The sequence below is a fragment of the Loxodonta africana genome, chromosome 12 (assembly GCF_030014295.1).
Source record: "Loxodonta africana isolate mLoxAfr1 chromosome 12, mLoxAfr1.hap2, whole genome shotgun sequence".
In the NCBI taxonomy this organism is placed as follows: Eukaryota; Metazoa; Chordata; class Mammalia; order Proboscidea; family Elephantidae; genus Loxodonta; species Loxodonta africana.
The window spans coordinates 19,685,618-19,757,706 of NC_087353.1; the positions used below are offsets into that span (position 1 = coordinate 19,685,618).

The 72,089-nt window shown below is 43.9% G+C and overlaps 2 protein-coding genes across 2 annotated transcripts in view; one reads left to right on the top strand and one right to left on the bottom strand.

The window, feature by feature from the left end:
- KLF11 (KLF transcription factor 11) overlaps positions 1 to 3,600 on the top strand; it is a 15,242-nt gene extending 11,642 nt beyond the window's left edge. Inside the window, exon 4 of the mRNA XM_064295025.1 lies at positions 886 to 3,600. Coding sequence (XP_064151095.1) covers positions 886 to 1,166 — 281 coding nt within the window. The 3' untranslated portion in view covers positions 1,167 to 3,600. The remainder of the gene's footprint in view (positions 1 to 885) is intronic.
- Positions 3,601 to 13,585: 9,985 nt separating this feature from the next.
- Positions 13,586 to 43,219, bottom strand: CYS1 (cystin 1). The gene is made up of 3 exons (XM_064295026.1): positions 42,878 to 43,219; positions 17,917 to 17,969; positions 13,586 to 17,024 (listed from the first exon to the last, which is right to left on the bottom strand). Exons 1-3 carry the CDS (start codon positions 43,217 to 43,219, stop codon positions 16,919 to 16,921), a joined length of 501 nt encoding a protein of 166 aa, XP_064151096.1. The 3' UTR covers positions 13,586 to 16,918.
- Between the last annotated feature and the right edge of the window lie 28,870 nt (positions 43,220 to 72,089).

The window sequence follows — 72,089 nt, forward strand, 5'->3', positions numbered from 1 at the left end:
CTTGAACATCCATTCATTCAAAAGCATTTATGAGCCACTTGCTTAAGTAAGCAAAGTGCTGTGCTGGAGGCTGAACTGTACAAGGGCGGATAAACTAGACAAAACCCATGGAAAGGTAGGTTACGTAACAGTGCATCACAGTGTTGAAACAAATCCATTCACAAGATCTCACAAGCTGTGTGTGGTTGTTAAAAGCCTGGTAAAGAGAAGGGCTCCGGGATGCAGAAAAGGGGAGTCCCTGCTTCTGGGAAGGCCCGGGAGGGCTCCGTCAGGAGGAGGGCTTCCCCATGCCCCGCGAGAACACAGATCCTTCTCATCTCTGGCTCCAGGAAGCACAGAACCTGGTACCTGCTGGGTGCTCTGGAACAAAGATGAGACTCCTGGTCTGTTCTTTCAGCCCTGAAGCTTGTGACAAGAAGGTGACCGTTAGAGTTTTAGCCCTTCTGTTTTGTTGCCAACCTCTCTGTCAGCATATAAGAAAGATGAAGATGGAATTAATGATTCCGAGGAGTCTTATAGGTCCTGGGAGGGATTTTTTTTTTTTAATATGCAACTATCTTGAGAAGGAAGGAATTCTTTGAAGAATCTTACCCCTGCCCCAGGCTATAACGTCTATTTTTATTTAAGAATTTCCTCTGAAAGATTAGATGATTATTTTGTCATCTTTGGGCCTTGACATACTACATCTTAAGTGTGGTAGGAAAAAATGCCTTCTGGAGAATTTCTTGACTTTTGAATAACCCCAGTACCAGAATGATAGATAGGTTAATGCTTTCTTCCCCTGAGTTTTTCGGGGAACAAAGTTTTAAAACTACATGAATTAACCCATCCAATAAAGCGTTGGGCATCTGCTTTTTCTTTAACCCGTGTTTTCTCACCTCTTAGGGGAGAAGCCTTTCAATTGCAGCTGGGATGGCTGTGATAAAAAATTCGCTCGTTCAGATGAACTTTCCCGCCACCGTAGAACGCACACAGGGGAGAAGAAATTTGTGTGTCCAGTGTGTGATCGGCGTTTCATGCGTAGCGACCACTTGACGAAGCATGCCCGGCGTCACATGACTACCAAGAAAATCCCTGGCTGGCAGGCAGAGGTTGGCAAACTGAACAAAATTGCCTCGGCAGAAAAACCTGGGAGCCCCCTCGGGACCCTGCCAGTCTCTGCCTAAAGAGTCAGCCAGGGAGTTACCAATGGGATTTTTTAAAAGCCTTTATTCAGGAATGGAAGTAACACAAAAGAGAATTGGTAATTTCCTCTCCACCCCAAAAAGGAAAAAAATTTTTGTTTGAGGGGGGTTAGGGGACAGTGGGGAGCTGGTTCTGATGAAAGCGTGTCAACTTTTCTTTTATGGTTGGGACCCTGTTCAATATCTTTTGTAGTTTTCAGAATTTTTTGTTAAGGAAATGGAAGAAACTTTGATAAGCTAAATCACCAGCATTCACATATTTCGGCAATAAAGTTTACAAAATCTGTATTTCTGCAGCCTCTATTCATGTGTTGTAGAAACAAGACAGGGTACTAATTTTTATACTGTTTTCTATAGAAAATATTTACAGTGTTGGTGCTCAAACCGCCATTTCTAGATAGATGAATTTGCAACCTGCTTTTCAATGTTTAATAACAAAGTTTTATAATGACCCCACTTTTAATAAGCTTGGCGCATTATCCGGCCAAAAAGTAATCACAAGTTTGTAATCAGGCCTTTTGGATCTAAGAGTTTTTTAGACTCAGAACTGGTTGAAGAGGGCCTCCGAAAGAAAAGGGAAAACAGACTTTGCTGTCAGCTTCTTTGTAACATTTTCAAGGGAAATTCCAAGCATCCATTTCTTCTAGGCTTGCAGCCCAGGGAGCTAAAATTTTATTTAACTAGAGAGTCACTTGTGTCCATGGTGTGACTTAGGAAGGATGTACCCCAGAGGATAATTTAAAATACCTGACATACCCAGTGAGCAGTGAGCTGCTATAGGATTTGAGTGTCTGTTTAATGTGTGTTTTTGGGCCATTGCTTTGCTGAAGACAGACCATTCACAGTTTCCTATTTGTATCTAAAACACCAAAAAGATGACGTAAGCAATCACACCAGCTGCTTTGTAAATTGCAGATTGACTTACTTTGATGTGACCTTTTGAGGTGCCCTTACCGTGGGTAGAATAACTTCTTAGAGTAAAAGGAAATGTCCTCATTGGTTGGTTGAAGTTTTCACCAAAGTACAGCTTGTCTGTGTGTGTGCTGCTGCCCAGCTCCAGTGTTCTCATTCCTTTATTATTAAAAACGTTTTGAAATGCAAGTTATGCTAAAGGGCAGTCATACTCCCAAGCTGTCCTTTGATCCATTTTGTTCAGAGGAAAATTTTTTGATCAAACTAAACAGGAGTGGAGAAGTGAGAAGGTTTTTGCAGTCTACCTGGAGAGTAGACCATGCATGGGCACCACTCTAAATTATTTGAGTACATGTCCCAGATAGAGAAGAGACGCTGTCCTCCTGTGTCAAGTAAGCCACGGAAGCTTTTTTTGTTAAACGTTATTAGAAATTCTGGCAACAGAATAAATGCAAGGAATGTATGGAATGTTGAACTACTTGATTAGCCTGGGAATATTTTTCCTGTGCAATACGTATTTAGATTTTGTCTTTGCTTCTCAGTTATTGGCATTTACCTTTATTAAAATGATGGTAAGGTCAAATATTCAATAATTAAATGTAATTAAGTTTCGTGTTCAGGTCTTTTTAGTCTTTGATACAGACCTCACCTGGTCATCCATTGTATGTGACTTGACACCCATTATATTGCCCTTTATTATCAGCTGCTATTGGACATTTATGTAAGTGCTGCCTGTATTCTTTGGAGGTTTTCATGTTTTTGGACACTTGGATAATTAAGTATTCCTGCTTGTCATGAGACATCATACAGTTGTAAGAGAACCATAATTAAATGTATATATCTCATTTTTTTTCCCCACCAACCCAATCCTTTCTCTCCCCACTCATGTCTTAAACCCACCATAAACATTTTTGACTATGTATATGCCATAGATGGCATCAAATTTGCATATTTAAAAAATTATGACATGCAAAATAGTGCTAGTTGTTCTGGTGGGTAATACAAGATCTTCGAACATTTGGTCGAGTCTCACATAGAACTTGATTCTCTGAGGAGTGTTGTTTCTAAAGAAGAGATGTATTGAAAATAGATGTTATAATGAACGCTTCCATTTCCTGATTTGATGTAGAAATACCTTTTATAAATGACCTCTGCTTTTCAGTTTGTCCATCGAAAGATTGTAAGTTGGGAAACAGTTCCCATCTGAAAACTAGTTATCAAGAACCAGAACCCGTGTTGTGTGTTGTTTCAGTGTGGCTTCCTCATCCCACAGCTCTGGGTGATGAGGGCAGAGCGGATGAGGCAGGTCCCCCAGTGCACTTTATTGCCTGAGCAATTTCACTTGATCTTTTTGGACTTTGAGCCTTTTTTAAGTAGTTCAGTAATAAAATTTTAAATGTTTCCTAATTATGTTGTATGTAACAGACTTTGACTTATTATTTAAATGAGGATATGTAACGTAACTTTTTTCTTTGAATCGTATAAAACTTTTTTGATTTGCTAACTGGACTTGTGTCGTGTGTCATTCAGCTGCACTGTAATACACCCAGTGACTTTTTTGGAAGAAAATCTACAAAAGTCACTGTATATTGGCCCAACCTTAACCCTACTCTCTGTTTTCTTGGATTTCATTCTGCTTCGGGGCCACCCTTTAGCTTCCTTGAGGGGCCTTCCTGAAGGAAATGTGTGAGGAGGCTGCTGCTTTCTTTGTTGGCACTCTGACGGTGAGCCTGGTCCTTGGGCAGAATAGGGCCGTGAGTGTGCTGGGTGACCCCGGGCTCCTTGGGTGTTTTCTTTCCCTCTGCCAGTAGATGACTGCTGAAGAGCTAGAACTGGAAGAGGCTCTCTGGCCACTCTGGTAGTGGTGCTTGGCAGCCTTTTTCCTTCCTCCCTCTACCCTCAGCCCAGTGTTAGAAAGTACATAATGCAGCCACAGTCTTAATTCCTGCTTTTGGGGTACTTTCTCTCTTGAACCCACTCTGGCTGGGGCTTTGCATCCACACATCACTGAAAGTGGCCCTGTGGATGTTGCCAGGGACTTTGCCGGGGCTCAGTGCTCAGTCCCCAGTATATTTGCCCATCAGCAGCATTTCAGAGTTGAGAACTCACCCAGAGGCCACACTCCTGGCTTCCTCCTACCCCACTGCTCCTTTGCTGGTCACCAGTCATTTCCTTGACCTCTTGATGTGGGTCGTGCCCCCAAGGCTCAGTTCTTGGACTGTTCTCCATCAACCTCCACTTGGCGATCTTTTCCAGTCTGTGACTTACATAAAAATAGCATCTCTATCAGAAGGACCCCTGGATTTATATCTCCCTCTTGGACCTCTCATCTGAACTCCATGTTTCCATATCCAACTCTATGTGGCATCTGTCCAGTCAGCATCTCAAATTTAAAATGACCGAACGCCTTATCTTCTCCAGACTCTCTTCTCACAGTGGATCCCATTGTCTTTAAAAAGAACAGCAATTCCATCCTTCAGGTGCAAAATCTTGGAGTCATTCTTGGTTCCTGTCTTTGTCACCTCACGTCCAATCTGACTCCTTTTCCAAAATACCCAAAATCTGACCATTTCTTACTACCTTCACTGTTGTCACCCCAGCCACCATTAATCTGTCTCCTGGATTATTCATAACCCCTTCCTGCTTCTGCGCTTGCCCCCTCCCAGTCTTTTCTCAACACAGCAGCCAGAGGAGGCTGTTAAAAGATGCGAGATCATATCAATCCTCTGCCTAAAACTCTCCACTGGCTTTCCATCTTGGTCCAAATAAAAGCCAGAGTCATTACAAAGTCTCCTGACTTCATCTCCTGCTGTGGTTGCACTGGCCTCTCACTTTCCTGGATGGAGCAGTTTTCCCACTGCAGAGACTGACTACACGTTAGCTCCTTCCACTGTACTCAATAGCTCGTCTCTCGTGTGGTGACCTGATGGCAGTGACTCTTAGGCCAGTGTCCTAGGCCGGGTTCTCTAGAGAAGCAAAACCATTAAAGCATATAAATAAGTATATAAAAAGAGATTCATATCAAGGAAATGGCTCATGCGATTGTAGAGGCTGGAACATGCCAATTCCTTGAGTCAGGCTGGACACTTCTGATTTACGTAGCCGCAGGGGTTGGCGAACCCAAGATCAGCAGCTCAGACAGCAGGGCTTTGGCTCACAGGCTGCGAAGACTGACGAATCCCAAGATAGGCAAGATGGCAGGTAAGCTGTCAGCTCAAGTCCCAAGAACCAGAGGTCAGATGAACAAGAGCCAGCTGCAGGATCCAGAGTGAGCAAAAGCCCCCAAATCTTGCCAGAAAGTCCACCTATATTGGATGCAGGCCACACCCCCAAGGAAAATCCCTTTCAACTGATTAGCTATTCACAGCAGATCCCATCATGGAGCTGATCACATCACTGTACAACTGCCAAACTACTTCCTAACTACCAAACTGCTGAGAACCATGGCCCCACCAAATGGACACACAACCTTAACAGTTACAGCTGGGTTCCCTGGAAAGGGACTTGAGACAGAGATGTGTGTGAAGGACATTTGTTGGAGGGCAGTTCCAGGAGCAGCACCTGGAAGGCAGTGAGGGAGGAAGGATTTGGGCCCAGGAAGATGATGAACCACAAAGCAAAGGCAGCAGAGATCTCTGTGGACCCCCATGGGGGCTCTGGCACTGGGAGGGCCCTGCAAAGTGATCCCTGACTGAGACAAGAAATGGAGCCTTTGTCATTGGATCAGAGCTGCCCTGGAGAGGAGGTGTTACTTTGGGTGGGAAGATTGCATGCTTCCCATGGGGTTTCTAAAAAGCTCTTGTGCTTGTATACCTCTAACATAAAGGGCCCACTGCCTTCCAAAGCCGTCCATTCTGTGATGTGGTGGTAGAGAAGGTAAGTAGATACGGCTCCTCAGGCCAGAATGGTCCTCACTGTGCGTGTGCATGTGTACATGCAGCATGTTGGGGCGGGCGGGGGGGGGGGGGCGTGCTAAACATCATAATGGCTTTTGCAATCAGCATTCCATCTAGAAAAGTCAAACCCTTTATTTCTGGTTGGCGGCCTGTTATCCTCAGCTTTATGGCTTTGTCTCTGCAGTTCTCCCTCTGTTGTCACCAAGACTCTTAATTAACTGCTTTCTGGCTGTGACATCCCCTGTCCTTTGCTTTCAGCCTTGCCTCTTTGTTTAGGGCATTCTTAATGAGGAACTTGAGGCATTTTCCTAATAGCCGGATCACATCCTGGGAGGAAACCAGGCATCTTTCCCTGGTCACCCAGGTACTTCCCACCCCAGAGGTGTGAGACACACTCTGTCCCCTCTAAGTTATGGAGGTTTGTTCTTAAAGTCCTCTTCATCATTCCTCTTAAGAAGCCTCATGGGTTCCAGGATTGCTCTGAGCTGGTTGTGCAAACTGGGCTTCCCTTCCCCATCACAGTCCTTGTTTAGCTCAGAGGACAAATTGACCAATATGCAAAGATGATAAAGAAGAAACAAGATGTTACAAGCTAAGTGCCATGGGAGGCTAAGGAGGAAGGAAGATACACATACAGGATGAAATAACAATACAAAGTAGCAGAAGTTAAGTGCTGAGGCTTCCTCCTCAGCTTTCACTACCGCACTGTAATGGCTGCCTTTAGGAAGCATTCCCAGGGCCCTCCCTTCTCTGGACTCCTAAAGGACTTGGCTCTGACCTCCAGTAAGAACATGACGTATTTTATTGAGCTTAGTTTATTGCAAGCTAATTTACCTGCTAAAAAGTAAGCTTCTCCATGATAGGGATCATATCCCATCCCATCCATCCCTCCATCCATCCCATCCACCCACCCACCCATCCATCCATCTAATCTATCCATCCATCCGTTTAATGAACTCCTGCTATGTTGGGGGCAGAAACTCAGATATGAACCATCCCAGTCTCTGCCCCCCAAAAGAGCTCGTAGTCTTGTGGATAAGACCAACATGAAAACACAGGAGGAAAATTCAGAACAATAAGCAGGATAAAAGAGAAGGGATAGGGGTTCAGAGAGCACCATGCAGTGAGTGGCTGATTCTGTCTGTGCGAGATGTTTCCTGAGGGAATATCTGAACTGCATCTTGAAGGTTGAGAAGAGTTTTCCAGGCCTAGAACCAGAACAGCAGCACGAGCAGAAGAATGGAGATGTCAAAGTACACAACCAGGTAGCGGGGAGTTCAGTAAAGGTGGGAGTGCAAGGACGTGGTGAGGAGTGGAGGAGCTAATGCTGAAAAGGTATTTTTGAGTCTCTTTCTGGAGGGCCAGGTGAGTGCAGCATGGTCCTGGAAATGGAGGGCTGATGGGGTTAAGGGCATTTAAAGAAGGTTTGGCTTTCAGAGCGGTAAGAGCCTGCACCCTCTGAGACAGGAGTAGGGGTGGAGGGCTGTGAACAAAGAGTTGTATAGGTGTCTGTATTAGTTTCCTTGGGCTGCTGTAACAAATTACCACCAAGCAGGTGGCTTAACACAACAGACATTTATTCTCTCACAGTTCTGGAGGCTAGAAGTCCGAATTCAAGTCCATCCCACTGAAGGCTTTAAGGAGAAGATTCTCCCTTGCCTCTTCCTGCTTCTGGCAGCCCCCGGTGTTCCTAGGTTGTGGTAACAGAACTCCACTCTCTGCCTCTCATCACATGGTGTTCTTCCCTGTGTGTTCATATTGGAGTAGGGCCCACACTGCTCCAGTATGACCTCATGTTAACTAATTACATCTGCAAAGACTATTTCCAAGTAATGTCATGTTCACAGGTATTGGGGGCTAGGACATAAACTTTTCTTTTTTGGGCGGGAGGGGTTGCTAAATCAATCCATAACAGTGTAGAGGCAGAGACTCAGTGGCTAGGCACAGAAACGCACTTAGCCTAGCTCAAACATTTTCCAGTTCTGGAAAACTTCACAGAACCCTTTTGCAAGAGGCACAGATAGAACTCATGAGGACAATGACAATTCATGAGGCAGAGATTCTCTTTCTCTCACAAGGGTCTACTAAGACCCGTAGTATCTGCTCCATGTCTCTGCTTCTGCTGCTCACCAGCTCCTTAGCTCCCTTGGAATAGGCACATGGCTGGAAAACGCTACCAACTCTAAGCCCTCATGGCTTACAGCTCCAGGGCTCAAGACCATCTAAGTGACTCAGCCTCCATGCCTCAACTCCAAATTCTGAGGGATGCCAGAATGCCCCTGTTCTAGTCAGCTGTGGTGAGGAGAGCAGTGTCATGGGATAAAAGCAGCTGCCCCTCGAGTTGATGGGTGAAGCATTTTTTTTTCTTCCCCTTACCCCCTTCCCCAGAAGTAGCCAGCTCTAGAATAGTAGGTATATATATGTGGGGAGGGGTTGAGGAAATTCACATTTGATGGCTTCAATTTTCTTGATGAAGGTGAAGGCCATGCCATTTTCTAAGAGCGAGGAAGCAGGGGCTGGGTGGGATCTTTAAGAGTGTGGTAAAGGGCTGAGACCATCACTGAGGGGAACAAGAGAAGGAGCTAAGAACGTTGTGGTAGACAGCTGATGGGTGGCCTGCCCTGCAGTAATTCCCCATTCTTCTGGCAAAAGCACTTTTTTTTTTGGAGAACAGGTGACCTTTTTGTTTTTATTTTCTTTTCTCAAACTGTCATTCTGGTAGCAGGTGCACCTAAAGTGTACATCTCAAGTTTGTATCGGCATCTGGGACTGTCCTGCTGAATTTCAAATGAGAAGAAAATCTGTTTTTCTTTTACAAATAATGTGCACCGGAATCAGGTGTGTGGGTCTTGGACCTCTTTGAAAGTGTACAGGCAGAGATGGATGTGTGTGGCTTCAGCAGACCCAGACTCACCCAGGCGCAGCTTGGCAAGGCTGGCGGGGCGGGGGGTGAGGAGCTGTGGTCAGGGCAGGGCTCACCACAGGCACAGGGGAGAGAAGAAAGAACAGATGAGAGACACTGGGCAGGGGAGTGCTGGTAACGCCAAGTGGGCAGTCCTTTGAGAAGGGGCTCATAAGTAAAGTTTCAGGAGGCAAAGATGGAGGGAAAAAAAAGGTAAGTTGGTAAGAAGGAAGGTCTGAAGGTAAAGGCAAGAAGGAGACTGGCTACAAGCTATAGATTAAGCAGTAAAGCATCTTTTTGCCCCTTCCCCAGATGGTACCCAGGATGAGAGACATCAGCACTCTTTGCTGGTAAGTTATTCCTTCCCTGATGAGCACACTGATTTTCTTTGAGAAATCATGCTCACCAAACGTCAGTTGAGGACCCGATTGAGCCAGGACACAAATGTCTGAGGCTGTCCGTCGTTCAGTCTCAGCACACCCACGCACACCACTCGCTAGCGCCCAACCAGAACTTGTTCCCCATCGCACAGAAGTCCCCACTTCGGCCCTGAGAAGAATCTGGCTGGCTGTATCCTGAATTCAGTGAATGCTCTGTATTCAGGTGAGAGCAGGAGGGAGGGCAGGGGGAGCAAATTCCTTAGTGTGACAGTAGGCCAGTAGGCAGGGCTTGTCTTCTCCAGGGTCCTTCTGGAGCACAGCCTCTCTCCTGGAGTTCATGGAACCCTAGGGAACACGCAAGGCTTGAGGGAGATGGGAACACCTTGCAACTGAAGGCAAAATTGTATGCACATGTGAATGTGTACATTTTTCTGGGGCTGAGGATTCACTATTTTCATTAACTTCTCAAAGGTTGACCCTAAATGATTAAGATCCATGCTCTTGTGAAAATAAGGATTTTGGGAGAAAGTACAAAGGCAGAAACATGAGTGCAACAAGGCATTTTGGCTGGGCCTAGGACTCAGTGTGCGTGGATCCTGGAACTCATGCCTACCCTGGCTCTGTGTCCACATGAGGGGAGAATGGTTGTGTCTGTGTGAACTAAAAGAGGTGCCCAGGTAGCTTTGTTATGGGAAACCTCTACCAAAGTACCACACCCACATGGCTTACAGCTCTGGAGCTCAAGATGAAGAAGGTACCACAGAGGGAGGTGGTATGTTGCTCTGTCATGCCCTCCCTACACCTCCAGCCAAGACCCTGGGATCTTGGGCAGCTGCAGAGACTACTGAAGCAATTGAGTTGCTCACCAGGGCCAGGGACCCCAGCAGATGGCCTCAACCTGAAATCAAGCCAAACCCATTGCCGTCGAATCGATTCCAACTCATAGCGACCCTGTAGGACAGAGTGGAACTACCCCATAGGGTTTCCAAGAAGCGACTGGTGGATTCAAACTGCTGACACTTTGGTTAGCAGCTGAGCTCGTAACCACTGTACCACCAGGGCTGCACAGTTGGCCTCATGGGGGCAAAACTAACTTTCAGCTCCCTGGGCCAGTGAACATGAATCTATGTAAACACCTCTGGAGAATCCTCAGAAATATTTATGGAGGGAAAAATAAAGGAATTCCGGCTAGTAGACGTAGTGGGGTTCGGTGCCCCTAGTCTTCTTTTATAATCTCGGTGGGGTTGAAATCTGCACGTATGGGGTCCCTGAGGGACAGCTGTGTCTCTTGGTAGAACAAACTCCAACTGAACTTGGCGGTTCGCTGTACCACACCCAGCTGGCATCCTGTAGGACAGCCATTCCCACAGGAAGAGACAGGCTCACCCGCCTACAACAAGGGGCCAAGCAGGTTCCCCCCAGTTATGATCTCCCTGGTGCTCTGGGTTGTGTGACCAGACCCCACCTCTTATTTATACGGCCTTTTCAGTGTACAAAGCACCCAGGAGATGTCATTTGGGCCTCATAGTAGTCTTGGGAGGTACGAAGGGCAGGTACTGTCTTTCCCATTTAACAGATGAGGAAGCTAAGATTCTCAGAGGTTAAGGATTTTGCCCCAGTTCACAGGGCCGGTAAGTGCTATGAAGTCCAGACGGGAGTCCAGGTTGCCTCCCTCCACACTCTGGGCTCTTGCTGTAGCGCTATGCCCACCCACTCGGTGCTCTTGCCGCACGAAGAGCTGAACGGCCATCTCAGAGAACTTTCACCCTCTGTGTCTTTCCAAGGACTAAGGAGGACTCCTTGGATCTGAGTGGATCACCGTAAATCCAGGTAACAGTGGCGTCCTGGAGGAACCTGGGCAGAACTGTTTCCTCTCTTGTCTATCCTTTCACAGCACTTTGCTCATTCCTTTTCTCCTTTATTTTTCATATCTCCAGGGCCCACCTAGCACAGAGCCTGGTATGGAGTGAGACCTCTTTAAATATTTATTGTATAAATTAAAAACAAACAAACAAAACGAACCGATGACAGCCCTGACAGGGAACACAACAGAGAATGCCTGAGGGAGCAGGAGAACAGTGGGATGCAGACCCCAAGTTCTCATAAAAAGACCAGACTTAATGGTCTGAGACTAGAAGGACCCCGGTGGTCATGGCCCCCAGACCTTCTGTTAGCCCAGGACTAGAACCATTCCCAAAGCCAACTCTTCAGACACGGATTAGCCTGGACAATGGGATAGAAAAAGATGCTGGTGAAGAATGAGCTTCTTGGATCAAGTAGGCACTCGAGACTATGTTGGCATCTCCTATCTGGAGGAGAGATGAGAGGGCAGAGGGGGTTAAAAAGCTGGCAGAATGGACACGAAAAGAGAGAGTGGGGGGAAGGAGCAGGCTGTCTCACTAGGAGGAGAGCAATTAGGAGTATATAGCAAGGTATATATAAATTTTTGTGTGAGAGACTGACTTGATTTGTAAACTTTCACTTAAAGCACAATAAAAATTTTAAAAAACAAAAAAGATGTTTCTGTAACCTGTGCGTCACTAACTTAAGGTGCTAATATGTTCATGTCATTTTTTCTGCAGCTTCCTGCCTTCCCCGTGAACTGTCCTCAACCTCTGGGGCTTAGTTAGTCCAAGTTGAGGTCTTTCCAACTCCCCAGAGATAAAGCTGTGAAGTCCCAGCAGACAGGACTGCTGTGTTTGTTGTCACATGGTATCACTGTTGCTAACTGGCCACAGGCCTATAGGCTTGTTGGTGGCTCGGATCATGGAGGGACAGTCCTGTTCCCTCAAAACCCTTGAGTTCCCAGAGTTGCAGCTTTTAGGGCTCAGGTCTCAGTCTCATGTAGCCATACCCCAAGGTACCAGGTCCTTGGGAGAGCTGATCAGCTGTGATCCACCTCTTGTAGACTCAAAGCAAGTGCAACCTTTCTTTCCCAGGGATCCACACCCTTTCCAACTCTTGAAACTAAAGGGTTTCATCACATCAGAAAAAGAGAGGCCTCTGCCCACCTCTTAAGGTCTGATTAACCCCCAGGGGGTCCAGATTTTTACCACACAAAAGGTCTGATTATGTATCCTCCTTTCTGGAGGGGGCAACTAACCTTCAGTACCTAAAACATGATTTTTCTTCTCTTGTTTTACTTATCGTGATTTATCTTCTGGCATCTACAACTTTTCTCCTGCCTAATTATTGCTAGAGGGCAGTGGTTCAGTGGCAAATTCTTACCTTCCATGCCAGAGCCCCAGGTTCAATTTAACACCCCACATCCCGACATGCGTAAGTTAGATCTTCAGTGGGATGTTTTCCTCCACTTCTTCTATAGTCTTCACGATTCTCTAGGAGCCTGGGTGACTCGGACCACCCAGGTTCCTAGAGAATCATAAAGACTCTATGGGGCAGTACTACTCTGACGGCACTGGGTTGGGTTAGGAGCCTGGGTGGCGAAAGTGGTTTGAGACAGGCTGCTAACAAAAAGGTTGGCACTTCAAACCCATCCAGTGGCTCCTTGGGAGAAAGGTCTGATGTTCAGCTTTCATGAAGGCTGCAGCCAAGAAAAGCGTATGGAGCTCAGGTCTACCCTGTAACACACGGGTTGCCGTCAATCAGGGCCAACTCAACAGCAGCTAACAACGACAACCATTCTTTAGCGTAAATACATGTTTACAAGTATGTCTCCCCCACTATAAACAGTGTGGTCCTCCCAGGAGAAGTCAGATCTTACTTATCCACGAATCCCTGGCATCTAGCAGAGGCTCAAGTTCACAGCAGCAGGTGCTCAGCAAATGTGTGTGAATGAAAGCAGCATTGACTAGAAACTCTCAGAGGCATCCACTGGGGCTCACGGCGGTGTAGCCCAGGACAGGCGGCAGTGGTGTCACTGGGGCTGGTGTCGCCCAGTGTGGCAACTCATGGTGTCAATCCCCCCAGCCCCACGGACCTCCTCCTGCACCAGGCCAAACGGAATCCTTGTTCTTTGTACTCTTACTCATAAACTGCAATTCCCGTGTATCACTCCTTCTTTCCTTTAATTACTACTTCGTTCTCAACAGTTACTGATATTGTTTCACAAATACTAATTACCATAATATTGTAGTTAAAACACCAGAAAATTTGATAAAATCAGCCACTATAAAAATACCAGCAGCAGCAAAAACCACCACCTGCTCGTAGAGTACAGATGAAACCATGTGATTCAAAGTGTCATTGTGATTCGGTAATAATGACAGCTCTGACCTGAGCACATCAGAAGGTTCAAAAAGTAAATCAGCATAGACTTTCAGCCTTGTAGGTATGTTGATACCTATAAGCTGGGCTTACAAAAAATGTTTTTATTGTATAAATATGGGGATATTTTCATAGACATTTTGGTGTCACCCCCTCTGACAGTGTCACCCAACGCGTCCACACTCCCCACGCCCCCCTAGTGACGGCACTGATGGGTGGTCCAGTGATACATGGCTCTACCTGAGACAAACATCAAAGCAGACTGTCTGACCAAAGCACATCTCCCAGGCAGGAGCCCTGATCCTGGGCCAAGGGCAAGTAAAGGAAGCAGTCTTTGCCTGACTGAGGCCAGGAGCCCTTGCAGTGGGGCGAGAGAGGGGAGACTTGGGGATGGATGTGACGACAGAAGGAGGTCCGGTGAAGTGACTGCTCCTTTCCCAAGAAAACAGACGTGACATTGCTTAGAGCTGGGAATGGAACATGCTTTTCTAAATTCCCAGTGTTGTGTGTCATTCTCAAAGGGGCACTCCTACTACAGAAGCAACTCAATGGCCATGGATTTTATACTTTTTCCAGACTTTAAAAATGTGTCAATTTCCACTGAGATGTATCTCTTTCTACCTCTATATACAGCCCCCTTCCTAACCTGTCCCTGAGCTCCAGAACAGAATGCTTAGATTGACCGGGCAACCAAGAAAATGCCTGAAGCAGTACTTGGTGCACAGTAGTACTCCCCAGATCAAACCCACTGCTGTCAAGTTGATTCTGACGCACAGCAACTCTGTAGGGTTCCCAAGAGTGTAAATCTCTATGGAAACAGACTGCCACATTTTTCTCCCATGGAGTGGCTGGTGGTTTCGAACCGCTGAACTTTCAGTTAACAGTCAATCGCTTTAACCACTGCACCACCAGGGCTTCTTAGTAGGTACCTGGCACATGTTTAACGCAAGAACTCTCCACGGGGCCATGGGCATGCAGCCGATGCCCCCAGCCCTGCTGCTTCCAGAACCAGCCACTCCCCGAAGCATTCCACAGCCCACCCTCCATCTCACAGGTTAGAAGAGAACAGAGCCGACGGCCAGTCCTTTATTAATCGTTAGCCTCCCTGCTGAAGACTTTTCCTGAATTCAGGGAATTAAAAAGACCTGAGAACTGCTGTGATTTCTTAGCTTTGATTAAGTGCGTTTGCCTTGATGTTGACACAGACTGTAACTGTTTCAGGATTATTTTTTTCTTAGCATGTTTATTTCATTACGGTTTTTCACCAGAAAGTGCGTAGGTTCCACCTTGCTCTTGGAAACCGACTGAATGTGTTCCATTTTAACAGAAAACTGATGTAAAATTGTAAACGTTTTACATCATTAAATTCAAAGCCTGATTCATCTGGTGGTAGGGAAAATTTTTTAACTTCTCTTTAAAGAAGTATGTGAATAATTAAAACAGTAGTGGGTTTGATCTTTATATCAAAAAAAAGGGTTTTGTTTAGACGAGAAACAGCTCTTAGCTCTGCGGAGGTTCGGAGCCAACCCATCAGGAGGGTTTGATGAAAGTCTTACTGCTCCACTCCAACTCCACAGCTAAAAGCGCCCAGCGGCTGGCCCTCTGGATCAAAGGCACTCCTGTCGATTAATAAAATTCAGGGAAACGCTCATTTGCCGATGATGGCAACATGCCTGTGGGTCTGGGTACACTGCCAAGTGGCCATTTGCAGGTTTCCGAGATGCTCTTGCTCTGGGCTGTTTTGGGGATATTTGGGCTGGCAGCTCTTCTTGTGAAAGCATGGACGCCAGGGAGAGGCCACTGCTTTGGTGGGTACATGTGAGACAAGCGTTGGCATATTCCGGCTTCACCAGACGCTGCTGCTCTTTCCCTGACTCCCCTTTGGACTACAGCCCACGCCAGCTGTTCAGGAGGGGCCTGCCTCCTTGCCTTCCAAGACAGTGGTTCTGCTCTCCAAGGTTAGCTTTCTAAGAGCAAATCAAACCTGGACCCGAGGTTCAGAGTCCCACCCCACCCACATCAGAGGTCTGGCCTTCCAGTTGGCAGGCTGAGATTCTCTTCCCGGCCCTGTCACTTATCCACAGGGTATACTTGGCAAGTCAGTTTTCTCATTTGTCAACTAGCAAAGTTGTAAGGCTCTTCTGGCCTCTTCCCTGACTTTCTACCTTCCACTCCAGTGGGAAGAGAATAAAAAGGTCCCATGAGGCATCAGTCAGGCTGCCAGTGCCACGGAGAAGCAGGTAGCAGGTGGTCGTGAAGACCCTCCCAAGGTGGGGCCCAGGCACTAGGTCTCAGCAGGAAAGACTGTCTGTGCCCCCAGGGGTACAGGAAACAACAGTGGAAATCAAGCCTGGAATTGTGTAATTCCAGATTGTCAAAGGGAGATGAAGGCCCAGAAAGGGGCCATTCAAGTTAATGAAAGAACTAGGATAGAACACAGGTCTCCTGGTTCCCAGTCCAGGGCTCTCTTTCCACCACACCCCACTGCAGGAGGGACAGGCCTCTCTTCTGGGCTGTCCAGGGACCAGGGGAGGCAGGTGGGGCTGTGGCTCTAAGTAACCTCCAGCCACTGGGGAAGGAAAAGTCAGATAAAAGTAAAAAATGTAGACTCTAAATCCTTGCTACTCAGAGTGTGGTGACAGGTCAAGCAGCTTGGGCATCTGCTGGGAACTTGTTAGAATCTCAGGCCCCATCCCAGACCTACAGAACTGAATCTGCATGTCAACTACATCCCCAAGTGATTCACTTGCATGTGGAAATTGAGAAGCTCTGAGCTGAACTTGGCTCCTCTGTACTCCAAGGATGCACTCCCCTGGGCTCAGGGAATACCCGGTGCACTTTTCCTGAAGCTGAAGCTGTAAGACGTGCTAGAGGCCCCAAGGCATCCAATCCCAGGAGGCGCTCCCTGGTGTTAACTCACAGGCTCCAAACCTCTGGGACCCTCGCCCTGGAGCCTCATTCCTCTAATGAGCCTTCCCCAGAGGGAGGAGTGGGGATGAAAGGGGGGAGGCATTCAGACCCCAGGAGGATCTTACAGACAGGCTCTCTTCCCTGAGAGGAGTGGCAGGTTATCTGAGCTACTGTCACTCCCTTTATCTGCTCACGCACCTGTGCCTGCCTCCTGGACTAAATCCGCATGGCTGACCACCCTCCTCCAGCAAGCGATACGGCCAGCCACCAGCCAGGGACAGACTGTATATGAACTTGATAGATCAGTCTTGAAAACTCAGGGAGTAACGATGCTTTGGAGGTGATTCAGCTCCAGCGAAAGCCCTGAGCAGGGAAGTGCAGTGTCCACCCCACAGCCAAGCTTCCTACAAGGCTTGGTCCAGTGGAGTTGGGTCTGCAGAGGAGCCCAGGAATTGTGGCTGCATGCTGGCTTGTTGGGTGACTTCAAGGCTGCTATCCTCCCAGGCCTCAACGACAGTACTCCCGTTCAATGCTCGCCATCAGCTCCTCTTCTGAGTAGTCATACAAGATGGCCGACTGCCTCTCAGGCCTCTTGTGACTGCTGTTTGGGGTTCTGTGGGTGAGAAGCAAGGACAGGGAGGTTAGGAGGCAAGATGTCTCCTTCATACTCATCATCTCTACTGGACACCCACAATGGCCCCTTTATAGGTCTCTGATCCACCTTAAAACCTCTGCCAGTTTACCATGCCCTGGGAACACCTAAGTCTCTCAGCCTTACGTGGAAAACATAGTCAGGCCCCTGCCTATTTCTCTGGTTTCATTTTCCACTACATTATCTGCCAAGACCTTACACCTGAGTCGGAAGCCAGGCCACGCAGTGTTTACCAGTGTGGGCTCTGGAGGTGGAGAGACAGGAGTCTGAATCCCAGCTCTGTCACTGACTAGCTCAGCGAACTTAGACAAGGCATTGACTTTGTGGGCATCACTTTTTTCTCTTTCTGTAAAATGGAGATAATGACAATGCTTTATTCACAGGTTCATTCTGAGAAGTAGATAATACATGGAGAGCATGTGACACAGAACCTGGCACGTTGTATAAGCCCTTAATAAATGTGAACTAGTATTAGGATCTTCATTTGCCCGATTAATCCCTGGGTCTGTATCTCTTGGGGGAGTCTCACCTAGAGCTGCTGTGGTAGGGCAGGGTTGGGCATTCTCCTCGGGCTCCTGGCCACTCCTTCAAACACCTGAGATGTGACCTAGAGCTGAGCTCTTACTCCCTGCAGCCTGAGCTCCAGATAATACTAATACTGCACCTGGACCCTGCCTACCTATCCTCCTTTGCCAGACCTTCTGCAATTTTCCATGGCTGGGGACCTTTTCTTGAGGGACAGAGCTTTGCATTTAAAGAGGGAGCTATGTCTGGAAAATGAGCTGGGACTTGGAGAAAAATGAGAGTTGTGAAGGCTTTCGGGACATAGCTGGAGTCAACAGAAAGAACTTACTCTGAGACACTGCTGCTCTCTGTGTAGTCTTCGGTGCTCTGTTTTGGGGTCACCTTGAGAAGGATAAGCAGAAGAGGCATCAGAAGGTTGACAACAGTGTAGCCTAACATTCCGGCTCCATGCTGACTGAAAGATGACAGCCACTATGTTCAACCCAGGACTGAATGAACCTCAGAGCTGGAAAGCTTCTTTCAGACTGTCTAGTTCCATCTGCTCATTCTATAGGTGAGAAAACTGAGGGGAGTGGTTTTCCCAAGCTCAGAGAGAGAGCAAGTAGCAGAGCCAGGACAAGATTCCCTGCCTCCTGGACTGCTCCTTGACATGATACCACCCTGTCTCTCACCTGTAGAAATTATGTGCACAATCTAGGCTTTTCCCTGGGGAATCCTGGGCCCATTACTTACACTTTATGAGTCTCAGTTCCCCCACCTATAATATGGGGAAAATATATAATACAAAGCAGTGACGTTTTAGAGTTCAGATAGTAAGTGTTCAAATAAGGCAACTTTAAGCTCCCATTAGGGCAAGAGCTGTGTGTGGCTTGACACTGTGTCCTTGGTACACAGCAGGTGCTCAGTAGGTGCTGAAAGGAGTTGAGGATGACTCTGCCTGGAGAGGATCAGGAAAGACTTTCACATGGTGGTGTGATTAAACTGTGTGTGTGCGCATACACACATGCACACACGCCCACATGCACACTTTATTTCCTAAATTTGGAAAATGGTGTTTTGACTGGTAACTAAGGCTAAAGACAAAAGGAACTGTACATAAGCACTCTACTTTAGAGGGCAAAGTTGTTTCACACGGGGTATGGATTAACAGTTCTGAAATGGGCGTACTGGTGTTGAACAAGTAAGTACATGGATGGAAGATGGTGGGAGTCAGAGTTTTCACTGTTGGGGAAAAAGTCTGTAATAGGTAAGTAAGGGGGAAGGCTAGAATGAACCATATGATACTAGGTTACAGTTGGAAACGTTAGTATGAACCATGTTTAGTTTAATATAGATACAGATGAGTAGAACCAGAAATAGAAATAAGCATATGTCTGGATTAGTATACGTACATATTCCCTAACTCTGTCCACTGGGAGGGTCTAGAAGTAGTGACAGCCCAGCAGCAACAAGCATAACCAGGGTCCAGATTTTGGTTTCTAATACTTTTCTACAATAAGAGGAACGAGAGCTTCTTGGAGAAATGGCCTATTCCATGGCTGTGGAGTTAAGATACAAGATGAGCCTGGTGCATCTTCTAGTGCCAGAAAGGAAGGAAGTGCTCAAAAACAAAAGGATGAGGGCACTTCAAAGAGATACAGGAGCCACCCTGAAAGAGTTCCCAATGGCCAAAGCTGGAATAATCTGAGCAACAAAATAAATAACATAGTATTGGATTATAACCCAATGTATAAGATAAATATTTATGAGGCTGACCCCTTCAGTCAGGCTGTGCTTAGTGGCTTGCCTCCAAAGAGTACAATATAAGGAGGAAGAAAACCTGACAAACACTACCTCAGCCAGGTGATCAAGGCTAACATCAACAGTGATAAGTCATGTTGACAGCGCATACCCTTGACATGATGTGCTGAAAATGGTGCTTCATCTCTTCCTCCCCAAACCCATAACCTCAGTCTAATTTATGAGAAAAACATCAGATTAACCTAAATTTAGGGACATTCTACAAAACATTTGACCAGTATTCGTCAATACTGTCAAGGTCATCAAAGACAAGGAAAGTCTTAGAAACTGTTAGAGACTAGAGGAGACTAAGGAGACGGATGACCACATGTGAACTAGTATCCTGGATGGGATTCTGGAACAGAAAAAAAAGGGCCCTGGGGAACAATGAGTGAACTATGAAAGATGTGTGGAGTCTAGTTAACAGTTATGTACCCGCGTTGGTTTCTTAGTTGAAACAAAAGTGCCACAGTAATTCAAGAAGTTAACCACAGGGAACAGTGGGTTAGAGGACAGAGGGAAAACTCTGTCCATCTTGGAAACTCTTCTGTAAATCTAAAACTCCTCTAAAATAAAAAGTTGATTTTTAAAAAGGCATTCCAGAAAATAAAGACTACTATATTTTTCAATTAAAAAAAATGGGGTGGGGCAAGGTTGAGACCGGAGAGTGTTGACGTGATGTGGAGTTGCTAACCAATGTCACAGAACAATGTGTGTATTGACTAATGAGAAACTAGTTTGCTCTGTAAACCTTCATCTCAAATACAATGAAAAAAAAAAAAGAACATGGAAAAAAAAGGGGGTGGGGGCTGTTGAGGCATGACAGTGGCACTAATCTGCATGTCAGGAGGCCATGTCCTGGCTGTGTAATTTTGAACGACATTTATAACCCAACCTTACCTATGCATAGCCCTTCGCAGTTCACTAAAGGTTTTCTGATGCACTATTTATATGCTTAATAATAATAAAAACCTAACCCTGTTGCTGTTGAGTCAATTCCAACTCAAACCGACCCTATAGGACAGAGTAGAATTACCCTGAAGGGTTTCCAAGGAGCAACTGGTGGATTCAAACTGCCAACCTTTTGGTTAGCAGTCAAACACTTAACCACGGAGGCAACAGGACCCCATATCCTTAACACAATCTATAAAATAGGCAGAGCGGGGTTCACTACAGCCCTACTTTACTTACAGAGAAACTAAAATTCACAGAGGAGAAGAGAACTGCCGAAGTCCAACAGCTAATACATGGCCCTGTTGTGGACTTGAATTCCAGTCTTCCAATTCTAAATCTGAGGCCCTTTCCACACTGTTTAACTGCAAGCCATGTCTTTCCTGAGTGCTGTATTTTCCACCTGTCAAGTGAGCTGGTTGGACAATCAGGACCTCTCAGAAATGTCAACCAAATACCTTTAACGCCACGGGAGAGGAGTGTGCACCAGCACCAGGACCCCCAGGGCAAAAGGCCTCTGTCAGCTGCGAGCTTGAACTTTTTTTTTTTAAACAGTATCCTTCATCAAAAAATTTTACACCAAATTTGCATTCTACCCTATAACATATTCATTTCATTTGAAAATAACATTTTTCCAAGAATATATATTCACAAAAATAGGTTTCTATCTGTACACATTGCTATGTATATGGAAACACAATTGAAGGTAGTTTTGAAGTTCAAGCCTGAGCTAGTGTCAGATAAAATTTTGCTACCCAGCCTTCACTTTAGAGCTCTTTGAAGGCATTTCCCGAGAAGGCAGGCACCTCCCCCGAGAGGAGCCCTGGATTCTGTGTGTGTGTTTTGTGTATGTAGCATACTGTCATCCAGACAGATTACCACCAGAAATTCAGTCACTGGCCTGGGAAGCCAGATGGTCTCTTATTAAAATTGGTGCTCCAGGAAGATGGGCCTGGCTTACCCCGTGGCTTTGATACCCGGCACACTGCCATGTCCCCTTAAAGTAAGAGTTCCCTGATTTGAGAAAACCAAACACCAAACCCATTGCGCCAAGTCGATTCTGGCTCATATCGACCCTATAGGAAAGGGTAGAACTGCCCCATAGAGTTTCCAAGGAGCGTCTGGTGCATTCAAACTGCTGACCTTTTGGTTAGCAGCTGTAGCTCTTAACCACTACACCACCAGGGTTTCCCTGGTTTGAGACACACAGGATAATATGGTCTGTGAATCTCCCCTAGCTCTGTCAGTCTAGCCATCCCTTGGACGCCTTCTATTTTGAAAAGTACAACCCTACAGCACATTTATAAATATGGATGCCTGGGTCCCATCTCCAGACAATCTGATTTAACTGGTCTCAGATGAGTTCCATATACCTGTTTTTTCTTTTTTTCCTAAGCCTCTCGAGTGATTCTAACGTGTAGCCAGGGTTAAGAACCACAGATCTATATATAGACTTGACGCTAGTCAGTCAAACACACCTGGTACGTAGGTTAATAGCAAAATGGTTGTCCTGGTAGGAATGCTTCACTGAAACACCATTAAGTCTAGCTGTGAGTACAGATGCTGTTTGGTTCTGAAGAGTGTGCTCAGGGACACTGCTGCGTCAAGCCTCACCTTAGGGGGAGAAAGCTATTATTTAATAAGGCTTCCCATGTACCAAGGCTATACTACACGTTTTACACACTAGGAAAATGGGTAAAAGAGGGTAGGGATGATATACCATGAGCCGCCACCACTACTGATAGAGTAAGGGGACCTGAGACTTAGGTCACAGGAAACCTAATTACTGGGTACAAGGCCTTCATCATCATCATCGTCACTACCCTCCTCTACTTGTACACTGTCTCTCTCTGGGAAATGCCCTTCCACCTCTTTGTACCGATAGAAGGAGTCTCCACTTAAAGCGCAGCTTCAGTTCCCTCCTCTGGGAAGGTGCTCTGGCTTCCCTGGGCAGAGCTGGTCCCGCCCCCTCTGCTCCCACTTCCTTTGGTACTTCCTGGGTTATTGCCCTCACGACTAACACTGTAATGATGGGTTTTCTTGACTGTCTCCCCATCCCTGGCTATCAGCCCCACAAGAACAGAGGCCCTCCTGTGAGTTAACTTTGTGCCCAGTGCCTGGTACGTAGTAACTGCTGGGGCAATGACTGTTACTGAGTTAATACGCATGGTGCACTTGGCATTCCTGCTAGGAAGGGCAGGCATTACTAGCCAATGCTATACAGATGAGAAAATCGAGATTCAGAGAAGTTACATGATTGTCTTGAGGTCACACAGCTATTGATAAAAATGTGTAATTTTTTACCCAATAATCCTGCACACTTCCCCCCACACTACAGTATTTAGAACTGAGAATGGTTTTAGCCTGAGAAGTTTTAACTCAGAAACCCTCAGACTTGGAAGTACTGTAATGCACATATCATAGTAGTTTTTCCTTCTTGTCACCACACTCTGATGGCTGCTATGTGAGGTGAGCTGGGGAGGCATTTCCATCCCCGATTAGAAAGAGCAGTTAAGAAAAGATAACCCTCAGCAGCCACACGTCATCTGCTGTCGGTACTGACTGAGGTGCATCATAACTAAATGCTGACACTTCATTAAAGCAAAATTCCCAACATTGGCTTTGCAATGTATTTTTAATGGCCCCCCTAAAAAAAATCCTTTGCCATCAATCCCAACTCAAAATGACCCTATAGGACAGAGCACAACTGCCCCATAGGGTTTCCAAGGCTGTAATCTTTATGGAAGCAGACTGCCACATCTGTCTCCCACAGAGAAACTGGTGGGTTGGAACCTCTGACCTTTTAGTTAGCAGCTGAGCACTTAACCACTGTACCACCAGGGCTACTGAGAAATTCTACAAACAGAGCTCATTTATTTCAAAAATAAATATAAAATCAAACAAACCTCAAAGTGTTGTTGAAATTGCACCAATGCTGAGGATTTCAATGTCGGGCTGTTGGGCACATGAAGGAGAGGCTGCAGCATCTTAACCAAGCAGGCTTATAGCTTTGGAGAAGAGGAGCTGGCTCCCACACAGGGCAGCATAAAGCCCTGGATTCGTATTCCCTTGATTACTAATGATGTTGGGTACATTTTCACAAATTTGTTGGTCATTAAGACTTCAGTCTTTGTGAAGTGTTTATTCACATATTTTGTCTCTTGGGTTGAGTATGATTTTCTTATTAATTCATGGAGTTCTTTATGTACCCTGGATACGAGTCCTTTGTTGAATTTTGTATGCTACAAACATCTCCCATTCTATAGTTTGACTTTTCACTCACTTTATGATAAGCAGAAGCCTTTTATTTTTTTCTTTCAAATGTAGTTAAAGTTACTAGTCTTTTCTTTGATGGTGGTATTTCATTTATCTTTTAGAATTCCTTCCCTACCCTAAACTCAGAAGACACTTTTCTATATTATCTTCTAAAATATTTCCAATTTTGCCTTTTAAACTGGAGTTGATTTTTGCGTATGGTGGAGTAAGGGTGCAAATTTTTTTTTTTTTTTTCCACATGGATACCCAACTGTCCCAGTCCCCACTTACTGGAAAAAAATCTATCCTTTCTCTACTGCTTTGCAGTGCTTCCTCTGTCATAAATCTTGGGCCCACATATGCACAGGTCTGTTTCAGGACTCCCTCTATGTTCCAATAGTCTATTTGCCTATCCCTGTGCCAATACTATAGGGTCGCTATGAGTCGGAATCGACTCGACGGCACTGGGTTTGGTTTTGGTTTGGGTGCCAATACTGAAAACCGTTGTGGCGTAGTAGTTAAGAGTTCAGATGCTAACCAAAAGGTTGGCAGTTCGAATCCACCAAGTGCTCTTTGGAAACTGTATGGGGCAGTACTACTCTGTCCTATAGGGTCACTGTGAGTCGGAATCAACTCAACGACAATGGGTTTTAGTGCCAATACCAAAGTCCCAGGGTGGTACAAATGCTGGACTACTGGGCTATTAACTGAAAGGCTAGTGGTTTTAATCCACCTAGAGGTGCCTCGGAAACAGACCTGGTAATCTGCTTCCCAAAGGTCACAGCCTTCAAAAACCCATGAAGCACAGTACTACTCTGCAACACACGTGGTTGCCATAAGTTGGAAATGACTTGATGGCAACTGGCTTGTGTTTACTTTGTTTTGGTGACAATACCACCCTGTCTTAATTCCTATGGCTTCAGAACAAACTCTGGTATCTGGTAAGACAAGTCCTCCAACTTTTTTTTTCCCCTTCAACAGTATCTTAGCTATTCTTGGTTCTTGGCACTCCCATATATATGTATTAGAATCAGTTTGTCATATTTGGGTGAAAAGTCCTTGGCAATTTTTGGGGGGTTGAAACTACAAGGAGCCCTGGGGACGCAATGGTTGCTAACTGAAAGGCTAGTGGTTTGAACTGTCCAAGCCATTCTGTGGGAGAAAGACCTGGGGATCTGCTCCTGTAAAGATTAGTGCCTAAAGAACTCTATAGGGCTGTTCGACTCTGTCACACGGAGTTGCCATGAGTCAAAAATCAACTTGACGTCACCTAACAACATTAAAACTACAGATCACTTCAAGGAGAACTGCAGACTTGATTACAACGATAAGCTTAACACACTTTCTACCCAAATCCTTAGAAGTGACAGAAAAGATCATAAGTAAAAAAAGACAAATTCTTAAAAGTATTGGAAGAGAAGGTGTACCACTGGTGAACCAGAAATTATGAGGAGTCGATGAAGTATAAAGGACAGACTGGATCAGATTTATGGAAGAAACCACAGCCCAAAACAAAGAGAAGACTGCTTAAAAAGGGGGGTAGGGCAACTCTGGAGTGCTCCAAGCCCAGAGGTGACAGACACCAGGAGCAGAAAAAGACCTTGGGGCAACGTCAGAGAGGACAGACTTCTAACACCTACCCCAGCTTGTACCAAATAGCATGCCAGAGGCCTTTCCCCCAGGCTGGAACAGTAAGTGCAGGACCTGGGGCAGAAGCGGAAGGACAGACCCATGGGTGCTAACACCCAGGAAGCACAGGAAACCCCTTCCCAGATGACTGACTACTGGCACTTCTCCAGTAGCATATCCTGCCCCTCTTCTGCAATGACTAGGGCAGGCTGCCATAAACAGATACGCACCAAAGGCTTCCCGAACGCTTGCAGAAATCAATACCATGAAAGAGAGGCACCAAACTCACCACAAGACTTAAACCCGAGAACAGAGAGTTATTAGAGCAGACTGCAAAACTTAAAGAATGTTAATAACAAGAATAAACGGCTATAAAAAAAAAACAGAGAGATCTTAGAAATGAAACATGATAGAAGAAATTAAAATCTCAACAGATGGCCTGAATATAACAGACACAGCTGAAGAGAAAATTAACTAGTGAGAAGATCAAACTGAGGAACTCTTGGAAAAAAAAGGACTAACTGAAAAGTAAAAGAGAGAATATTAAAACAGATATACAAACTTCAACATTCACATAATGGGATTTCTAAAAAATGAGAACAATGACAATGTAGGTTGGGAAGACAGACAGTCTGATGTGACTCTAGACTTCCATGAAGAACCTACAGGAAGAAATAAAGACAGCTCCACACAGGAGTAAAATACACCAAGAAACCCTCTTTAAGTTAGCATTGGGATGTTGTAGGCGAAGGAGGCCAAGCCGCAAACCTGCCTGCTGTCTGCCCTTACAATCCAGAGAAAAGCTTGCTTGTCTGCAGATCTACCCCACTTACAAAGTGTTCCAGTTCAGGGGAAAGGACTTTTGAGTAAACAGACCTATACAACTGCAAAGAAACCAACTCCAGCTACATGTTCTAATCAACCAGTCCTTGGTTCCTAAATATAAATGGTCATAAAAAGACCAACAGACATTTGAAGGGGAAAAAAACAGTATAAAAAAACAAGATGAATAAGAACACAATTGGCCTTGGATAAGAGAGATAATGCAGTGAACAGAAGAGAAATGGTATAATATTCCATTAATATCCATATACAGTGAAATGTGTGAGAGCTGGAACTTGACAGGACTGCCTCGTTTTTCTGGGTCTTACAGGTTTTTGCCTTTGACAAAGTGCAGTCTTACCACTTTTCTATCGCTCGTTTTTAGCAGGAAACATTTGAGTTTTCCTTCTCTGACAGGTTTCCATCTTTTGCAGGTTTTACTGTAGATATTTGAGCGGATACTACAATACCAGGAATAGGCCAATTTGTTTTTAAAAAAAAAAAAAAGGAAGGAAGGAAAGAAAAATCAGAGAACAGGAGTTACTGAGAATTAAAAATATGATTATTAAAACAGAAAATTGAAGGTCAAAAAACTGAAGGAGAAGCTGAAGACCAAACTAGTGATCTGTGTAGCATCTAAAAAACAAAGCTAAAGGTTTATTTTAGAACATAGGAAAAAAAAAAAGAGGAAGGTATAAGAGAAAATTAAAAAAATGGAAAATTGACTTAGAAGGTCTACCACTCATCAAATAGAAGTTCCAGAAGCTGAAAAGAAAGAACCTGTATAAGTGAAAAAAGTCTCATATCTAAATAGCAGGTGAAATTTCAAAATACCAAATGTCTTAGTTTGCTAGGGCTCCCATAACAAAATACTACAAAGGGATTGGCTTCAAGGAACAGAAATGTATCTTCTCACAGTTCTGGAGGCTAGCAATTGGAATTGAGATCGCCGGCTCTAGGGGAAGGTCCTTCTTTGTTTATTTTATCCCTGAAACTTCCCTCATTGATTCTATGAGTGAGTCAATGTAAAAATGAAGGCCCCATGAATGATAGTAAGGATTGTGCCTGTAGGTAATCGGGAGGCTCCAGAAACTGGAACACACAATTATTTGTTCCTCCAATTAGAATTCACAATCAAGACAAAACACCCACTCTACAGTCCTGCACTCTTACTTCTGGGGTTGCCATAGCTGTTCAACAAACAAGAATACGCCACATAGGGTTATAAGGGATAGTCATAACAGCTTCGTTCATTTCATTTCTCCTACTTAGGCATCACCTCTGGGGAAATTTCCCTGATCTCCCTCTTCCCAGCCTGGGTTAGGTGGCCTTCCATGTGCTTCCCTTTACCCTATCCTTACTTCTGTGATTTCCCTTGCAGCTGTTTTGTAAATACTGGGGCATGCACCTGCCTCTCCAGCTAGACTGCAAGCTCCTTTATTTACCTGATTCCCCAGCACCATGCAGGGGCCTGGTTCAGAGCAGACACTAAGCTGTGAGAGATGACTTTTTCTGGAAGGGTGCTTGTACCTGTGCTGTGGGGCCTTTGAATGCCTGTCGAAGGGACCTTACTTATTCTGTAGACACTGGGAGCTTTAAAAAAATGTTTTTGAAGGGTTCCTACTGTGCATGCTCAGCACATAATCCTGTACTGCCCACAAATACTGTACTGGGCTTTCGTCTCTGTGGAAAGCTGCTTACATTCTCCCCGGATTTGCTTTTAAAGTCCTTTTCCATCCTCCACTTCTGAGACTCAATCACATTGTTTAATCATTCACCAGATATTTATTCAGCACCTCCAGCGTGCCCAGCTACCGTGGAGATGTGTTCCCTCTCCTCTCTAGGCGCCTGCTGGCAATCTCACTTGAGAAATTTAAGTCTTAAGTACGTTAAACAATTTGCAGAGTATATAAGGTCACGGAGTACTTTGGACTATAAACCATTTGTGCAACACGAGAGGGTGATGTAGTATGGCAGTTAAGAGCACGGATTTTGAAAAAAAAAGAGAGAGACCAGGACTCAGCCCTTCCTCCTACCAGCTGTGTATCCCTAGGCGATTTTCTTAACCTTTCCAAGCACTGGATTCCTCATCTGCAAAGTAAGTTATTGTGTTAAATTATTTTTAAATGATTACCAGAGTGCCTGGCATTTAACAAACCAAACCAAAAGCAAACCTGTTGCCATCGAGTTGATTCCGACTCACAGCAACCCTACAGGACACAGCAGAACTGCCCCACAGGGCTTCCAAGGAGTGGATGGTGGATTAGAACTGCCGACCTTTTGGTTAGCAGCCGTAGCTCTTAACCACTGCACCACCAGGACTAACAAATAATAAATACTAGCTGTTATTATTAAAAAAGTTATTATTATTCCTATTATTATCATCAAACCAATTATATATATTCTGCTGTTCTATAATTGCTTACCTATTAACATTAGTTAATCCTCCAAAAATCCATTCCAAAAAGATTACCAATTCTCCCAAGGTTATAGATCTCCAAGATTGGACACACAATACACTTAACCACCGGCGCCACCAGGGCTCCAAGCACTAAATAAATATTTCCTGAATTAACTTGAATGTCAAGTTGCTGTTATAATCTTGAGTCTAAAATCTAAAGAGTAGCTGGCATAGTGGAGCCCTAGTGGTACAGTGGTTAAGAACTACGGCCGCTAACCAAATAGGCTGGCAGTTCGAATCCAGCAGCCGCTCCTTGGAAACCCTATGGGGCAGTTCCACTGTGTCCTATAGGGTCACTATGGGTCTGAATCGACTCGGTGGCAATAGGCTTTTGGTTTAGTTGGCATAGTAGAATAAAACGATCATAATACAGAAGAAAGTTCAAATCCCAGTTTTTCCATTTAATAATGATGTGCCTTTGGGTGAATTATGAGGTTCTCTGAGCCTCAGTTTACTTATCTTCAGGGTTGTTGGGAGGTGAGAGAGAACATCCTAAGTATAATGACTGTCATGTAGGCAGCCAATAACATCAGTATAAATTTTTGAGTCAATGCCTAGTCCAGAGTTAGCTTCTGACACAGCCTTGCTAGAAGACCACCTGAGGCATGGTGTGGCCCTCACAGGGAACTTCTTGGTCTTCAAGGCACGAGGAGAGGTTCTAGTACAACACACCTTCCCGGAGAAACTGTTTAGACATGTTTTCTGGGAAACGTGAGTGACAGGAAATAGGAGTAAGCTTACAAGTGGAAGGGCTCTAGGCATGTCAACACGTGGGCTGGAGAAGTCTGCTCTTGCCTACCCGGAGCTATCTCTAAGAGGGGACTGACAGTATCGCAAATGTGCACAGCACTGTTTCAGGGGTATACCACAGAGCCAAGTGTGGCTGCTAGGGGCTGGTGATCTTCCCCATTTGGGAAGTCAATATTCACTAAACATTTATATGAACATTCATCATGCCTAATCCTGTGGGACACTAAAGATGAAAAGATGACTCCTAAAGGAATCCACGATGGGAAGAGGAGGGACAGGGGGTGGGATGGGGGCAGCAGTGACGGATAGAGAGAGGAGGGGAAGTCTCTCTCTCTCTCTCTCACACACACACACACACACACACACAACCACAACACTCCCCTCCAATGACTGGGAACCCGTGATCTCAAGAAGCAACCCATTCCACCTCAGGGCAGCTCAGACGATCTCAAAGTTCTTCCTCATACTGATGCCAACTCTGCCTGCCTAGTGCTGACAGCTGCCAGACCTCGTTATAGTCTCAGGGGCCACAGAGGAGAAAAGTAACACTTTCACCCACTCATCCCTCAGCCATTTTTAGGACAGGAACATGAAGTCATGTTCTATGGACCCTATTTCCCTCTCGCCAGCTTCTGCTGGAACCAGCTTTGGCTGTCACCTGGCTTTTGATTTCATCAGATTCCATAAGGTTTGTCACAAACACAGTTTCTCTGCTCAGGCAGGACAACTGAGTGAGAGAGGGCATTCTGACTTGGAGTCAAACATCTACAAGTTTGAGTCCCAGCCCAGGCTGCCTCTGCAAGTCTCCCTACTCGTCTGCACAGCAGTCTCTACTGGGAGCATTAAGGCCAGTCTCCTAGGGTGGCTGTAACAACGGAATCCCATCAAGTACGGACATGAGCTGTAAAGACTAAGACTGGGTACAAAAGGAAGGTCATACTCTTTCTTTTGCATCTTCCCTGATGGCTCAGCCTTGTTGTATCTGTTCAATTTTTACCTCTGACTCACAGCAACCCTACAGGACAGAGTAGAAGTGCCTCCACAGGGTTTCCAGGGCTATAACCTTTAGGGACACAGACTTCCATATCCTTCTCCTGTCCCAGAAAACAAAACCCATTGCTGGAGCGTCGGTTCTGACTCATAGCAGCCCAGAAAATACACCTTGCTGAAAGCAGTAAAGGGGAGCTTGGATGAAAAGCAAACATATAGCAGCCTCTGGTGGCTGTTCCAGGTCTCGTTCAAACATAAGTTCTTGCCACCAGCCAGCTGGCTGCCTGCCACCTGCTGGTCAGACAGACATCTGGGCCCCAGAGAGGCAGGCTGTGCCTGGGCTGGGAACACACATGCCACGGGGAACCGTGGGAACAAGGCTGAGCTCTAGGGCGGGGCGGGGGGGGGGGCGGTGGATGTGTGTTATCACCTGAGATCCTAGCGAGGCTTCAGGAAAACCACGTCACAGCTGAACAAGAATCCGAAAACGTGTAAGGAGGAGCTGAAGATCTTAAGATGATCTCTGAAGTCTCCTTTGACTCTTACAACTAGGGTTTTTGTGAAAATTAAAGTGCCAAAGGTAAATTCTTAAAATCTATTTCATATTTACCAGAATGTATTCTACCCTGCCTTTTTCCAAAAAAATATTTAGTTTTCCCCTTAACTCTTTATTTGTAACAGTTTAATGAGTATGTGTGTATGCACGTATCAATTACATTGATGTTTAAAGTATTAAAGTATACAATTTGGTAAGTTTTGGCATCTGTATACACCTGGGAAGTCATCACTGCAGTCAAGGTAATAAACAAATTTATCCCCCCCCCAAGGTTTCTTTGTGCCCCTCTGCAATCCTTCCCACCTCCTTTCTTTCCCTGCCTCCCACCCCCTCATCTCTAGGCAACCACTGATCTGCTTTCTGTCACAATAGATTAGTGGGTACTTGGTCAAATTTTAGACAAATAGAATCACATGGACACTTTTTTGTATGGCTTCTTTCACTCAGCATAATTAGAAATTCTGAGATCCATCCATGTTGTGCCATGTATCAATAGTTCATTCCCCTTTACTGCTGAGTAATATCCTGCTGTATGGATATACTGCTCCTTTACTCTTTGTCTAGAAGTCCCTGGGAGGCATACACAGTTAAGCATTTGGCTATTAACTGAAGGGTTAGTGGTTCAAATCCACCTAGAGGTACCTTGGAAGAAAGCCCTGGTGACCTACTTCTGAAAGATCAGAGCCAGTGAAAACCCCACGCGGCACAGTTCTACTCTACACACGGGGTCGCCGTGAGGTGTAATCCCCTTAACGGCAGCTGATTTTCTTTTTTATTATTCTTTGTCTAAGAATTAGCCTTCTTCAAAGTTCTGGCTGGTTGGTTGGTTTGGTCTTTTTTGCATTTTATTATGGAAATTTTAACACATACAGTAGAGAGACTAGTACAATGAATCTCCTGATACCTTATCCCCCAGCTTCAAAGATTTTCGGTGTTTTGGCAATCTTGCTTTATCTATCCCCTGCAATTCCCCCTTTCCTCCCCTCAAATATTTTGAAATAAATCCCTGACATTCTGGCATTTCACCCATAACAGTATGCATCTTAACCAATAACCCATAACCACAAGGCCTTTATCACAGAATTAATCGTTTAATTCATCGAATACCCAGTAGAGGTCCTGTTTAAGCCTTGCCTCCTCTGTGAGGCTCTTTCTGTGCAGAGCCCCCGGGCTCACCTCTCCTCCCTGTCCCCAAGCACAGCTCCCAAGGACCACTTGTTTGACACTGTCCTTGTACATACAACCTACCGCCCCAACACCTAAGGGCAGGGCCAAGGCTTCTGTGTCACTGGAGCCCTGCAGAAGCACAGTCCTGAGACTGCAGCAGGTAGGTGCTGCTCAAAAACGTCTAAGTAAATGAATGTGCCCAGTCTTCACACATGAGAAGTTGCTTCAATAACAGAAAAAATCACTCCCCATCACTCGACATACAGAAGAACGAATTTCTGTGGATGATGCTAGGTCCTGCGGTGGTCCTGCGGTGATAAGGCAAGTAAAGGCTAGATGTGGCTGTGGCATCACATCTTATTTGAATCTGGGCTACATTGTTTACTAGCACATGACTTTAGTGGGATGCTCGGTTCTCTCATTCCAGAAACGGCTTACCTCTCTCACAGAACTGTTGTGAGAATCAAATGAACTAATGCTGAATTATAGAAAGCTAAGGGCCTTAATGATTACCTGATCCAACGTGATGCTTTTATAAATGAGAAAACAGCCCCTGAGAGGAACAATGACTTGTCAGAAAGTTAGGGATCAGAATCCAGGGCTCTTGTCACGATCACAAGTTGCATGTGGACATGCTTCAGAAGGTGTAAGGTGTTTATAAGCAGGTAATGAGTTGATATCATTTCCTCTGAGAATTCTGCAGAAGAGAGTCAGAAGGCATTTATGTTAAAACGATCAGAAAGGGGTGAGCGTGGTATTCAATGCAAGTTTAATGCATTCCTAAACATCTTCGACAGAAAAAATGAAATCCATCCGTGTCAAGGAAAAAAAATTAGGGCTTTCAGGGACTCATTTAAAGCATAGGGCTCCGAGGTCTGTGGCGACGATGCAAGGGAGACAGCATAGATTCAGCCAGCTCGCCACCAGGGGGCACTCTTCTCCCGACACAGCGTTCGGTGTACTATTTGGAAGCGCCACTTACTAACGTCAAGGCAGCAGAAGCTGAAAGGTGCACGTGGATTCTGCAGATTGGTGAGAGCTCCTCTGCACTGCTAAAACGAAAGACCGAAGGGTTTTTTTTTTTTTTTTTTTTTTTTTAAAAGAGGCTCTGGAGAAATGCCTTTCTAGCGCTCGAGACTACCAGTCTCAGGGACCCCCATCTTCATTTTTTAAGACCTTTTTTTTTTTTTCAGGAAGATGGCTCCAAAGCCACAGAACAAAAAGGCAAGAGATAACCTGGAGAAACTAAAGGGAGTGGGATTGGAGGAAGATAACAGTAAGTTACATACAGAGTGTTTTATTAATTTATGAAGCACTTTCACAGGCATTCGCATTTAATTCTTCCATCAAACTTCCATTTAACAAACATTCGTTGAGCATTTATCTAGACTCAGAGCTCAAGGGACCTGGCCAAGCTGGCACGGGATGAGCTGCAGCGCGCATATTTCCAAAACCTGTGCTTCCACACCCGCCTCGCTGCTTGTATGAGGCGGACCGTCAAATCCCTGAGAGAGGCAGACTCTCTGGTCTGAACCCTACTCCTGGCGTTTGAACTTCGAAAATCATCTTGCTGGGTCCCAAGGCCTCAGATGTAAAACAAGAAGGTAGGACTGGCTGACTGCTAAGATCCCTTCCAGCTCTACTCACCTACGGTCTAAAACTGCAGAGAAATTACAGGAGTCCTGGACACTGGCTGTCGGGAGGCAAAGTTCAGTGGAAATCTGCATTGGCGGCTCTGGGCTGGGGGCTACTTTCCTTGCTGGGTAATGGGCTCACGGTGATGGGCTGGCATTTAGGTGCATAAGAACCTCTGCACTGCCCCTCCTCACTAGAGGCTACTTAGGGCTTGTCCCAGCCCCTATGGGAACTCAAAGCTCCTAGCTAAAAAATTCTTAGTATGTCTTCCAGATAGTACATGTCTAGCCATGCTCCAGCAACGTGCTAGCCATTTCATTTCCACACCGTCCCATACCCGGCACTTGGTAGCAGTCGCTGAGGCCTAAAATCAGGGCAATTGTTGAGAGACTCTACTTCTAATCCTAGACAGCTGGGCTTTCAATCATTTATAACAGTCACCATCTAGAACCAGGAGAGAAGGAAACCTCTGAGAGTGTATGGTCCTGCCCCATCTCAAGGCACTATACACTGATGGTTAGAAATCTTACTGTGCCTCTAGATCCCTGAGGAGATGACTCTCCTTTTAGTTTCTGATGTTCTCCAGGCTTCCAGATTCAGTATTCTCCTCACCATCGACATGCCCCCTTAGCCATCTCATGCTCTTCCAGAGCGTCAGCCACCACCCACATCCTGATGTTCACAAAACGATGGCTCCCGCTCTAACCACTTTTCACAGCTGACATGAATTTCTGGCGGTCCATGGAACCTGTCCACCTTGCACCCAAGCTCAACTTGTACAAGACTGAGCCTGTTTCAGCCGACAGCATCATTATGGACTCAACCACACAGGCGAGAAGCCTTGGAGTCTTTCTAAGCGTCTCCCTTTCCCTCGTCTGTCATAACCAGTGGTCTGCCTCACCTTTCTCCCCATCTCTCTGCCTCATCTCAAGCCTTCATCATCTCTTACCTGGATTACTGCAGGATTCTCCAAACTTGGTTCCCTGCTTCCTGTCCCATCTCCCCTAATGCGACCTCCCTACTGCCCCCGTTTATCTTTCTAAAACACAGGTGGCTACCTCTAGAGAAGGGAACTGGGAAAAGAGGCTAGAGAACAAGGGTAGAAGCAAAACTTTCTTTTCACTGTACCTTCTGAATTTTTTTGTCATGTGCATGTATATTACCTACTCTAGTTAAAAACATTTAAAAATAATAAAACACAGAAAAATTCCACTAGCTCCCCACTGCCGACAGGATAAAGTTCAACCCCTTAGCCTGGAAGATTGTGTGAACATGACCCAGACCTATCTCCTTGTCCTTTGTTCTCCGTCATCACCCTGCTGTCCAGTCACACTGGACAACCACATGCTACACTCACAAAGCACCTTCAGACCTCTGGGGTTTTCTACATGGTGTTTCCTCTTTATGGAATGCTCTATTCTTTTTCAACTTCTGGAAATATCGGCTGATATTTTAGAACCAACTCAGATGTCAGATCCCCCAGGAAAACTTCTGCCTCAGATGGAATTATTCAGTCCCTCCTTGTGTATATAATAATGTGTACTTACGTCTGCCCAAGTGCTTACGTGTTATATTAGACATGCTCATTTACACAACCCTCCCCATGACAGCTGTGAGCTTTTGGGGGGGTCAGGACTATGCTTTACTCTTCTCTGCACCCTAGATTAATCAAAATGCCACTTACTGCATCTTAAATTTATGTTCTCTGCTACAGACCTGAATGCAGACAGGTGACTTTTTTTGATGAAAATATTGTCCGTCACCTTTACATCTCTTTGATGGATCTCATTTCCAGCTATGTAATCATTTTGACTGCTTTGTTTTCACCTTCAGATTCCATAGTAGCCGTGCGCCGGGATTACCGTACAGTTCTGGCTGGTGGTAACAGACAAGCAAGAATTATCCTGATCCTCCTTTACCAGGGCAAAATGGAACCTTTGCAAAAATGGAGGACTACAGACTCGTTAAGAGTCCCTGGGTGGCACAAATGGCTAAGCCCTGGACTACTAACACAAACTTTGGTGGTTCAAATCCATTAGCAGTACCTCGGAAGTAAGGCCTGACAATTGCATCCAAAAGGTCACAGCCTTAGAAACCCTATGGAGCAGTTCTACTGTGCACACATGGGGTCTTCATGAGTTGGGATCCACTCAGTGGCAACTAACGACAACAACAGATTCATTCAGCCTAAAGAGAAGACATTACGCCCTAGACCTTTTGGCAGAGAATGTGCTATCTTTCCAACAACAGAAAAATTCCTCTATAACGAGTGCCCCTAGATCTTGGGTAACATGATCCTATATAGATAATTCCTAATGAATCCACACACACACACAAAAAAAAACCTATTAGCTAATACATTCAGCAAGTTGCACAGTAAAGGTCAACACACACAGAAATGAGCTGTGTTTCTACACATCCTCAATGAATAATCCAAAAAGGAAACAAAGAAAACAATTCCATTTACAGTAACATCAAAAAGAATAAAATTCTTAGGGACAAATTTAGCTAAAGGAGTGTAAGACATGTGAACGGAAAACTAAAAAAAAAAAAAAAAAAAAATCCTGAAAGAAATGTTAAGACTTAAAAAAAACGGAAAGCCATCCATGTTCATGGATTGGAGGGCTTAATATTGTTAAGATGGCAACACTCTCCAAAATGATCTATAGATCTAATAAGATCCTTATCAAAGCTCCAAAGGCCTTCTTTTCCCTATAGTATATCATTGAAGAAAGAACACACCAGCAAGTTCTATGCTGTCTTTGATCAGATCACTCAACAGCCTTTTTTTTTTTTTTTTGCAGAAATGGAAAAGCTGATCATGTGGAATTACAAGGGACCCCAAACAGCCAAAACAATCTTGAAAAAGAACAAAGTGGAAGACCTCGGGATTCCCGGTTTCAAAACATATTACAAAGCCACAGTAATCAAAACACTGTGGTACTAGCATGAGGATAGACATATAATCAGTAGAATAAAATTGAGAGTCCAGGAATAAACCAATACATATATGGACAACTGATTTTTGACCCGGGTGCCAAGACAATTAAAAGAGGAATGATTAGCCTTTCCAACAAGTGGTACTGGGACAACTGGACATCCACACGCAAAAGAACGAAGTTGGATCCTCTACCTCACTCTACACATAAAAACTAACTCAAAATGGATCAATGACCTAAATACAAGAGCTAAAGTATAAAAATACTAGAAGAAAATATAAGGATAAATATTCATGACCTCGTATTTGGCAATGGATTCCTAGATTTGACACCAAAGGCATGAGCAACAACAGAAAAAATAAACTGGATTTCATAAAAATGTAAAACTTTTGTGCATCTGAGAACATTAACAAGAAACTTCAAAAACAATGTACAGAATGGGAGAAAATATTTGCAAATCATATATTTAATAAGGGTTTAATATCCAGAATATGGAAAGAACTTTTACAACTCAACAACAAACAGACAAAACCCAACTAAAAAACGGGCAAAGGACATGAATAAGCATTTCTCCAAAGAAGATATACAAAGGTCATTAACACATGAAAAGATGTTCAACATCACTGGTCTTTAAGGAAATGCCAATCAAAATCACAATGAGATGCCACCTCAAACCCTCTAGGCTGGCAATGATGAAAAAAATGGAATAACAAGAGTTGGTGAAGATGTGGAGAAACTGGAACTCTTGTACATTGCTAGCGGGAATGTAAGATGGTGCAGCCACTTTGGAACAAACAGTTTACAGTTCCTTAATAAGTTAAACATAGAATTATCATATGATCCACCAATTCTACTCCAGGGTAGACACCCCAAAGAACTAAAAATAGGTGTTCAAACAAAAACCTGAGCATAAATATTCATAGCAGCATTATTCACAATTGTTAAAAAGTCAAAACAACCCAAATGCCCATCAATGGATGATGGATAAACAAAATGTGGTACGCCCATACAATGGATTATTATTCATCCATTAAAGAGGAAGGAAGTTCAGACACATACTACAACACGGATGAACCTCGAAAACATTAGGCCAAGTGAAAGAAGCCAGACACAAAGGAACACATATTGTATGATTTCATTTCTATGAAATTGCCCAGAGTAGGCAAGTCCTTAGAGTCAGAAAGCAGATTAGATCAGTGGCTACAACAACGGGCTCAAGCATAACAATGGTTGTGAGGATGGCACAGGACCAGGCGGTGTTTCGTTCTGTTGTACACAGGGTTGCTATGAGTTAGAATGGACTCTATGGCACCTAACAACATATGCATGGGAAAGCTGGACAAAGAATAAGGAAGACCAAAGAAGAAATGATGCCTTTGAAGTATGGTGTTGGCAAAGAATACTGAATATACCATGGACTGCCAGAAGAACAAAGAAATCTGTCTTGGAAGTACAGCCAGAATGCTCCTTAGAAGCGAAGATGGCGAGACTTGTCTCATGTACTTTGGACATGTTACCAGGAGGGATCAGTCCCTGAAGAAGGACACCATGCTTGGTAAAGTACAGGGTCAGCAGAAAAGTGGAACATCCGCAACGAGACGGACTGACAAAGTGGTTGCAACAATGGGCTCAAGCCTAACAACAATTGTGAGGATGGCACAGGTCTGGGCAGTGTTTTCTTCTGTTGCACACAGGGGTCGCCATGAGTCGGAATCAACTCGACGGCACCGAACAACAACAACAACAGGGGCTGGCGAGAGGAGAAAACGGGGACTGACGGCTTAATGGGCACCGAGTTTCCTTACAAGGTGATGAAAATGTTGCACAATATGATAAATGGACTAAATGTCACTAACTATAAATTTCATGTGTACTTACCTCAAGCGTCTATGTCTGTATTGCATATATAATCAATGTTAGACAATATAATCAATATTAGACCATTGATGGACAGATACACTGCTACATTTTAAAAAGCCACAATTTGATTAAATTATTAAAACAAATCAAATCCTTAGCATTTCTCCCACAATTTTCCCACTCTAAATTGTTTTTAGTTTCAAATACCCCACTAAAATCCTGTTAATTTTAATGTTCCACTGACGTTGGAAAAGAGATTTTCCTAAGTCTCTGTAGATACAACGTTGAAAATTAATCCAAAACAGTAATGGGACATGGTTTAGTGAATTAAAGTACATTAATTTGATGAAATATTTTACATTCATTAAAATATTAAGAAGATTATGCAGCAATGAGGAAAGCTGCTTATGAGAGTTGAAGCAGAAAAAATTCAAAATAAAAAAGAGAAGAATATATGACTTTTAAGTTGTTAATGATACTCTTAGATATCTAACGCAACGATAACGGAAATACAAGTAGATGACTTTAAAGAACGAAAATTTATTCTCTCACAGTCTAGGAGGCTAGAAGTCTGAATTTTGGGTGCAAACTCCAGGAGAAGCCTTTCTCTCTCTGTTGGCTCTGGAGGAAGGTCCTTGTCCTCAATCTTCCCCTGCGTGTAGGAGTTTCTCAGCATGGGGACCCCTCCATTCCCGGTTCTTCTTTCTTGGTGGTAGGAGGTCCCTCCCCTCTCTTCTAGATTCTTTTATATCTCAAAAGAGATTGACTCAAGATACAACCTAATTCTGTAGATGGTGTTGTCTCATTAGCATAACTGCCTCTAATCCTGCCTCATTAACATCGTAGAAGTTAGGATTTACAACACCTAGGTTAAATACATCAAATCATAAAATGGAGGACAACCACAAGATACTGGGCATCACGCCCCAGCCAAATTGACGCACATTTTGGGGGGACATAATTGAACAGACACAATATGGCTTGTGCCTTTAAAATGTTCTTAAGGTTCTCAGCATTGGCCAAAAAAAGACCCCATGGAGACAGCCTAAATATCTCATAAAAAGGGATTAATTAAAAATAGTCCCTCTGTATAACCAAAAACCAAACAAACCTGTTGTCATCGAGTCAATTCCAACTCATAGCGACCCTACAGGACAAAGTAGAATGCCCCATAGAGTTTCCAAACAGTGACTGGTGAATTTGAACTGCAGGTTTTTTGGTTAGCAGCCAAGCTCTTAACCACTGTACCACCCGGGCTCCTGTGCCTCTGTATAGTGGGCATATAGTAAGGTCATTATGATGAGAGAAATGCCTGCATTATAATGTTAAATAAACAGATGCTATAAATTGTATGTATAAACTCTGACTGTAATGACATAAAAGATATGCAGACCAGAGACAGAGAAAAGCCTGGAAGCAAACACTTCAAAATACCATCAGTCTTATCTGTGGGTGGGAGTAAACTATGAGCAATTTTATTTCCTTTCTATGTTTTCCAATTTTTCTACAATGTGCATTTCTACCTTTGTAATAGGAAAGTAAAAATAATATATATGCACATCTTTTTATTTTAAAACCTGTAATTAGAGATTGCTTTCATTTTTTTATTGGAGAGAAAAACCAGGTATAAAAAGATGTGACAGTCTGCTTTCATAAAGATTTACAGCCTTGGAAACCCTATGGGACAGTTCTACTCTGTCCTATTAGGTCAGGATAGTCAGAATCAACTCGATGGCAGTGGGTTTGGGTTCTTCTGGTATGGTAAACATAAGCTTGGCTGTATTTAACAAATCATTAGCAATTTGTAATATTCAGAAGGATGACTCAGGGAAATACATTATCAGCCTCTTAGAAATTCTAATCAACTGTGGTTAAAATTTTAAAATGTGGGCGCTTACGGAATAATTTTCACTTTAGATATTTGTTTATGAAGAATAGCTTTCTCCCCTGAAATAAAAAAAAAAAAAATACTACATTGTTATGGAGTGGTTTCCTTTTCTCCTTCCTAAAGAAACTAAAAAGAGTGTTATTTATATCCTCAGTGTTGTTAGTTGCCATGACCACCCCTTGTGTGCAGAGCAGAGCCACTTCATGGGGTTTTCTAGGCTGTGACCTTTCAGAAGCAGGTTGCCAGGCCTTTCTTCCAAGGCACCTCTGGGTGGATTTGTACCTCCAACCTTTTGGTTAGTAGTCCAGGGCTTAATCGTTTGCTCTACCCAGGGACTCCTTTGTGACCTTAGAGCCAGTAAATTACAAGGCTTCAACCTTTTTACTTTGTCTCGCCAGACCTGAAATAATGAATTAAACTCAAGAGCTCCCTTAAAGCTCTAGTAATTTAGGATTCTAGGATCTGTTCATTTATTCAAGAATAATTCATGGTACAGAGGACACATACAAGCCACACTGAAAAGAGTAATCACAGTTGGCAGATTTTCACCTGCTAAATATCTCTTGAACTCATTCATCTCCTCTTCAACCTTCTCACTGCTACTGCTTTCATTCAGGTCCTGATCACCTGCGCTACTGCAGTAGACTCTTAACTGATCACCTTGTCCCTAGTCTTACCCTGTCCAGTTCATGATCCCCACAGTTGTTGGTGTAATCTTCCTAATCCTTCAAAGATACCCACAGCTTTTACACTCAAGTCCAAGCTCCTTAGTGTGGCATACTCCTAACATGGCAAACCTTTCCAGACCTCTTTAACCTTGTATATTTCCTAGTCGCACTCCATGCACCATATGCCCTGGCCCCCATCACCTTTGTATATGAGGTTCTCTCTGCCCAGAATGCCTTTGTTCACCTGGTGGATGTCAAGAGACCCTTTCGGGTTCAGGTCAAGTGCTGCCTCTTCTGGCATGCCTCCCTGACTTCTGCTAGGGGTTCAATGCTCCCTCCTGTGGACTCTACCGATCTCTTACCACACTGTAATCTATTTTGTTGTTTGTGGATCTCTCTCCCCATTAAGCTGTGGGCTTCTGTAGGACAAGGATAGTGTGTCATCTCTAGTACCTTGAGTGACACGTGCACACAGTAGGTGCTCAAGCAATAGCTGATGAATGAATGAGAGATTGAGTAAGTCAGGCCCCGCACCCTAAGAGTCACTGTGATATTCAGCAAATCTGGAGATGGCAATCCACTCTTTCTAATTTCCTCTCATTTCCACCTCTGAAGTTTCTAACATGCTTCTAAAGATTGCTTCCTGCTATTTCAGGCTTTCTTCAGGAGAGAGATTTTTCTCCAACTCTCTCAACTGTCCATTTTTAGTGTTGTATAACTGGATACTGACGTAGCCTTAAAAGAATCTTGTTATATAATTCAGTCCTACTTACAGCAGCTCATTCTTCCTTTTTAAAAAGTCTTAGGAGGGTAGCAGGGATGGCCAGAAGGGAGGAAAGCTCTCTGCACTGTCTGGGTTAGGTTCTTCCTTCCCTCTCCCTAGATCCCCACAAGGCATTATCAGGGTCCTACTGCTTGGCAGCTGCTCAGTAAGAATTTCCCCAAGGTCCCAGCAGTTGCTAACCGAAGACTCACTGACTCCACAGAACAAGATGCTGTGTTTGGCACCATCCTCAAGCCCAGGAGCTATGTTAAAGGTCTTCTTCATTCAGCTCTGCTGGAGTGAAGATTGTTGCCAAACCAGACTACTCATTTTATTGTTTTTCTAGAACAGCAGGGCTGTTATTACAACTATTCTGGAAGAAGGAATAAGGAAGCTAAAATGAGATCCCACAGTATCTTAAAAACAACCAGTAATATGAGAATTGGTTGAGGGACAAGGCAAGGATCCTGATGTATTTTGTCTGACACGGCAGAGCATTTTCCCACCACCGTCTGGCTGGTTGTCCTATCCACTTGGCTAGTTCCCAACTAGACTATAAGGAGCCAGGGGCTACTGTAGCGGTTGGCATACAATTTCAAAAAGAAAGTAAAATGAATTCTGGGCGAGAAGAAAGCCCAAGGAGATGTATCTTCTGTAAAAGGAGATGAGTCCCTCTACCCTTTAAAGCTGCTGCCAGCACTGCCATCCATAAACGCGACAGACTAGCACCCAAAGAGGAGGCAGGGAGGGAGAAAATCAGAGAGGATATGAGAGAAAAAGTGTGATTCAGTTAGAGATCTCAGAGGGATTCGGAGACAGCGAGCCGGTGGGTGACACATGGGGTCAGCAAGGGGAGGGACAGAGGCACCGCGCCGGCCGAGGGAAACTGGGAGGGACGTGGGGGCCGCGGCAGGAGGAGAGGAGACTCGCGACAGGAAGACAAACGCAGCTGAGAAGGGAGCAAACACGGCGAAAGACGGCAGGATCCCCGCTGCAGGGCTGCGAGGAAGGGCGGACGGGCGGAAACCCCGAGAGCGCCCAGGGCGCAGAGGGTGTAGGATCGGCGGGGCGCATCCGCGGAAGAAAGGGCAGCAGCGACACCAGGGCCAGCCGTTAGGGCCCCGCGGTGGCGCGTCCCCAAGGCCGCCGGGCCGGTGCGGCTACTCCGTCACTCACCGGGCTCCCGGCGCCGCGTGCGGGTCGAGGCCGGGTCGCTCCCCGCGAGGCCAGCTCCCCGGGGTCCCAGGTCGCCGACTCGGCCAGCAACTGGTCCAGCAGGAGCAGGGTTTCGTTCCCGCTGTCGGGGGGCGCCGCGGGGCCGGGGTCGCGGCCAGCTTCCCCCTCGGCCTTCACAGCCACCGCTGCTGCCTTCGGGGCCTCCTCCGGGGCCTCTGCCGCCGCTCCCCCCAGAGGCCCCGGCCCGCCCTCTGGGGCTGCCCCGCCGGGCCCCACTGGGCGGCTCTCCCGGCTGCGCAGCCGCTTCAGGGCCCGGCTGCTCCGGCTGCTGCCGCTGCCCATGACGCGCCCGCCGCCCGGCCCGGGACCCGCGCGCAGGCCGGTCGCGCCGCTGCAAGCGCCGCCTGGAGACCCAGCACGGCCTGGAGGCGGGAGCGCGGCTCAGAGGCTGGGGCGGGGGGCGGGGAGGGCGCGGGAGAGGGGAGGAGGGGGGCGGGCAGAGGGGGGACGAGGCGAACGGGGGCGCGTCCCCGCGACCGAGCGGAGGGAGGGGAAAGGGAGGGAAAGGGGAGGGGGGAGAGGGGAAGCGGGGCGGGGAGGAGGGCGAGGCCGGAGGGCGGCAGTCGAGACCGGGGGGAGCGTTGGGGGGCGGGTGGACGTGGGAGGGCGGAGGAGGGCGGAGAGGCGGGGTATGAAGCGAAGGGGGGCGCGCCCCCGGGACCGAGTCGGGGGGGAAGAGGGCGGAGGGGAAGACGGGAGTCAGGACCTGGGGACGGGGGAGGGGCGAGGAGGGCAGGAGCGAGACCTGGGGGCGCGTTGGGGGGGTGGGTGGACGTGGGAGGGAGGAGGAGGGCGGAGAGGCGGGGTACGAAGCGAAGCGGGGCGCGTCCCCGGGACCGAGTGGGGGGAAGACGGGAGTCAGGACCTGGGGACGGGGGAGGGGCGGGGAGGGCAGGAGCGAGACCCCGGGCGCGGGGAAGGGGGATAGGGGTCGTCCCGGGGACGGAGCGGGGAGGGGAGGAGGGCGGTAGGGAGACCCAGGAGAGCGGGAAAGGGGGCTTGTCGGGGGGGACGGAGGCGGGGGCATCCCGGGGACGGAGCGGGGACGGTGGGCGACCTCCCTCCGGCTGCAGCTCCGGGACCCTCTCATTCCTCACTCGCTCTCCTCGTCTCTCCTACTCCCATCCGCGGCCGTTTTCCCGTCCCGCTCTTGCTCTCCGGCCCTCCCGTCGGTCGTGGTCCCACTTTCTGAAAGGACCGATAATACTCTGGGATTCGACAGTCCTTGGAGCGAACCCGGCTGGGGTTTTTGTTCATTAATGAAAAACATTCCCAAGCCAGACACAGACAGGCCTGTGTGCCAGGGCTGTGTGAGGTGATGAGAGTATGGAGGTGACTCACCGTCTTGCCCTATTGGAGCCTAGAGGACGGTAGGCTAGTTACTTAGTTTCTCTGAGCCTCACATTCTTCAGATGTTAAACTCGGGGAAAGGGGTGGTGGGCAGTAAAAATACCTTTGAGGATTGAGTAAAATAATTTCTGCCCCCCTTTCTCTCCCTCACAGTCCAAAGACGGGACAGAAGGAAACGAGGGTGCCATCCTTCCGGGCTTGGAGGCATCCCTTCCAGGCTTTCTTCGAGGAAACCCAGTTTTCCCCTAAAAGCTGAGCCTCACCAAAAACCAAATCGTAATCTTTGGGGGGTCGGGGGAGGGCCACGAAGGAGGGGAAGAGGGGAAAAAGAGAAAGCCAGAAAAAAAAAAAAAAGTGAAAGGAAATACCAATAGGTATTGATCATAATTCTAGCTCTTGGTGGCTGGGTATTTAAAAAAAAAAAAAAAAAGAGAAACTCTTATTTTTAATTGAACTAATCCCGAAATAAGAGTAGGAAACGCTACAAAGCTGTGTGATCCAAACCTAGTCCATCCTTATTGTTGGTTGTGCTTGTATTTGAATTAGACTTGATTTCCTCCTCCCCGTTCCCCACTTCCTTTAAAATCCAGTCTTTCCAAGAGAGAGCAATTCAAATATCTGGTGTGTACCTTACTTCACTGGACATTAATCCTGATCCAGATTGGACTGCAGAATAATTGTGAAAATGAAATTTTGGCTAACTTATAGAATTGAAATTTTAGTATTTTATCACTTTAGGAATTGACATTAAAATTTTTATGCCGAAGAAAATGGAATAAATGGGATTGAGATACATTTGTGTTTCATCATTGAGAGAATAAAATGTTTATAATTCCCCCCACTCCTTTTTTTTTTCTTTTTCTCTTTTTGTTACGCTGCCTTAACCATCCAGATGTAGGAGATGAGGCCAAATATGTTATTTGATGTCATTGGGGTGTTCCAAGTCCACAGATGTGTCTTGTTTGGAAGCTATTGAGGTACGTTTTCTTTTTAAGTAAACAAATCTCATCTTGAAATTCTTTAAACCTCAAAAAAAAAAAAAAAAACCATTCAGAGGAAAAAGGAGATTTCTCTTGAACTAAGTTCAACTAAGTTTAATGGTTTAAAGGAAAACATGTTTTACTTCTGCCTAAGTAGTCATGTGATTCAGTTTAAATATATTCACAGCTCCCTGTGTTCACTTTGCTGGGCACCCAATATCTTCTGGCCACACCTGATTCCAATTCTGTTTCCCCAGACTTGTCTAGTTTTCTCTTTTTTAGTGAGAGTAATGCCAGAGCCTGTGTTCCTTCCACTCTGAAAGTAAATTTAAAATCAGCTACATTTGTAGACCTGGCTTTTATCAAATATGCCAAAACCCCAGATTATTTTATTAGAAGCTTCTCACAGTAAGCAAACCACCTAAAGTTTTCCCACATGGCTAATGCTCCCTAAGACCATCTCTAGAAATGAACAAGAATCTCTTTGTCCCAGAGGGTTATCAAAGTTCCAGGAATATTGGGAAATTGAAAAAGGGATCTAATCCTTCTTAATACCCTGGCAGCCACATCTCTACAGCTAAAGAACTCCTTTACGTGGTGGTTTTGATGGCGGTTGCTGGGGGTGACGGGTGGAAGATGAGGCCCAACTTGGGAGCTATCTGTTTACCACCTGGAAAATGAGAACTTCCTTTCAAATAAATAAACTGAAGTCCTTGTTACTTTCAGGAGGAACCATGTACCCGAATGATGTTTCGCTTAGCAACAGGACTAGTCTGGTATCTGGAGATGGAAGCAGCTTTCCCCTTAGCAAGGCCCAGTGGACCACTCCCCATTACAGTGGGTTGCCCAAGTCCACCCACCTTTCCAAAGACCCATTCAAGTGCTCCCTTCTTCAAGGACCTTTTAGATATACTCTCCTTCCTCAGATCACCTTTAGTTTTCCACCATTCATGGCACACCACTGGCTGTTTCATAGAAGAGAAATATGTAGGTGCTCGTTATTATTAACATGCAGAAAGATTGTTTATATTCAGGTGACAGATGAAATGATATTTGAAACATATACAACCCGTATTTCTCAATAACTTGAGACAGCCACAGTGCTGCTAGTTAGAGCTGAAACAATTAGACAGCAGTATTCCATGGAACTGCTATTCTTGCAAAGTGTCCAAGCTTTTGCATTTGGTTTCACGGTTTTACCACTGAGAAGAAGAAAAAAAATGTAAGGAAGAGTTAACGTTATTTGTTAAGGACAATTAATAAGTTAGACAACTGCTTTGTAATGTTTGCTCATAAATATCTTAAGTCCTCAATGTTGTCATGTCTACATCATGGTTGATTTGACTCACTATTAACTAGGATAAATTCCATCACATTGTAAAAATGTCTGATACATGCAATAAAACAAGAATGACATATCCAGTTTAAGCAAAACGCAGAAACCAGAATGTGACAGGCAGGCTTTGCCATCTGCTTGACCAGTTTTCATTGTTAAAAGAAACATCTAAGAATTTCTGGTTCCAAATGGTAGATCAGGCACAAAGTTCACTTCTCTTATTACGTGAGACCCAGCTGAAATTAAGACATTGAAGTTAAAAAAAGGAAATTCAGAAAAGAAAAGGGGATGAGGGAAAGAGTTGTGAGGGCAAGGGAAAATCACAAATGAGAGGTTTCAACACATCTCTGAAGGCTGGAAAGCTGATAGGAGAGAGATTGCCAGATGAAACAGACAGAGAAATTGCAGCTTACAATATGATATCAGGGACTGAAGGGGGAATGGGAGTCCATCTTCATGACAGAAGAGGCTCTGGGACTCAGTCAGCAGGTGTGAGGGAAAAAAAAAATAGTATAGGTCTCCAGTTAAAGTTCAGGTTAAACATTGAAAGAGCCTCTTGGCTTTTTAATTTGTAGCTCTTTAACTTGTTAAGTGGAGTTGAGGCCCCAGCCTGCTCCAAGGGATTACTGATTAATGTGTGTGCACTATTTGTACAAGGGACTGGAATGATCATCTGTTCCCTGGAATGCAGCTTTTCTTCATTAAGCGATCAACCAGGGGCGTGATGGTTAAGACCGTGTGTCAACTTGCCTGGGCAATGATTCTCAGTGTTTATGTGTGATCACTCCCATGATTGAATCTGCTGTGAGTAGCCAATCAGTTCAAGAGAAATTTCCTTGGGGGTGTGGCCTGCATCCTATATAAGTAGACATTCTGGCATTTTTGCTCACTCTGGATCCTGCGGCAGCCTCCTGTTCATCTGACCTCCGGCGCTTGGGACTTGAGCTATCAGCTCATCTGCAGATCTTGGGATCCGTGGATCTTCACAGTCTGAGAGCGGGAGCCCTGCTCTCCAACCCACCGATCTTGGGTTTGCCAGCTCCTGTGGCTATGTGAATCAAGAGAAAGCTCTATCCTGATCCATGGACTTGGGAGGTTCCATCCTCTACAATTGTGTAAGCCAGGTCCTTGATACAAATCTCTCTCTATATATATATTATATGCTTTACTGGTTTTGCTTCTCTAGAGAACCCAGCCTAAGACAAGGGCTTAGCTAACATTTCCAGAGAGGCTACATCAGTGCCAGGCACTGTATTGGTCCCTTTACAAACCTAGCCTCACAACAAACTTGTAAAGTAGATATTATCTTCCTCCATTTTATGGATGGTAAAACAGGCTCAGAAGAGTGGAGAACTTGCCTAAGGTCTCAGACTAATAAGTGGCACAGCTGGGATTTGAAACCAAGTCTGTCTGGTCCCCGTGGTCTTTTTTATTATGCTAGCTATAACCAAATAGATGGGAAACCTAACAATATAGACAAGCTGAGCTCTGAGTATTAGAAACTATTACCTCAGTACCCAGGGCCACCATCTAGGTAGGGTGATAAACCATTCCTACTTGTCTGGGACTGAGGGTATTTCTAGGTTGCAGGACTTTGAACCAGATGATTTAGTTATCCTACATGTAGAATCATGCAGGTTGTTGACTGCACAAGAGTGCCTGACTGTCTTAGGCTGGGTTCTCTAGAGAGGCAGAACCAGTGAAGTGCATATATAAATATATAGAGAGATTTATTTAAAGGATATGGCCCATGCAGTTGTGGAGGCTGTCAAGTCCCAAATCCATGGATCAGTCAGTAGGCTGGAGGCTTATCCTGACTCATGGTGGTTGCAGGGGCTGACGAACCCAAAATCTGCAGGTTGGGTGGCAGGCTGAAGGTTCCTCATGCCCCAAGAACGGGAGGTCAGAGGATGATGAGATGAATACAAGATCAAGAGAGAGTGTGAGCTTTGCCAGAACATCCATGTATGTTGGATGCAGGCCACACCCCAAGGAAACTCCCAACTAATTGCTTACGTCAGATCACAAAATGTTAATTACATAATGTCTGCCAAACCACTGTGAATCATGGCCTAGCCAAGTCATCACACTGACCAAAGGGGCAAGTAGAGCTGAAATTTGGCCATGCTCCATCCACCAAGCCGTTTCCCATGGGACAAGGCTGCATCCTCCCCAGAGGCAGGTGCTGTATGGGCTAGATCAGGCTCTAGTAGTTCCTCTAACACTATTAAACCAGAACTTTGCATAGTTCAGGGATTAGGGTAACGGCCGCATTTTAAGCCAGCCTTTTATCCTCTCTTGCCAGGTACCTTCATACTCATTACAAACACACACGAAAACATACACACAGAGGCTCAAGCACACGTTCCTGGTAACGTTCATATAAACCGTTCTTGTGATAGATGGGAAGTGAAGCTGGAGAAACATGATGGATCTAGAATGCTGTGTCCAATAGTCATTAGTGCTGTTCTCTAAACATTTCCTTCTAGATACATGATGGAATGCACTTTCTGACCCCCATGGTTGTTGGGTGGCCAATGAATTGTGAGCAAAAGTGATGTGGATCATTTCTGGACCAGGATAAATAATTGCTCGTGAAAGATCCCAAATTCTCTTTTCTCTCTGCCACAGTGACCAACAAAATTTGACATGGTGGCAGCTCCACCATCCAGGGCCCTAGATGAGGGTGTCATGGAGCAGAACCCCTAGCCAACTGCTGATAGACATGTAACCTAGGTAAGAACTAAACCTTTGTTGTTATAAGCCACTACTATTGGAAGCCGTTTCTTGCTGTGATATAATCTAGCCAGTCCTCACTAATACATCATAGTCAAGAAATTTGCACTTGATTTTGTGAACCAAACAGAGCCAATGGAAAATAATATAGTCAGATTTTCAGTTTTCAAAGATCACCCTACTCTGTGTCACTGCGGGTTTTAAACAAAAATTTGATAGTAAGGTTAGTGTTATGGATTGAATTGTGTCCCCCAAAAATGTGTCTCAACTTTACTAGGCCACGGTTCCCAGTATTGTGTGATTGTCTACCAGTTTGTCATCTGACATAGAGAAGGGAGCAGGGAGACAGGGGGACCTCATACCACCAAGAAAGCAGCACCGGGAGAAGAACCCATCCTTTGGACCCGAGGTCCCTGAGCTGAGAAGCTCCTAGGCCAGGGAATATTGATGACAAGGACCTTCCCCAAGAGCCAACAGAGACAGAAAGCCTTTCTCTGGAGCTGGCACCCTGAATTTGGACTTCTAGCTTCCTAGACTGTGAGTGAATAAATTTCTGTTTGTTAAAGCCATCCACTTGTGGTGCTTCTGTTACAACAGGACTAGATGACTAAGACAGTTTTAAATATATTCTTGGAAATTAAGATTTTTTAAGAATTGTGAGTATAATTGTTCTTGGTATAAGTTACTTTCATGGTAATCACCAGAAATCTCTAATAAAAGAAGTAAGCGTATTTTCCTATACCTCTTAAAAAGTTAACATTTCTAGTTGCTAGTCCAGGTGTTCTCTCTGCCACATTGAAGGCCCAAGGTTTGTGTAGTTTTTATGCTCAACCCATCTATATAGTGAATCAACACAGCCTCAGCTGACTCCTTTCCTGGGCACGACAGAGCTCAAAGACAGTGGGGTAGCTGGGATAAAGAAGGGCACCAATGACAAGCAGACAAGCTGTTGAAAGCAGAGGAAATAAAAAGAGGTCACTCTGCTCATGTAGAGGGTGAGTCAGATTTTATGGATCTGAGACTGCTGTCCAGATACATGAATCCAACCTCTTCCCAGCCATGAGAAGTTAATTTTTTTACTCATAATTTGATCATGTATGTTAAAATAATAAAACATCACAATGCTACATGGACCTGGCAACTTGGTAATCATGGTTTCCTTTTATATAAACATGGTGTTATTAAGAGAATAGAAATACTTAGATCTGAAAATGGAGTGTTTACTTCAGGGGTCAGAAAATTATAGCCAGCAGGTCAAATGTGGCCTGCTGCCTGATTTTGTAAATAAAGTTTTATTGGAAGACAGTCACGCCCATTTGTTTAACAATGTCCCTGGTTGCTTTCACAGCTACTACAGCAGACCATGGTTAAGAGCTCAGGCTGCTAACCAAAAGGTTGGCAGTTTGAATCCACCAGCTGCTCTGGAAACCCTATGGAGCAGTTCTACTCCACCCTATAGGGTCGTTATGAGTCAGAAGTGACTTGATGTAAATGGGGTTTTTTTTTTTTTTTTTTGGTCCTTTATAGAAAAAGTTTACTGACCCCCAGTTTACTTGATGTCCTCTGAGTTTCACCCATTAATCCCAGGTGATATGGTTTATTCATGAAAGAAAAGCAAGTTAATATTGACCACCTAAGATTTTTAGTAACTTATTTTTGCTTTCATACCTAAACTCAGCGCTCTCTCCTGGGGCTCCAGGAGAGATTGCTGGATTGTGAAACCCAAAGTAAAAAAGTTCTTGTAGATAAATCAGCTTTCCTTAGATTTTTAAGCTTCTTGTTTTGTAAGAACCAGAAACTAGATCTGAAAGTTGCCATTATTTTTCTGATTCCTCTACACTTTTTTTTTCCTTACAGTCAAAATTTTAAAAGCATTTCCCCCTCCTTTGTTCTTTCTTTTACTGAGACACAAATAAGAGGGGGAAATCTTTTAGATTTTCATAGTTTTGCAAGTGTCAACAGCAGAAATATATTAAAAGTTACTTTTAACGCACTCAGGAATACTTACCCAAATATATTTTGATTACTTAAACTGAAAGTAAACACGTATTTAGCTTATACCGAAATGAAATTATCAGAAAAGAAACTCAATCTGGTTGAACAACTATGCACTGTCCCCCGATATATTCAATTTAATTCAACTCTACGAATATTTGTCAACAAGCTGGGAAATATAGAAATGAATGGTGCACAATCCCTTTCTTAAAATAGCTCAGGGGCCAGTGGGAGAGACAGATATGTTAAATAATTAAAACAAAGGGAAAAATGTGAAATAACAGGTACAAAATACAGACGAAGGAAAACGAACATGGATTTACTAACTCCAGGACGTCCCAATTAAGGATCGCAGAGAAAACACCAGAGCTGGGTTTGAAAAGATGACTAGAATTAGGAAAGGCCTCCCAAGCAGAGGGGAAAGCAGAAGCAAAGGAATAGAGATGTGTAAAACACGGAACATTCAGGAATTATAAGTAGTTTGGTATGAGCAGAGGGTGAGGTCAGAGTGACGACCTCACAAATGTTTTAATGTGTAGTCAGCTTACTGCTACAGTGCTGCTGTAACAAATACGACAAGTGGGCAGCTTTAAAGAAAAGAAATTTATCTTCTCACAGTTCAAAACGCCGGAAGTCCGAATTGAGGGCACTGTCTCCTGGGGAAGGTTCTCTCTCTAGACCCGGGGTTCCTTTATTCCTTGGCAATCTTCGTGGGCATCTATCTTCCTCCATTTGTGCTCACTCGTGTCTATGCTGCTTCTTATAACTCAGGAGCAATGAGGTTTAGGACACAGCCTACACAGATATGGTCTCATTAACGTAGCAAAGAAAACCTGTTCTCAAATGGGATTACACCCACGGGCATAGGGGTTAGGATTCCAGCACACATTTTGAGGGGACACAATTCAATCCAGAAGAGCGGGGGAAAATAGCAATGTGATTATTTCAAAGCGTCCTGCGTTTTGAAGGAAATGAAATGCAAAAATGAAGAAAAGCTTCTCCCCACCCCATCTCCCTGCCCCCAGCCCTGATGCCATCCGGACTTGGAGCACATGACCATGTGTGGTATTACGCTTGCTGAGTGTGTGTCAGGCCGCAGTGAGGCCAAGTGCACAGCAGATACATTGGCCAGTGGGAGCCGGCGTGGAAGGAACCTCGGCTAACACCTGCTCTGACAACAGCCTTGAAGAAGGGCTGTGATGTATCCAAGTTCATGTGGCAAGTATTTTAGAGCCATCATCTATTGAAAGCCTAAAGTGTTCTGGGCACCGTGTGAGGGTCTTAAGGCTTAATCCTCAGCAGCATCATAGGGTGGGTTCTGTGGCTCTCTATTTGACAGACAAGGGCCCTGAGGCTCAGAGATTCCAAGACAGGAGCCCACGGTCACACAGATAATCAGTGGTGGAGCCTTGGATGGTCTCTGTCCTAAGCCCAAGTCTCTTCCTAACACTGAGGCCTGGCCGGCTGTGCACCCCATCACACCAGTGAACCACCTGCAGCTAGAAGACTAGCATAGTTGCACAAATGGCTTTGGTGGCGCTTATGAAGCATAAGCCCACTGTTCTTTTAAGGAGCCCCTCTCCCAGACCAGAGCTGTATCAGCATTTTCCACCCCCTAAAATAATCACAGGCCATCTTCCAGTTTGATCACCTGGCACCCACGTGCCCACCTCTACTGGTCAACTGCAGGAGAGATTTGTTTGAATTTGTGTACAGTCTCAACCATCATTACATCAGGCTTCCTATTCCATCTCTAAGTCCAAATGAGATCTGAACACCAGCCACCCTTAGAGTAAATCTTGGTTACTATGGTAACTGGGCCGCCATGCTCTTCCTGACTTGGACAGTCCTAGTCCTAGCTACCAAGGTCCTACTACAAAACACAGCGTGTGGTGGGGTCACTCTCCTGCCTGTAGCTGTGTACTTCAGAATGCTGCTTGTTTCGGGGAGAGGGGATAAGGTCACCCTCCCTTGACCAGATCTTCCCCCTTGAACATGTTAGCCCACATGGTAGTTCACATTCGCTGACTGAGCACCACGAGGCCCTGTGCTCAGCTTGGAGAGGGGGTGCATTTAGGATACAGAGATGGAGCTTAAAGTCCAGATAGGAAACATCCAATCTGCAATTCTGTGTTTGTTGGGGTCCTTGCTGTGATAAGCACCGGTCATAGGGATGAATTTGACATAGACCTGATCTTCAAAGGGTTTGTACCCTGATTTGAGGAGATAAACATGTGAGCAGATTACAGTCCAGTGGGATACAGCCCTAAGGGAGGTTTCATGCAAAGCCTTGGGCAAGCACTGAGGTGGAGGGGCCATCTCTGCCTAGAGGAATCACAGAAACTTCCCAGAGGAGGAAGCCTGGGCCTCAGCAACTGTTTGTTGAGTCGACGAAGAGCTGTGAGAGAAGGGTGTATGAGAGCCACTCACTCTCTCTAGGGACAAGCTTAGGCAAACAGTCCACAGAATTGTTCTTTTGTAGCTTTTTGCTCTTCTAGAGCAGAAATACATGTGGCGACATGTACTCCGTCCATCCAATGCCAGTGGAGAAATGGGGTCTGTTCTCAAGTGCTAGCTTGATGGTATGGTGGCAAGTGCACTTTCGAAATGATTTGAGGCACTGCGCCTCAGTTTTCTCATCCATCAGTTGGGGATGAATAATACCCACTTCACCGTGTTGTGTGAGAAATGAATAAAATCAAATGTGGCAATGTGTGTCAAGCAGTTAGCTCAGTGTCTAGCACTCAAAAAACGTTAGCTAAAAGTGTATTTGTAAAAGGTGGCTCTTTACAACTCAATACACATTCTTCCAAAGAACTGGTGGAAAAAAACTATTCCCTGGAGTTGAAGGGGAAAAGTTTGGTAATTGAACAGAGAACGTATAAACGGCTAAAGGCTGGTATCAATTCGATGGGCATTTATTGAGACCTACTACGTGCCAGCCCCTGAACCAGTAACAGGTAGGACTTACTTCTTAAACACTGCACAACTTTATTTTACCTCCTGATTCTGGACAAGTAGGATTAAAAAATCAGAGTTGACCAGAGCTCAAAAGGCACTTAGAGATGTTGCAGTCTACACTGCACCCTGTCAGATGAGCAAACTGAGGCCTGGAGAGAGTATAGGTTTCCCAGAGTCAGACAGCTGGTTTGTGTCACACACTGTTTGTCCTCCTCAAAGGACTGCTGCGTGGACTGGCTGAGATTCGCGGACAAAGTGCCTCATAGTGTGCTAGCTGTTAGATTTAGTATGTGGTTTGCCCAGGGTCATATGACCAGCCAAGGGAGAAGGAAGGGATTGACCACAGGTCTGCCTGGTTCCAAAATCCATGTGCTTTTTGATGCTCAACATGTCTGTGTTGATGCCTGCTGTGTGGAATAAAAATGTGTCCCCATATCTTCTATATAGCAAGTAACTGTGTCACTGCTCTTAGCCTCCAGATGTAAAGACTGAGCTCCCTTCCCCAACTTCTCTTTTTCTATGTCATGTTTCATGTCACTTTTTCCCTCACACACAGTTCCTAGAGAATAACGTGAGAGGTTTTCTTCAGTTTTGTTTACCATGCTGAGGAAAATAACTTGTTAATGACTATAAAGGCTGAGGGCTCCCCCTAGTGACCATTAACTCAATTTTCAAGACAACCATCAGAGCTCAAACTGAGGCCAGAGGGGCCCCCAGAACTTCTGTATGGGAGGGGCTCAGGGGCAGCCATGTGCACCTAAATTAGGGGTGTAGGGGTACAGGGACTTGAGAATGCTTTTTGGAAGGCACATTATTTGATGTATGCTTATTTGAGGTGGGTTTAGGCGACTGAAGGAGATGAGGGAGGAAAGCTCAAGACTCTACACCCCACCCACAAACACACTCCCCTTGACACCATCACTAGCTTATGCCTTCAATCTCACTTAACTAAATTTAATATTCACCAGGTCCTCAAGGCACTGTGCTCAGGGCTGTGGGAAGCATGGAGAATAACAAGCCCTTTATGTCTACTCACAAAGACAAAAACATAGCATGTTGTTTCATTCAACCTGCAAAGCCCTATTAAGTGCCAAGGGTTGTGCTCTGCAATTGTTTAAGGATGTGAATGGTTAGCAACCTCAACTGTAAGACGATGCAAGTGTCTGACACATGGTGTCTTGATACATGTTAGTTATCATCATGGTCATTACCCCAGTCAAGGATCAACGGACTCCTCTGAGCCTCAAGTGGGAGATGGGGCTTTGAGTGAAATAAAGGGTATATGAATATATATATGTGTGTGGGTGCTTGTATATATACATATACATACACGTGTGTTTTGGCTCAAATGATTTCTACTCTTTTAATGAATCCATGAAGCTTGAAAAAAATAAGATGGCCTTGAATGGCTTTTCCCTCTGCCCAGAAAGTCCACAAGAATGGAGCGGGGTCTTGGAGTCTTGGTAGAGAAGGTTTACAGGGGATAAGTGCTTTTTTCTTGACCTTCTTTCCCATACCTGCTCTCACAGCTGGAGAGGAAGATACAGAGGACAGAGTCCAGGTGGTGGACTCAGAAGCCCAGAAAAAGGGCCAAGGTACAGGCTGCCTGACTCAATTTTAGTCTAAGGCAAATGAATGAAGGTAAATGGGTTTCTTTCTGCGGGACTTCTCGGCCGTCACTATGCTCATGTGACCTCCAGGAGGGAGATGAGTAACATTTCCCAGACTCCTTTTTCAAGAAGCATCTCTCAGCAAGGAGTGTTGGAGGGGGAGGGCAGAGAGTCCAGGTGACCTCCCGGGGCCCAGCATAGTCAGCCAGGATGGCAGCTGTCCTTGGTGCTTTGGAAAATCAGCCCTGGGTAAATGCAGGCCACCCCTAAGAGCCAATCTCTACAAGGCTCAAGGGCAGTTTTTCAAAGTGAATTCTGTTCATGGGTCTTGGCCCTACATTTGGGGAGCTAAAGATGATGATCAAAGGGTCCCCTGAAAATAGGACAGGATGTTCTGAATTGCTGTTAGTGGGTGTTCTCTTTTTCCTTTGTCACCTAGGAATCTCAGGCATTGGAATCACTACATGCAATTAGCGGTACAACCAGAGGGAGACTGATTCATTTATTTCCTTTGACAGAACGCTCAAAACAAGCCACCCCAAATATACACAGAAAAAGCAACCCAAAAGCCAGGGGCCCAAAGGCAAAAAAAAATACATTTGGTTCTTAAATGGCATTGCCTCCTAAGATCTGAGGTGTAGCCCAAGGACTGAAGCGAAAACTATTGTTCTTGCTCATTGCTAGGAGACTGATGACCTAGTCTGAGGCACTCAGATGATGACATTATATTTGGAATTCTTTGAACAAAAGGTCTGAAGGAAGAAAGAGCTGAGCTGCACTAATGGAGGAGGTCAGAAGTGCTTGCATTATCGAAACTGAGAGAAAACCAACAGGAGATAAGGGCACTGGCTTGGAATTGTCATGTCACAGGTGGCAAAGACTATAGAACTAACTAACTTAGCTAACTAACTCAACTATCAAACATTGAGCATCTGAGGAGACAGAGGCCAATAATATCCAATGATCTCAGGGCCTGCAGGAGGAGGCATACCATAAATGGAGGGTTGGAATGCCATGAATCCCCTGGGAGCATCATGGAGGAGAAGGGGTGGCTTGCTCTGGTGGGCACCAATCAGGGCTCTGATACTGACTTATTTAAGCAGAAAAATAATTCATGGGATGGAGATCAGGTAGCTCACAGAGTTGATGGGAAAATTGGAGAAGCTGGCTCAGAAAATAAGCAGGGGCTAAGGCAGGCTGGGCAGCCAAGAGTGCAACCAACGTCATGCCTTGGAACTGTCTGCTCAGGACCCACCACTGACATTGCTGCCACTGGACACTCATCACACTGCTGAGAATATTTCTGGCTCCTCAGAGCCTGGGATCTCTCCCTTAAGAGGCAAAATACCAGGCAAGAGCACCCATTTTGCAAAGCCTAGGTCACATGCTGGTATGAGACTGCTGCTCTCCAGGGGTCTCTGAAGTCAGAGGCAGGGTCATGTTTAGATGCTAGGGTAGCCAAAAACTGACAACAGCCTACTACAGGGCAAGAGGAGAATAAGAGGTGGCTCCCTAGACGATGCCTGAGCTCCGTGCTCAAGAACGAGTAAGAGAATTGATGGGGCAGAGGAGAAGAGCTTCTAGGCCAGAACTGCGTGCTAAACCAAGGACAACCATGAACAGGTCCCTGTTGTTGGACAGAAAGTGCAGAGCATACAGGTGGCAGGAGCTGAGGCTGCAGGGACAGGCTGGGGACAGGCTGTGGAGGGCTCATGTGCCACGGTAAACCCCCAGTAAACCCACTGTAGCCCATGGGATGTGTGGCAGGATTTTAAGCAGAGGAATGATTGGGAGGGGTTTTTGTTTCGATGGACCATTATGGTTTCTGTGGGGCAAATGGAGTGGAGAGTGGCAAGGCTGGACTCAGGGAAACATTTAGGAAGCTACTGCAGTGTTCCAAGGCTTGAACCAGGGGAGGGTACCAGGGATGAAAAGACAGGGAGAGATTCCCGTAAAATTAGCAAGAGTTCATGATTGATTGGAGGTTGACCTCTGGATGACTCTTTAACCAGGGATCAAAAGCCTAGGATGTGTGGGGCCTATGGCAAACTGGAGAGAGAGTGTGCCCTGCTTAAAAGGGAGGGGATCCAATGAGTTATCGATGGTAGCGGTTACGTACAATGACTGAGTACACAGCAGTCCATGTTTCATGATGGCGGATTAGCTAAATGTCTTATAAAGCAGAGTTCACTTTCCCTGCCCGAGACCTTGTCTCCTAGGACATGAAACCTCTAGTTGATACTACAACTTAAATCATGAGACAGAAAAGCTCTCAGCAGAGCTAACAGACCAGTGATCCTACTACTTAAATAAGGTGTTAATGAGTCAGGTAAGTTCCCAGTAGCATTAACAGACCAGGCCGTGGTATCGCAATGACAGGATGATTGATGATCAGCCCATTGCATTCGAGCCGAGTCTGACTCATAGGGACCCTATAAGACAGAGTAGAACTGCCCCATAGGGTTTCCAAGGAGCAGCCGATGGATTTGAACTACTGACCTTTTGGTTAGCAGCCGTAGCTCTTAATCACTGTGCCACCAGGGTTCCAACTGATGATTAATAAGGGCCAAAATAAAGCCAGTCGGAAAAGACGAAGTCTGTAATAAAGGTGTAAGCTGAAACAATCTTACAGATCTAACAAGGGAAATTTAAGTGTCCGTCAAATAGACCCCATGTCAGGTTTGAATCACCTGGAGAGAAAAAACTAGATCCCATGCCCTGATCATGGTTCAACTGATAGATCATTCACAATCTGTACCTGGCCTAGTTGGAGGAAATAATTTTTCTAATATTGGTCCTGTTAAGATTATTGTAAAGGAGTCCTGGCGGCACTAACCAAAAGGTTGGCAGTTCAAACCCAGGCATCGGCTCTGCCTGCAACTGAGCTTCCTTAGAATAGCTTAGGAGGTCCTGGGTAGTGCAAATTGTGCTTGATGGCTAACTGAAAGGTTGGAGGTTCGAGTCTACTCAGAGGCACCTCAGAAGAAAAGCCTGGTAATCTACTTCCAAAAAATCAGCTGTTAAAAACGTTATGGAGCACAGTTGTACTCTAACACACATGGGGTCATCTTGAGTCAGAATCGATTCAACAAAAATTGATTAACTGGTTAATATGGCTTGAGTCAGTTGCGCTTTCCTACTGGGTCAAGAGACTAGAAAATGCCTGGGTCAAGTCCCTCCCCTGGACCTTTGGAGGCAAGGAGGACAGGTGTGTTTATGGGGAAGGGGGGCAGAGGGGTGAGGAATTGGCCCTCTTATATATCTTATAGACTGAAAATGGGGGAAGGTGGTTCCCCAAAGGAAATTTGGTGAGTTGCTAACTACAGGTGGGGGAGTGCATGCAGGGCAAGCAAAAACAATGGATGTGTTCATTAAAAACATTTAAAAATAAAGACATAAATCTAAACATTACCAGTGGTTATTCCTGATTGATAAGAAAAGGAATGATTTTGTTCTGTTTCTCTCTTTTTTCCTCAGTCTCTACAATGAGTATGCACTAGTTTTATAAGGGGAAAAATAGATAAAAATTTAATTTAAAATTTTAAGAATTCTAAACTTCTCTATGGTACTAATTGTTTCATATGTATTATTTTTGTCTTTCCAGATAACTGCAAACTCCCTGTGAACAAGGACTATGTCTTCCATTTTTCCTGCTTTCCCTACTATTCCTTGCATAGTGCTAAAGGCTCAACTAACAAATAAACTGAGTGCCTACTAGATGCCAGGCATTTTTCTAAATGCTGAGGATACAGAAATGAACAAAACAGACAAAAATACCTACCTTACATTCTAGTGAGGAAAACAAGAAACGTACAGAAAGTGAAGAAGTAAATGATATGGTAGATTCGAAGATGATTAAATAGAAATACTAAAGAAGGGGAGGTGGGTGGGAAGTACCCAGGGTGGGTGCTGATATTGCCATTTTAAGTAGGGTGGTCAGGGAAGACCTACTGAGAAAGTGACATTCGGGCAGAGACTTCGAGGAGGGGAAGGAACGAGCACTATAGGCAGAGGGGATAGCAAGGACAGAGACCCTGAAGTGGTAGAGTGTCTGGCAGGTCCCAGGCCCAGCAAGGAGGCCATTGTAGCTGGAGTGGGGTGGGCAAGAGGGGGATACTGGGAGACGAGGCCAGACAGGAAAGGGAGCACAGATCGTATAGAGCCCTGTGCACCTTTCAAGAACTTGGGCTTCTGCTTTGAGTGAGGTGAGAAAGGTGAAGCCAAGGCGCGTAGGAACCAGAGCTGAGTCTGGAATCCAGGCTTCCTGGCTCCCAGCCCATGCTCATTCTCTTCTACCGTTCTGCCCCTCTGTGTCTCAGAAAGCTGTCTTGCCACTTTGGGTTATGTCAACCCACTCTAAGTGTGATTCTTCAGGGTTTTGAAATGTATGTATCAGCAAGTTCCACTCTCTAAACCTCACTAATCTCTCCCACACTGCTGTCCTCAGTGATGACGCCAAGCCTCTCAGGCCTGCCTATCAGGCACCATCAGGAAACACAGCCGCATCTCCCCTGGGTCTTGTCAGGCCATCCCAGTGGTCCTGTTGAATGGTGGGCAAAGGTGAGGCCTTTGGAAAACTCCGGGGCAAAAACCCTGGTAGCTAATTATAGTAGGTACCATTGTAGGGATTACAATGTACCAGATGCCGTGCTACATGTCTGTCATAAATTACCTCACTTAAGCCTCATGATAGCCTACTGAAGTATTAATACCCCTTTTACATATTAAGGAACCGAGGCTTGGTGAGGTGAGGTAACTGAAAAAATTAACAGAATTGTGAACCATCCGCAATAACCAATTCAAAAATATTATAGGAAAAATAAGGTCTGATTTGTGATAACAAAAAAACTCTCAAAGGCTCAAGAATAAGTTTAACAAAAATAAAACAGAATGATAAATAAGGAGAAAATATTTGTAACATATACATTTATACTAGGTATTAGAATCCAGCATCACCATGGATCCCAACATCGTGGATGGATTCTAATACCTAGTATAAATGTATATGTTACAAATATTTTCTCCCTATTTATTATTCTCTTTTATAGGGTCGCTATGAGTCGGAATCGACTTGATGGCAACGAGTTATTAGAATCCAGATAATATGAAGAAATTCTACAAATCAATTTAAAAGAAAGTAGGCAAAGGTTATGAAAAAGTAATTAACGGAAGAGAAACCCTAAATTCCAGTAACATAGGATATGTTCAAGGTGCTTCATAGTAACAAAAAGGAAAACTACTGTTATACATCAATGTCTCAAAAACAAGAGTATGTATGTACTGATGATTCCATTTACATGCACTTCTAGAACAAGTGAAATTACAATGAAAGAAATCATTGGCTGTGGGAGGTGGGATGTGTGGGTAGGTACTGAATGGGAAGGGCACAGGGATTTTTGGGGGGTGATGGAAATATTCTATATCTTGGTTAGAATCAACATATGGTGGTAGTTGCATAGGTCCGTTATATACATTTATCAAAACTCATTAAGCTATAAACTTAAGATTTCTGCATCGTGCTGTATGTAAATTTACTGCAAAAATTAAAAAAAAAAAAAAAAAAAACTGAAGGCATTGGGGAGCTACCCAGACAGTGAAAAAAATAATGGAGCCAACATCTGGGAGTAGAAGAAAGGCTAGAAATCCAAAAAAATGAGTCTGGCACTTTCCAACCCCCCAGGCTTGGGTTGGAATCCTGGAAGACTCTGTTATAGGAATAAGGATGAGTAGAAATGGACTAGCCTTAACAAGAACGGAAGCCCAGTTATGAATCACGTCAATTCCTAATTCGATTAAAAGAATCTGAATGACTAGGGCTCCTACCCTAGAATAAGGTCCCTAGGTGGCACAAATGTTTTGCGATCGATTTTTAACCTAAAGGTTGGCAGCTCAAACCCACTCAGCGGTACCACAGAGGAAAGGCCTGGCAATCTGTTTCTGCTAAAGATTACAGCCAAAAAAACCCCTATGTAGTAGCTATACTCTGCAACACACAGGGTCGCCATGAGTCGGAATCGACTCATGGCAACTAACAACAAGTTAGAATGTATAACTAAGAATATAAGAAAAAGCAGAGTAATAATTTTTATTAATCCAGAAGAATACTAGAAAGGAGAGAAAACATAAAGCAAATAGCAAAATAGAAGACAAATACTAATATTGTAGATAAAAACCAAATATATCAGTAATTACATTTGATATAGATGGATTAAACACTTCAGTTAAGACACAAAGATCACCAAGTCTGTTTAAATATAAGAACCCCAGAAAAACTTTAAAAATAGATATCATGTAAACACCAAAGAAAGCTGGTATAGCTTTATTATTCTCAGACAAGACTAAGACAAAAAGCAATAGTAGAGTTAAAGAGAGATATTTCTCAATAATAAAAGGGTCAGCCCACCAGGAAGATATAATTCTAAATCTGGGTGCATTTCAATGTAGCCTTAAAATCTGTGAAGCAAAAAAATGGTAGACTAAAAGAAGAAATAGATAAATCCACAATCATACTGGGAGAGTCCAGTCCACGTCTCTCCGCAGCTGACAGAACAGACAAAAGTATCCATAGGAACATAGGTGATTTGAACAACACCATTGACAAACTACCCTAATTGACACATACAGAATACTGAACCTTGCAAGCACAAATTGTATGTTTTTTTTTGAACTTTATAAGGAACATTTACCAAAATTGACAATGTGCTGGATCATGAAACAAATACCAACTAATTTCGAAGAGTTAAAATCATACTGAAAATGTTCTCTGCCCATAGTAGAATTAAACTAGAAGTTCATAACAAAGAGAAAGCTACAAAATCCCCCAAATTTCTGGAAACCATACACATTTCCAAATAATTCATTAGACAAAGAAAATAAAATCACAATGGAAATTAGAAAAGGTTTTGAACTGAATGAAAATAAAAATATATTTTCCTTTGGGATGCAGCTAAAAAAAAAAAAAAAAAAGACATGCTTAAAGAGAAATTTATAGCTTTAAATGTGTATACCAGAAGAGAAAAAAAGGCTAAAAGCTGATGACATAAGTATCAGCAAATTAAACCCAAAGAAAGTAGAAGAAAATAATAAAGAGCAAAATTTAATGAAATAGAAAATAAATATACAATAGAATCAATGCAGTGAAGATTTGGTTGTTTTGAAAAGATTTGTAAAACTGATAGTAACTGGAAAAATGACTAGAGAAAAAAAGAAATTTACCAATATCAGGATATTATGAGCCAACTTTATGCCAAAAAAGTTGAGAATTTATATGACATAAACAAATTCCTAGAAAAACACAACCTAACAAAAAACCTGAATAGTCTAAAATCTTTTAAAGAAATTTAATCAATAACTTAAACCTCACAATGGAAACTCTAAGCCCAGATGGCTTTCCCAGTGAATTCTCTCAAATATATATGCAAGAAATAATGATTTTATATAAACAACTCATGAGAATAGAAAAAGTGGGAACACTTTCCAACTCACTGTATGAGGCTTGTATAACCTTAATATCAAAACAAGGACATCAAAAAAAATGAAAAATTTAGGGCAAACTCTGTCATGAATAATGCAAAACTCCTATACAAAATATTAGCTGCCCAAACCCAGCAATCTATAAAAAGTTGGGTTTGTTTCAGGAATGTAAAATTGATTTAGCATTCAAAAATCAATCAGGGTGAAGGGAAAGACAACACTCAAAACATGGAAGGTCAGCCTAATTGGACAGGATTAAAAGTAAAGAGGTTTCCGAGATAAAATGAAAGCTTCAAAGGATAGCGAAGCAGGGGCTGGGGTCTGGGGAACTTGGTTTGAGAGGACTTCTAAATCAATGGGCAAAACAATTCTATTATGAAAACACTCTGCATCCCACTTTGAATTGTGGCACCTGGGGTCCTAAATGCCAACAAGCAGCCATCTAAAATACATTAATTGGTCTCAACCCACCGGGAGCAAAGGCAAAGGAAGAACACCAAGGTCACACGACAACTAAGAACCCAAGAGACAGAAAGGGCCACTTGAACCAGAGACCTACAATATCCTGAGACCAGAAGAACTAGTTGGTGCCCGGCCACAATCGATGTCTGCCCTGTCAGGGAACACAACAGACAACTCCTGAGGGAGCAGGAGACCAATGGGATGCAGACCCCAAATTCTCATGAAAAGACCACACCTAATGGTATGATTGCGACTAGAGGAATCCCAGAGACAATGCTCCCCAGAACTTCTGATGGCACAGGACAGGAACCATCCCCGAAGACAAATCATCAGGCATGAAAAGGACTGGTCAGTGGTGGGGAGAGAGATACTGATGAAGAGTGAGCTAATTAAATCAGGTGGACACAGGAGAGTGTGTTGGCAACTCTTGACTGGAGGGGGGATGGGAAGATAGAGAGAGAGGGAAGAAGGTAAAATTGGCACGAAACGAGAGACTGTAAGGGCTGACTCAATAGGGGGAGAGCAAGTGGGAGAAGGGAGTAAGATGTATGTAAACCTACATGTGACAGACTGATTGGAATGGTAAATGTTCACTTGAAGCTTAATAAAAATTAAAAAAAAAAAAAAAAATCAATCAATGTGGGTGGAGCCAAGATGGCGGACTAGGCAGACACTACCTCGGATCCCTCTTACAACAAAGACACGGAAAAACAAGTGAATCGATCACATACATAACAATCTACGAACCCTGAACAACAAACACGGATTTAGAGACGGAGAACGAACTAATATGGGGAAGCAGCGATTGTTTCCAGAGCCTGGAGCCAGCGTACCAGTCAGGTACGGCACAACCACAGAGAGCGGCTCCACCCCCCTGAACTAACCCCGGGAGGGGGACTAGCCGGTTCCACGGGCGGGCGGCGTGGGACACAGCCGGTAGGAGAAGTCCCCGGGAGGCAGTGACTGGTCTTGGAGCAGAAAGAGCAGTGTCCGAGCCGGGAAACCGTCCTGCAGGGATTTGGACTGGACGCAGCGGATTTTCTGGAAAAACCAGTTTCCCATTGGTGGCTTGGAGACAACAATCCATATCAAACCACTTAAAGAAGCAGACCATGCCAGCTTCTCCAACCCCCTAAACAAAAGAATCAAAATCTTTCCCAAATGAAGATACAATCTTGGAATTATCAGATACAGAATATAAAAAACTAATTTACAGAATGCTTAATGATATCACAAATGAAATTAGGATAACTGCAGAAAAAGCCAAGGAACACACTGATAAAACTGTTGAAGAACTCAAAAAGATTATTCAAGAACATACTGGAAAAATTAATAAGTTGCAAGAATCCATAGAGAGACAACATGTAGAAATCCAAAAGATTAACAATAAAATAACAGAATTAGACAACGCACTAGGAAGTCAGAGGAGCAGACTCGAGCAATTAGAATGCAGACTGGGACATCTGGAGGACCAGGGAATCGATACCAACATAGCTGAAAAAAATCAGATAAAAGAATTAAAAAAAATGAAGAAACCCTAAGAATTATGTGGGACTCTATCAAGAAGGATAACCTGCGGGTGATTGGAGTCCCAGAACAGGGAGGGGGGACAGAAAACAGAGAAAATAGTTGAAGAACTCCTGACAGAAAACTTCCCTGACATCATGAAAGACGAAAGGATATCTATCCAAGATGCTCATCGAACCCCATTTAAGATTGATCCAAAAAGAAAAACACCAAGACATATTATCATCAAACTCACCAAAACCAAAGATAAACAGAAAATTTTAAAAGCAGCCAAGGAGAAAAGAAAGGTTTCCTTCAAGGGAGAATCAGTAAGAATATGTTCTGACTACTCAGCAGAAACCATGCAGGCAAGAAGGGAATGGGACGACATATACAAAACACTGAAGGAGAAAAACTGCCAGCCAAGGATCATATATCCAGCAAAACTCTCTCTGAAATATGAAGGTGAAATTAAGATATTTACAGACAAACACAAGTTTAGAGAATTTGCAAAAACCAAACCAAAGCTATAAGAAATACTAAAGGATATTGTTTGGTCAGAGAACCAATAATATCAGATATCAGCACAACACAAGGTCACAAAACAGAATGTCCTGATATCAACTCAAATAGGGAAATCACAAAAACAAACAAATTAAGATTAATTAAAAAAAAATAAATACACATAACAGGGAATCATGGAAGTCAATAGGTAAAAGATCACAATAATCAAAAAGAGGGACTAAATACAAGAGGCATTGAACTGCCATATGGAGAGTGATACAAGGCGATATAGAACAATACAAGTTAGGTTTTTACTTAGAAAAATAGGGGTAAATAATGAGGTAACCACAAAAAGGTATAACAACTCTATAACTCAAGATAAAAACCAAGAAAAACGTAATGACTCAACTAACATAAAGTCAAGCACTATGAAAATGAGGATCTCACAATTTACTAAGAAAAACGCCTCAGCACAAAAAAGTATGTGGAAAAATGAAACTGTCAACAACACACATAAAAAGGCATCAAAATGACAGCACTAAAAACTTATTTATCTATAATTACCTTGAATGTAAATGGACTAAATGCACCAATAAAGAGACAGAGAGTCACAGACTGGATAAAGAAACACGATCCATCTATATGCTGCCTACAAGAGACACACCTTAGACTTAGAGACACAAACAAACTAAAACTCAAAGGATGGAAAAAAGTATATCAAGCAAACAATAAGCAAAAAAGAAGAGGAGTAGCAATATTAATTTCTGACAAAATAGACTTTAGACTTAAATCCACCACAAAGGATAAAGAAGGACACTATATAAGGATAAAAGGGACAATTGATCAGGAAGACATAACCATATTAAATATTTATGCACCCAATGACAGGGCTGCAAGATACATAAATCAAATTTTAACAGAATTGAAAAGCGAGATAGACACCTCCACAATTATAGTAGGAGACTTCAACACACCACTTTCGGAGAAGGACAGGACATCCAGTAAGAAGCTCAACAGAGACACGGAAGATCTAATTACAACAATCAACCAACTTGACCTCATTGACTTACACAGAACTCTCCACCCAACTGCTGCAAAATACACGTTTTTTTCTAGCGCACATGGAACATTCTCTAGAATAGAGCACATATTAGGTCATAAAACAAACCTTTGCAGAGTCCAAAACATCGAAATATTACAAAGCATCTTCTCAGACCACAAGGCAATAAAACTAGAGATCAATAACAGAAAAACTAGGGAAAAGAAATCAAATACTTGGAAAATGAACAACACCCTCCTGAAAAAAGACTGGGTTATAGAAGACATCAAGGAGGGAATAAGGAAATTCATAGAAAGCAACGAGAATGAAAATACTTCCTATCAAAACCTCTGGGACACAGCAAAAGCAGTGCTCAGAGGCCAATTTATATCGATAAGTGCACACATACAAAAAGAAGAAAGAGCCAAAAGCAGAGAACTGTCCCTACAACTTGAACAAATAGAAACTGAGCAACAAAAGAATCCATCAGGCACCAGAAGAAAACAAATAATAAAAATTAGAGCTGAACTAAATGAATTAAAACAGAAAAACAATTGAAAGAATTAACAAAGCCAAAAGCTGGTTCTTTGAAAAAATTAACAAAATTGATAAACCATTGGCTAGACTGACTAAAGAAATACAGGAAAGGAAACAAATAACCCGAATAAGAAATGAGAAGGACCACATCACAACAGAACCAAATGAAATTAAAAGAATCATTTCAGATTATTATGAAAATTGTACTCTAACAAATTTGAAAACCTAGAAGAAATGGATGAATTCCTGGAAAAACACTACCTACCTAAACTGACACATTCAGAAGTAGAACAACTAAATAGACCCATAACAAAAAAAGAGATTGAAACGGTAATCAAAAAACTCCCAACAAAAAAAAGCCCTGGCCCGGACGGCTTCACTGCAGAGTTCTACCAAACTTTCAGAGAAGAGTTAACACCACTACTATTAAAGGTATTCCAAAGCATAGAAAATGACGAAATACTACCCAACTCATTCTATGAAGCCACCATCTCCCTGATACCAAAACCAGGTAAAGACATTACAAAAAAAGAAAATTATAGACCTATATCCCTCATGAACATTGATGCAAAAATCCTCAACAAAATTCTAGCCAATAGAATCCAACGACACATCAAAAAAATAATTCACCCTGATCAAGTGGGATTTATACCAGGTATGCAAGGCTGGTTTAATATCAGAAAAACCATTGATGTAATCCATCACATAAATAAAACAAAAGATAAAAACCACATGATCTTATCAATTGATGCAGAAAAGGCATTTGACAAAGTCCAACACCCATTCATGATAAAAACTCTTACCAAAATAGGAATTGAAGGAAAATTCCTCAACATAATAAAGGGCATCTATGCAAAGCCAACAGCCAATATCACTCTAAATGGAGAGAACCTGAAAGCATTTCCCTTGAGAACGGGAACCAGACAAGGATGCCCTTTATCACCGCTCTTATTCAACATTGTGTTGGAAGTCTTAGCCAGGGCAATTAGGCTAGACAAAGAAATAAAAGGTATCCGGATTGGCAAGGAAGAAGTAAAGTTATCACTATTTGCAGATGACATGATTATATACACAGAAAACCCTAAGGAATCCTCCAGAAAACTACTGAAACTAATAGAAGAGTTTGGCAGAGTCTCAGGTTATAAAATAAACATACAAAAATCACTTGGATTTCTCTATATCAACAAAAAGAACACCGAAGAGGAAATCCCCAAATCAATACCATTCACAGTAGCCCCCAAGAAGATAAGATACTTAGGAATAAATCTTACCAAGGATGTAAAAGACCTATACAAAGAAAACTACAAAGCTCTACTACAAGAAATTCAAAAGGACATACTTAAGTGGAAAAACATACCCTGCTCATGGATAGGAAGACTTAACATAGTAAAAATGTCTATTCTACCAAAAGCCATCTATACATTTAACGCACTTCCGATCCAAATTCCAATGTCATATTTTAAGGGGATAGAGAAACAAATCACCAATTTCATATGGAAGGGAAAGAAGCCCCGGATAAGCAAAGCACTACTGAAAAAGAAGAAGAAAGTGGGAGGCCTCACCTTACCTGACTTCAGAACCTATTATACAGCCACAGTAGTCAAAACAGCCTGGTATTGGTACAACAACAGACACATAGACCAATGGAACAGAATTGAGAACCCAGACATAGATCCATCCACGTATGAGCAGCTGATATTTGACAAAGGACCAGTGTCAATTAACTGGAGAAAAGATAGCCTTTTTAACAAATGGTGCTGGCATAACTGGATATCCATTTGCAAAAAAATGAAACAGGACCCATACCTCACACCATGCACAAAAACTAACTCCAAGTGGATCAAAGACCTAAACATAAAGACTAAAACGATAAAGATCATGGAAGAAAAAATTGGGACAACCCTAGGAGCCCTAATACAAGGTATAAACAGAATACAAAACATTACCAAAAATGATGAAGAGAAACCCGATAACTGGGAGCTCCTAAAAATCAAACACCTATGCTCATCTAAAGACTTCTCCAAAAGAGTAAAAAGACCACCTACAGATTGGGAAAGAATTTTCAGCTATGACATCTCCGATCAGCGCCTGATCTCTAAAATCTACATGATTCTGTCAAAACTCAACCACAAAAAGACAAACAACCCAATCAAGAAGTGGGCAAAGGATATGAACACACATTTCACTAAAGAAGATATTCAGGCAGCCAACATGAGAAAATGCTCTCGATCATTAGCCATTAGAGAAAAGCAAATTAAAACTACGATGAGATTCCATCTCACACCAGCAAGGCTGGCATTAATCCAAAAAACACAAAATAATAAATGTTGGAGAGGCTGCGGAGAGATTGGAACTCTCATACACTGCTGGTGGGAATGTAAAATGGTACAACCACTTTGGAAATCTATCTGGCGTTATCTTAAACAGTTAGAAATAGAACTACCATACAACCCAGAAATCCCACTCCTAGGAATATACCCTAGAGATACAAGAGCCTTCATACAAACAGATATATGCACACCCATGTTTATTGCAGCTCTGTTTACAATAGCAAAAAGTTGGAAGCAACCAAGGTGTCCATCAACGGATGAATGGGTAAATAAATTGTGGTATATTCACACAATGGAATACTACGCATTGATAAAGAACAGTGACGAATCTCTGAAACATTTCATAACATGGAGGAACCTGGAAGGCATTATGCTGAGCGAAATGAGTCAGAGGCAAAAGGACAAATATTGTATAAGACCACTATTATAAGATCTGGAGAAATAGTAAACCTGAGAAGAACACATACTTTTGTGGTTACGAGGGGGGGAGGGAGGGAGGGTGGGAGAGGGTTTTTTATTGATTAATCAGTAGATAAGAACTGCTTTAGGTGAAGGGAAAGACAACACTCAATACATGGAAGGTCAGCTCAATTGGACTGGACCAAAAGCAAAGAAGTTTCCGGGATAAAATGAACGCTTCAAAGGTCAGCGGAGCAAGTGCGGGGGTCTGGGGAACATGGTTTGCGGGGACTTCTAAGTCAATTGGCAAAATAATTCTATTATGAAATTATTCTGCATCCCACTTTGAAATGTGGCGTCTGGGGTCTTAAATGCTAACAAGCGGCCATCTAAGATGCATCAATTGGTCTCAACCCACCTGGAGCAAAGGAAAATGAAGAACACCAAGGCCACAAGACAACTAAGAGCCCAAGAGACAGAAAGGGCCACATGAACCAGAGACCTACATCATCCTGAGACCAGAAGAACTAGTTGGTGCCCAGCCACAATCGATGACTGCCCTGACAGGGAGCACAGCAGAGGACCCCTGAGGGAGCAGGAGATCAGTGGGATGCAGACTCCAAATTCTCATAAAAAGACCAAACTTAATGGTCTGACTGAGACTGGAGGAATCCCGGCGGCCATGCTCCCCAGACCTTCAGTTGACACAGGACAGGAACCATCCCCGAAGACAACTCATCAGAAATGAAAGGGACTGGTCAGCGGGTGGGAGAGCGACGCTGATGAAGAGTGAGCTAATTATATCAGGTGGACACTTGAGATTGTGTTGGCAACTCTTGTCTGGAGGGGGGATGGGAGGATAGAGAGAGAGGGAAGCCGGCAAAATTGTCAAGAAAGGAGAGACTGAAAGGGCTCACTCAAGAGGAGGAGAGCAAGTGGGAGTAGGGAGTGAGATGTATGTAAACTTATATGTGACAGACTGATTGGATTTGTAAACGTTCACTTGAAGCTTAATAAAAGTTATTAAAAAAAAAATCAAACTAATGCAAAAAAAATAATTGTTTATATTATTACTAATAAATGGAAGAGGATAGGACTCTAAAAAAAAAATCAATCAATGTAATTCACCACATAAACAGAAAAAAAAAAAAAAGACATAAGCATCATATAATCTTACAAATATAGAAAAAACACTTGATGAATTCAGTAAAAACTGTTGTTGCTGTCAAGTCGATTCCAACTCATGGTGACCTCGTGTGTACATATAGATCTGCTCCACAGGGTTTTCAAGGCATTTCTGGATGGACTGGAACCATCAACCTTTTGCCTAGTAGTTGAGTGCTTAACCAGCTTGCACTATCTAGAGACTCTTAGCAAACGATATACAGAAGGAAATTTCCTTAATCTGATAAGGGGTATCTATAGAAAAGCTATAACAAGCATCACACTTAATAGTCAAATATTGAAATTTTCCACCTGAGATTGGAAGGAGATAAAAATGTTCACTATTTCCCTTCAAGTCCAGAGTGTATTTGGAGTCCTAGCCATACAGTAAAAATACATAAATAAATATTGGGAAGGAAAGATAAAAATGTCATCATAGGTAGGTACCATGATTGTGAATGGGAAAATATATAAAAGATTCCACAAATAAGAAAAATTAGTAACAAATTTAACAAGGTTGCTGGAAACAAGGTCAATAATACCAAAACCAATTAATTTCTGTATATCAGTACATAGAATTAGAAAGCAAAAAGATATAAATGATACTACTTACCATAGTATAAGAAATAACAAATACCTAGGAACAAATTTTAAAAATACAAGAAAGACCTCTACACAGAAAACTACCAAAAAAATATAGGAAAAAAAAAATTAAAGAAAACCTAAATAAATGAGGGGATAGAACATGTTTGTGGATTAGAAGACTTGAT

What these genes read in the sequence shown, in the direction of transcription:
- CYS1 (XM_064295026.1), bottom strand. Translation starts at nt 43,219, where the DNA reads ATGGGCAGCGGCAGCAGCCGGAGCAGCCGGGCCCTGAAGCGGCTGCGC. An exon ending in CACGCGGCGCCGGGAGCCCG is followed by an intron (nt 17,970 to 42,877) that starts GTGAGTGACGGA and finishes ATCCTTCTCAAG; the next exon opens with GTGACCCCAAAACAGAGCAC. An exon ending in GAGAGCAGCAGTGTCTCAGA is followed by an intron (nt 17,025 to 17,916) that starts GTAAGTTCTTTC and finishes TCTCACCCACAG; the next exon opens with AACCCCAAACAGCAGTCACA.